Here is a 72089-nt window from a genome sequence, read left to right as displayed (position 1 = left end):
CAGAAGAAGAGCATAGGTCATAGAATGTCAGGGTTGGAAGGGACCTCAGGAGGTCATCTAGTCCAACCCCCTGCTCAAAGCAGGAACAAACCCCAGACAGATTTTTGCCCCAGATCGGCCCCCTCAAGAACTGAACTCACAACCTCGGGTTTAATAGGCCAATGCTCAAACCACTGAGCTATCCCTCCCCCTGGATAAAGATAAATCAAGGAAAAGTGGTGTTTCTTTAAGAAAAATCACAGGTAATATGTTGAAGAGATTAACTGGTTTTTTTTCAAGGGTGATCTAACAGGCAGACGAAACAGCAGGGTGTTTGTACAGTAAAGACTAGGATGCTGGAAACCCAGGTTTGTTTCCCTGTCCCTCCCAGACTTCCTGTCTGACATTGGGCAAGTCTCTCTGTGCCTCAGTTATCCATCTGTAAAATGGGATAAAAGCCCTGCCTCACCAGCGTGTCATGAGGATAAATACCCTAAAGATTATGAGTAGGGCTCCGTGTCGGTCGCAGAAGTCATGGATTCCATGACTTTCCATGACCTCTGTGATTTCTGCCGTGGCCAGTGAGGCCCACCCCAGGGCTGCCGGTGCGGCTGGCCCTGGGGACCGTCTGAACAGTGGTCCCGGGGCGGCTGGAGCAGCTGCTGCTGGGTGACCCTCAGCAGCTGGTGCTGCTGGCCCTAGCCCTCCCCCCCCACAAGAAGTGGCCCCCTGAGCAGCACCCCGGTATCCCCCCAGGCCTCCCCCAGCAGCAACCCCCCCAAGATTTAGTCAGGGGGGGTATTTATAGTATAAGTCACGGACAGGTTACAGGCCATGAATTTTTGTTTATTGCCCGTGACCTGTCCATTACTTTTACTAAAATACCCATGACTAAATCATAGCCTTAATTATCAGCTGCCCAGATATTAGGGTAATGAGGCCCATATAAATACCCAAAGCAGAATGAAATCCATCATTTGTCTAACAAGTTACTCCATGACAATCCTCACAAATCTCCTTAGAATAAAAACACAGGCCAAATTCTGCTTATGCAACCTGCTGATTTCAATAAGAGTAGAATTTGGCCCATACATCTACAAGACACCATGCAATGTTTTTATTTCTGATGCACCACAGATGTGCACGATGCTTTGCCGTCAAATGCAAGAAGCCCAGGTCCATACCTCAAGGAGCTTCCAATCTAAAATTAAAATCTACTACTGTATGCTCCACCCTTTACTGTCACATACAGTATAGAGCAATATATAGACAGAATATATAATAAATAGCACATGCACAATATACTCTACAGTATTAGACACACAGAGAATACTCAGACATGTGTGTGTGTATTTTATCCCCCTCCACTTAGCTGACGGCTAAATGGATTTTACTCAAACATTCCATCCACCTCTTACTTCTGAGAAAATCTCTAACATTTGGAAATTCTGACAAAAAGAAATTCCACGTATTTCTCAGAATTCTCCTTCCCCCCCCCCCATTTTAAGCCAGTGCTAGTGGAAACCAAACATATGACATTTAATCCCAAAAGGATTTTTTCCTCCAGAGAGTTAGGAGCTAATAAAAAGAGAGACTTTGAACAGAAAGCTCTTCTCAACCTCTCATAGATTGTCCACTGCTTACGAACGGTAACACACAGACACACCTTCCAGAGAACAACTACACAAGCAACTAACTAGGGCCCTGCTTCTGCACAGACTTAGGTGCAGGCTCGCCTTTATGCACTGCGAATAATCTATGGACTGAATTCTCATGATGTGTAAAGTCAATCCCATAGGAAAGTCTGTGTAGGATTGGAACCAAGGTGCATATATACCATGCCCATCAGGTGAAAAGTGAATGCCTGTACTATAAACTGTATGTTACAATTAACCTGAAAAAGATAAAACATTTGCAATGTTGTAGTCACACCTTGTCATTTGCTATAATACGTGCCTCTATTTGAAGATTGTTTCTGCTTATATTATGGTACTTAGAACACGGGGCTACATCAAATTCTACATACACAGGACAGATTTTCCAACTCAGAGAGAGAGCTGTCTGCAACAAAAGATTGAAATTCTGCACAAAGATACATTGCTTGCAGTTGATTCGCAGCTTGATTTCAGCTTCAGCTCATGCACAAGACCAATAAATTATCACAGGCTCGCAAGAAAATGCAAAAACTTGTCCCAGGGTAAGACTATGCTCGCAGATATGCTGCTCTGGAATAGAAAATGCTAAGATTCAGAAATTCCAAGCCCAGAAGGGACCATTGTGATCATCTAGTCCAACTTCTTGTATAATCCAAGCCAGGGAACTGCCCACAATAAATTCCTAGAGCAGAGCTTTAAAAAAAAATCCAATCTTGATTTAAAAATTGTCAGTGGTGGAGAATCCACCACAACCCCTGGTAAATTGTTCCATTGGTTAATTACTCTCAAAATGTACACCTTATTTCCAGTCTGAATTTGTCTAGTTGCACCTTCCAGCCCTTGGATCGTGTTAGATCTTCCTCTGCCAGGCAGAAGAACCTGTTATTAAATATCCGTTCCCCATGTAGATACTTATAGACTGTGATAAAGTCACCCCTTAGCCTTCTGTTCTTACCTCCACACAGCCCGGTCCCCAGAAGGTAGAGAGAAAATGGCAACCACGCCATGTCGCATCCGAAACTGTAACCAGTCCTTGAGCTCTTCTCCAAGCCAAGAGCAGCCTCGCCTATGGGTCCCTCATTGCAAACTGCTTGAAACCCTCTTGAAAGATGCTGAGATCCTGTACATTTCTCCTCCTGCCCCCAACAAAATTAGGCCTGATGCAAACAAGCTGAAGGAAAAAGTGAGTCGTGACACCTGCCTGGTGCAGTCTCTTGATTGTTAATCGGAGAGAGCAATTCCCCGAGACAGAAGAATTCAGGGGACAAGGCTGTGTAGTGGAGAGGAACAGTTTGCTCAGGGTGAGAAGATCAAACTTTGCACAGTTGTGTATGTCTTGCCACCTAGTGGAAATGGAGGGAGCAGCAATCAATCGAAAATAGCTGCAAAAACCCGAAACCCAAACCCAGAATATGTTGATACTGTTCCTAAGAGAAATAAGAATGGTTTTTGGAAATGACATTGCGGGGGGGAAGAGGGGCAGGAGATGCGTACAGTAGGAAATGAGCAGGTGGAACTGTTTTGTCAGGTCTGAGATGACTGTCTAGATAACATATAATAACTTCCAAAAAACAGACTTGCATCTGAAGAAGTGAGGTTCTTACCCACGAAAGCTTATGCTCCCAATACTTCTGTTAGTCTTAAAGGTGCCACAGGACCCTCTGTTGCTTTTTCCAAAAAACAGACACCTCGTCACCAGAATATGCTCTCCTCCTCCATTCTTTTGTTGCTGTGTGTTCTGTCTTCTAACCCTCGTGTTCCCCGGGCTCTAGGCCAGACAGAATACTCTCCCCAGCCCTAGAGAACTTGAAAGGTTCATGACTAAGGCTACATTTTAGTCACAGGTATTTTTAGTAAAAGTCTGGACAGGTTGCAGGCAGTAAACAAAAATTCACGGCCTGTGACCTATCCATGACTAAAACTTGGGTGCTCTGGGAGAAGGGGCGGCCCAGGGGCGCCGGGGGTGCTCGGGGGGTGGTGGTGGCCTGAGACCCCCATTGGTGCTGGGTGGGCGAGCGGCGACACGTGGCCCAGGAACCCCTCTGGTGCTGGTGTGTGTGTGTGCTGGCGGGACTGGCAGGCTCCCTACCCGGCTCCATGCAGGTCCCAGAAGTAGCCAGAATATCTCTGCGGCCCCTAGGCGGAGGCACTGACCCTGAGTGCCTGCTCTGCAACTCCCATTGGCTGGGAACCGCGGCCAATGGGAGCTGCGGGGGTGGCACCTGCAGGGGGAAGCAGCACACGGAGCCACTTGGCCATGCCTCTGCCTAGGAGCCGGACATGCTGTCCGCTTCCGGGGAGCCCCCCCAAGGTAAGCGCTGCCCAGAGCCCTCACCCCCTCCCATACCCGAGGGTAGAGATCTGCTTTTCAACAGTTTCTATTTTAATATAAAGATCAAGAAGTGTAAATGAAACATTCTAGTTCCTCTGGCAGCAGAATGCACCTATCTGCAATTCGAAAAACAACAACAACAACAACAAACAACCAACAAATTGGTGTGGTGTAAAGCAAGTAGAACAAAATATTGTTAACTGTGAAACGGCATTTCATATGAATTGGAACTGAAATGCTTACTTGGTCATATCTGGCAGACGCATCCCTTATGAAAATGACCAGGAATTGAATGTGCAATGCGGTCTAACTCTGAGCTTCACGGTGTATTTTTCTGTGTAATATGCGAAACTGTGACTTCTGTGATCTCCGTGACAAACTTGCAGCCTTATTTATGAGGGAGCTGAAGCAGATTTCTGCTCAGTTTGCAGCACGTGTGGACAGTCAGTGGCACAATATTTCTTTGAAGCTAGACTGTTGATTCATACCAATTAGGATTAAATTTGATAGGGGAAAAAACTTCTACCTCATTCCATGTAGAAAGGTCTGGAGGCATCGAAGCAACATTCTTGCCACTGAGTTAAGGATTTTAAAGAATGTAAACATGTGGGGTATCATTTTATTATTATTTGTATTACTGTATTGGCTAAGAGCCCCACTCGTGCTAGGCGCTGTACAAACACTGAACAAAAAGTCCGTTCCTGACACACAGAGATTACAATCTAAGCATCAGACAACAGACAACAGATGGAGACAGACAGATGGTGGAGCACAAGGGAAGAATAAGACAATGATAGGCAGTGGTCTCTCCACACCGGCTGCCAGACTCAAGTTTCCAACTGCTCAGTTGAGCTTTGTGGGCGGACAAAAGGAACTAACCAAAATCAAAACTGTTAACTGGCCCACAGGGTAGAGATCTGCTTTTCAACAGTTTCTATTTTAATATAAAGATCAAGAAGTGTAAATGAAACATTCTAGTTCCTCTGGCAGCAGAATGCACCTATCGGCAATTCAAAAAAAAAAAAAAAAAAAAAACACAAAAAACAAAACAACCCAACAAATTGGTGTGGTGTAAAGCAAGTAGAACAAAATATTGTTCACTGTGAAACTGCATGTCATATGGATTGGAACTGAAATGCTTGCTTGGTCATTTTTGGCAGACGCATCCCTTATGAAAATGACCAGGAATTGAATTTGCAATGTGGTCTAACTCTGAGCTTCACGGTGAATTTTTCTGTGTAATATGCAAAATTGATCTATACTTGAAATGGGGTTGGTTCGATATGGTGCCATGATATTTCCCAGGCTCATTTTCAACTTCCTGTTCTAGAATGTCGGGCTGGAAGGGACTTCAAGAGGTCATCAAGTCCAGCCCCCTGCGCTGAGGCAGGACCAAGTAAACCTTGACCTGACAGGTGTTTGTCCAGCCTGTACTTATAAACCTCCAATGACGGGGATTCCACAACCACCGTGGGTCACCCGGCCAATTCTAGTATTTGACTGTCCCCATAGATGACTCATGCCTCCTGATACTGGGGGAGGGGTGGCACAAGGGGAGGACACGGGACTGCCCCACGTATCTCCCTGGGAGGAACTGCCAGCCCCACCTCCCTGGGCCAGGGCAGCCAATCCCGCTGTCTCCTGGGAGGCTGGGGCCACAGGACTGGGGAGCATGTGTCTCTGGGCCCAGCCCTGGCCCCAGCTGAGCAGAGGCCAGGGAACCTGCTTCTGGCGCCTTCCCCAGCGACCCCCACACCCTGTGCCCAGCCTGGGGACTGCAGCACTCTCTCTGCCTCATCAGAGTTACCTGTCAGAGGGTGGCTCTGTCCTTCTCCTGCTGCGCCTCCCCCGAGGCACGTTTGGCTGCTCTCCCTGGAAGCCAGGCCCAGGTGGGGGGCGGGACGGAGCCCCTTCTCACACCGCTGAAGATGGTTGCTCAGGATTGCTGCTCTGGGTAGCGCGGTGGCTGCCTGCAAGAGCCCAGCTGGGGAGGTGGCTGTGGCTGGCTGGCGAGCAAGCCAGAAACGTGCCGGAGGGAAGCGGGCTGTCCCCGGCAGCCAGGGCTGGGCAGGGAGCAGAGGGGGCCAGTCGCCGCCACTGCCTCCCCAGCCGGGTTCTTGTAGGCAGCTACTGTGCTGCAGGGAGCAGTGACCCAGAGTGGCCAGCACCCTTTCTGCTCCCTGCCCAGGCCCGGCGGCCAGGGACAGGGGCCAAGCGTGCTGGGGGGCAGACGCAGTGGGAGAAGGACAGAGCCCCTCTCCCTCCTGCCCCAGCAGGCCAAGCAGAAATCTGGGGGGACACTTCAACCCACATGCCCCCCCCATGTGTCGCCTGTGCCTGTCCTTATAAAGTTCTAATATCTGATCTAAATTACGCTTGCTGCCGATTAAACCGATTATCCCATGGCCACTGACGGTAGGACACAAAGAACTATTCATCCCTGTCCTCTATAACAACCCTTAATGTATTGGAAGATGGTTCTCAGGTCCCCTCTCAGTCTTCTTTTCTCAGGAGCTCTGTGGGTGAGACATTGTGGTGTTTAGATGCTGCATGTGATGATTAGAACTGGGAGCACTGGCTGTTGGGAGTCTGAAAGGACAGGAAACAGGAAGGAGGGGGGAGGAGTTGAGGAGGCTGGGAGAGTTACAGAGTGTGCAGCTACAGCTTGGAAAAGAGACTTCCACTGTAAATAAAGTTCTGTTGAAGTTGTTAATACTTTGCCTGGTGGATACAACAGACATCCAGAGGGCTTGTACCCGTAGGGCCCAGAGGCTGTTCTCTGCTTCACCAGAGGTGGCGGTGTGGACACGGCAGCCACCCAGGAGTTAGCAGGCCCAGCCCAGGTTCATGTGTGGGGTATACGGGGCAAAGGAGGGGTGTATACTGAGGACGGAAGAGGTGTGGCCAGAGCATCTTGCCCTCCAGCTTTCCTGGGTTGCTGCACCAAGAGGGAAAATTAGAGCAGCCCCTGGGGCAAACCAATCAGCTGCCCCCAAATCTGGGGGGGTACAAAGATAATGTAAAACCACATTTGCCCACTCCACGTTTGGGGCTGTGTTGAGTTTAGAATCATAGAACCATAGGGTTAGAAGGGACCGCGAGAGACATCTCGTTTAACGCCCTGCCACGGTGCAGGATTTTAGCTTGGTGGCAGTCCAGGACATAGAATCTATGATTCTATGATTCTATGACTGGAACTAGGATCAGTCAGTGCCTTTCTGTGATACCGGCCCCATTTGGAAGGAGGGGAAACAGGCAATAAAAGAGGATACTGGCTTCAGAGGGCTGGCTGCTTACAGGCAGGATTTCTCTCTTTGTCTGGGAGAAACTGGAATCGAGGGGCCTACGCACTAGAGCCTACCTGGAAGACAGGGGTTTCCCAATAGTAACTGAGTCGGCTACATTGCATTATTCTCTTGGGGCGCGTGCTGAGTTAATTTCCTTCATTGTTTAGGAAAATTATGGAGCCTGTTTGATTTCAGATGTCAGCTGCTGCCAAGTGATGGGCCAAATTCAGCCTCCTGTTCTGGCTGCGAAGCAGCCAAAGTCGTATTGGCATCATTTGAGCTGGCTTCCCATTCTATAAATACCCTTTGGTCTCAGGAAACTCTCATTCCTTGCCCTTTGACCATACCATTTCCCCCTTTGTGCTTTGTTTCATTTTATTTGTTTTGGTTCTGGGATAACCCTGGATTCTGTCCCCAATCTAAGTCTCTCAGAAGCTTCCATGCTGATTCTCTGGATTTTAACTTCCTAACTTTTCCCTTCAGACTGTTTCCTATTTTCTATTAAAATCCCCCTTTTTGAAGTGCAGCATCACAATCCTGCCGCTTGGTCTCATGCCACTGAGTGCACGCTCACTGCTATTTAGTAGCTTAAGCACACTTACATCCTGAACTAAACTTTCACAAAAAATAAGCCAAGGTTCATCTCTCCCCTTATGTTCCAGAATGTGCTGCTCCACCAAAAACATGGCCTTTTGTCCAAAAAAATGAAGGACACCAAAGCCCCTTTCTTACTCTTCACTTAATCAAAAGGTGGTTGGTGCCCAAAACTCTGGAAAAGTTCCACCAGTGGCAAAGTATCTTCTGGCAAAGCTACAGGATTGCCATCCCAATGAAAACGACAGGCTCCTGTAAAGATGTGTCTTAGAGTTCAACAGCAAATCCCTCAGATTAACGACAAAACAATGGGAGTGTGGCTAATATATACCTGTCACAACGCAGGAAACTTTAAACTTTTAAGGGCCTACAACTCCTCTCGCTCCTGTTACACGAATGGAACTCTGCTGACTTTGCACCATAACCTTAGCATTTTTATTTTTATTACGGTAGCGCCTAGGTGTCCCCAGCCAACATTTTGGTTCCCTTGTGCTCAGTGCTGGACAAACACAGTGAGAGACAATCCCTACTCCCGAAGTGCTTGCAATCTAAACAAGGTGTGACAGACACAGAGTGGGAGGGGAAACAGAGGCACAGAGAGATGAAGGGACTGATCCAAAGTCACCCAGCAGGTCAGTAACTGCCAGAAACAGAACCCATGTCTCCTAACTCCCAGTCCAGGGCCCTGTCCACTGGTTCCAAAGCAATATTACAAAACAATACCAAATTACTACAGAACTATACAAACCTCATCTAATCCACATCAGCTTCACCTCAAAACCCAACTCTTCACTCAGCTATTAAGGTGCAACTGATATCAGGCCCTCAGTCAAATCCTTGAGAAAGCCCCAGTATGTAGGTGGGCTAAGAAGGTCAGCAAACTCGGGATCTACATGCCCAACATGGGAAGTTCCAGAGCTGAGAGTCTGGAAAGAGAAAGACTTGACCCCAGCCAGTCTTCGGGAGTGTGGGTAACCGTGTGTCCGTTCACCTCACTACAGAAGCGCACTGGGAGAAAGGCTGTCGCTAAGCCTACATCTACCCTTAGTGGGGCATGCAGAGGACTGACACTAGACTCACAGGTATAAATAACAGTGCAGACAGTGAGGCACAGTTAAGGCAAATAAAGTGCCCTACAAGGCTGCACCCCCAGGTTATATACCCTACAGGGCTACATGCCCAAGCAATGGCTCCCACATCTATGCGGCTATTTTTAGCAGGGTAGTGTCCCATTGCCCCACCCCCCTCCCCCGGGCCGTCCTTAGGCATACGCAGCATATGTATCTGCGTAGGGCACCCGGGGTCTTAATGTCTGCTCTCCCACCTCTTCCTATCCCTGTTCTGACCTTTCCTGCAGGCTCCATCTAGTAACTTAAAAGTGAAAATAACAGGAGTACTTGTGGTACCTTAGAGACTAACAAATAACAGAACACCACTAGCTGTCACCTTCAGCCCCCAACTAAAACCTCTCCAGCGCATCATCAGAGATCTACAACCTATCCTGAAAGATGATCCTTTACTCTCACAGATCTTGGGAGACAGACCTGTCCTCGCTTACAGACAACCCCCCAACCTAAAGCAAATACTCACCAGCAACCACACATCACTGAACAAAAACACTGACCCAGGAACCTATCCTTGTAACAAAGCCCGATGCCAACTCTGTCCACATATCTATTCAAGTGACACCATCATAGGGCCTAATCACATCAGCCATACCATCTGTGGCTCGTTCACCTGCACATCTACCAATGTGATATATGCCATCATGTGCCAGCAATGCCCCTCTGCCATGTACATTGGCCAAACCGGACAGTCTCTACGCAAAAGAATTAATGGACACAAATCTGACATCAGGAATCATAATACTCAAAAACCAGTGGGAGAACACTTTAACCTGTCTGGCCATTCTTTGACAGACCTGCGGGTGGCTATCTTAAAACAGAAAAACTTCAAAAACAGACTCCAACGAGAGACTGCTGAGCTGGAATTGATATGCAAACTAGACACAATCAACTCAGGGCTAAATAGGGATTGGGAATGGCTGAGCCATTACAAACATTGATTGCATTTGGAAAGGAAGTTTCCAATGCTCTCTGTATGTGTGTGTATATATATCTCCTCAATATATGGTTCACTCTATATGCATCCGAAGAAGTGGGTTGTAGCCCACGAAAGCTTATGCTCTAATAAATTTGTTAGTCTCTAAGGTGCCACAAGTACTCCTGTTATTTTTGCGGATACAGACTAACACGGCTGCTACTCTGAAACCTGTCATTATGCAAGGCACTGCATTTAGCCGTATGGAGTGGAAATCCATCAACTTCATGAAAAAACTTGTACAGATACAGACAGACATCATCTTCCTTTCCAAATGCAAGCAGATGGACATCATACCAAAAGGACTAAAGGTAAAAAATCCATTACAATCTACATATCACACAGACTATGCTGAGAGACTGTGTCACACACTCTCAAAGAAACTGCGAAACCACCTGATCAGCATCCTATACAACAAACAGGGAAAGATTAAGAATGAGCTCTCAAAACTGGATACTCTCATAAGAAACCAACCTTCCACACAAACTTCCTCATGGATAGACTTTACAAAAACTAGACAAGCCATTTACAAGACAAACTTTGCCTCTCTACAAAGGAAAAAGGACACTAAACTATCTAAACTGCTACATGCCACAAGGAGCCACAACAGTAGTTCCCTTAACCCACCCAGCAATATTGTTAACCTTTCCAGCTATACTCTTAGCCCAGCAGAAGAGTCTGTCCTATCTCGGGGCCTCTCCTTTTGTCCCTCCAGACCCACGAACATGATACAGTTCTGCGGTGACCTAGAATCCTACTTTCGACGTCTCCGACTCAAAGAATATTTCCAACATACCTCTGAACAGCATACTAACCCACAGAATCCCCCCTACCAGCACTACAAACAAAAGGATTCTGCGTGGACTCCTCCGGACGGTCGAAACAACAGACTGGATTTCTACATAGATTGCTTCCGTCAACGTGCAAAGGCTGAAATTGTGGATAAGCAACATCACTTGCCCCATAACCTCAGCCATGCTGAACACAACGCCATCTACAGCCTCAGAAACAACCCTGACATCATTATCAAAAAGGCTGACAAAGGAGGTGCTGTCGTCATCATGAATAAATTGGAATATGACCAAGAGGCTGCTAGACAGCTCTCTAACACCACATTCTACAGGCCATTATCCTCTGATCCCACTGAGGATTACCTAAAGAAACTACACCATCTGCTAAAAAAACTCCCTGACAAAGCACAGGAACAAATCTGTACAGACACATGCCTAGAACCCCGACCAGGGACATTCTATTTGCTACCCAAGATCCATAAACCTGGAAATCCTGGACGCCCCATCATCTCAGGCATTGGCACCCTAACATCAGGCTTGTCTGGTTATGTGGACTCTCTCCTCAGACCCTACGCTACCAGCACTCCTAGCTATCTTCGAGATACTACTGACTTCCTGAGGAAACTAGAATCCATCGGTGATCTTCCAGAAAACACCATCCTGGCCACTATGGACGTAGAAGCCCTCTACACCAATATTCCACACACAGATGGACTACAAGCTATCAGGAACAGTATCCCCGATAATGTCACAGCTAACCTGGTGGCTGAACTCTGTGACTTTGTCCTCACCCACAACTATTTCACATTTGGGGACAATATATACCTTCAAGTCAGCGGCACTGCTATGGGTACCCGCATGGCCCCACAGTATGCCAACATTTTTATGGCTGACTTAGAACAACGCTTCCTTAGCTCTCGTCCCCTAACGCCCCTACTCTACTTGCGCTACATTGATGACATCTTCATCATCTGGACCCATGGAAAAGAAGCCCTTGAGGAATTCCACCATGATTTCAATAATTTCCATCCCACCATCAACCTCAGCCTAGATCAATCCACACAAGCGGTCCATTTCCTGGACACTACTGTGCTAATAAGCGATGGTCACATAAATACCACCCTGTACCGGAAACCTACTGACCGCTACACTTACCTACATGCCTCCAGCTTCCATCCAGGACACACCACACGATCCACTGTCTACAGCCAAGCTCTAAGATATAACCGCATTTGCTCCAATCCCTCAGATAGAGACAAGCACCTACAAGATCTCTATCAAGCATTCTTAAAACTACAATACCCACCTGCTGAAGTGAAAAAAACAGATTGACAGAGCCAGACGAGTACCCAGAAGTCACCTCCTACAAGACAGGGCCAACAAAGAAAATAACAGAACACCACTAGCTGTCACCTTCAGCCCCCAACTAAAACCTCTCCAGCGCATCATCAGAGATCTACAACCTATCCTGAAAGATGATCCTTTACTCTCACAGATCTTGGGAGACAGACCTGTCCTCGCTTACAGACAACCCCCCAACCTAAAGCAAATACTCACCAGCAACCACACATCACTGAACAAAAACACTGACCCAGGAACCTATCCTTGTAACAAAGCCCGATGCCAACTCTGTCCACATATCTATTCAAGTGACACCATCATAGGGCCTAATCACATCAGCCATACCATCTGTGGCTCGTTCACCTGCACATCTACCAATGTGATATATGCCATCATGTGCCAGCAATGCCCCTCTGCCATGTACATTGGCCAAACCGGACAGTCTCTACGCAAAAGAATTAATGGACACAAATCTGACATCAGGAATCATAATACTCAAAAACCAGTGGGAGAACACTTTAACCTGTCTGGCCATTCTTTGACAGACCTGCGGGTGGCTATCTTAAAACAGAAAAACTTCAAAAACAGACTCCAACGAGAGACTGCTGAGCTGGAATTGATATGCAAACTAGACACAATCAACTCAGGGCTAAATAGGGATTGGGAATGGCTGAGCCATTACAAACATTGAATCTATCTCCCCTTGTAAGTATTTTCACACTTGCTTCTTATCAAACTGTCTGTACTGAGCCATCTTGATTATCACTTCAAAAGTTTTTTTCCTCTTACTTAATTGGCCTCTCAGAGTTGGTAAGACAACTCCCACCTGTTCATGCTCTCTGTATGTGTGTGTATATATATCTCCTCAATATATGGTTCACTCTATATGCATCCGAAGAAGTGGGTTGTAGCCCACGAAAGCTTATGCTCTAATAAATTTGTTAGTCTCTAAGGTGCCACAAGTACTCCTGTTATTTTTGCGGATACAGACTAACACGGCTGCTACTCTGAAACCTGTCATTAAAAGTGAAAGAGCCTTCCAGCCTGCCAGACCTATTAGCACAACATTGATCAGTGATCTACAACCCATCCTGGACAATGATCCCTCGCTTTCACAGACCTTGGGAGGCAGGCCAGTCCTCGCCCACAGACAACCCGCCAACCTTAAGCATATTCTCACCAGCAATCACACACCACACCATAACAACTCTAACTTAGGAACCAATCCATGCAACAAACCTCGATGCCAACTCTGCCCACATATCTACAACAGCAACATCATCACAGGACCTAACCAGATCAGCTACATCATCACCGGTTCATTCACCTGCACGTCCACCAATGTTATATATGCCATCATATGCCAGCAATGCCCCTCTGCTATGTACATTGGCCAAACTGGACAGTCACTACGCAAAAGGATAAATGGACACAAGTCAGATATCAGGAATGGCAATACCTGCACCCCAACCCCCTGCCCGGAGCCCCCTGCCGCATCCCACACCCCTCCTGCACCCCAACCCCCTGCTGCACCCCTCACCCCAACTCTCTGCCCTGAGCTCCCTGCCACACCCTGCACCCCTCACCCCTCCTGCACCCCAACCCCTTGCCTGGAGCCCCCTGCCACACACTGCACCCCAACCCCCTGCTGCACCCCACACCCAAACCCCCTGCCTGGAGCCCCCTGCCACACACTGCACCCCAACCCCCTGCTGCACCCCTCACACCTGCACCCCAACTCTCTGCCCTGAGCCCCCTGCCGCACCCTGCACACCTCCTGCATTCCCTGCCCTGAGCCCCCGCTGCACCCTGCACACCTCCTGCACCCCACACCCCAATTCCCTGCCGTACCCTGCACATCTCCTGCACCTCAACTCCCTGCCCTGAACCCCCGCCGCACTCCACACCCCTCCTGCACCCCCTGGGGGCAGGGAGGGGGCAGAGTTGGGGTGAGGACTTCAGGAAAGGGGTTGGAATGGGGGCAGGGAAGAGGCGGGGCAGGGCCTCATGGAAGGGGTGGAGTGGGGGCAGGGCCGGAGGCAGCAAGGGGTGGGTGTCAGTGATGCGGCCCTCGGGCCAATGCACTAGTCCTCATGCAGCCCTCGTCATCTGAGTTTGAGACCCCTGGTCTATAAGGTGCCACAGGACTCTTTGTAACATTGAAACTGTTAACGAGCCATTCAAGTGGTAATGAAGCCATTTAACAGGCATTTGCCAACTCCCAGGTGTATACTGTCAGTTTCTGAATTTACTGACAAAACCAGTTGTGCGTTACTGTAATATTTACTCAGAACATGTCAGTCTACAGGACCTTAGTTTAAAATTTGCTTTAAAAATATTTCATTAGTGTGTTGGTGAAGATGATAAAATCACATCTCTAAAAAATCCTTGCATAGATTTTTAGATGCAAATCTGGGTATTCATCTTTAGCCTTAAACGCCTGGATCTTCAGACGTATAGTTCTTTAAATAAATCCTTCAAAGGAGAACCCTTATCTAAAATACACATTTTAATTTTAATTACTATAGTACAAAAAACTTGCTTCCAAAGTCTTCCTGAAACCTGTCCTTTCTGTCCATCCCTTTCTCCCCCCTGTTGAAGAGAGCCCTTAAAGGGGCTTTGTCCTGCCAGATAGCTGGACAAAGGAGTTTCTCTTTCTTTACTTCTGACTATTTGATGAACTAGTTTTAAGAGAACCCTCCAGCAAAATCAGTGCCTTAGTAAGATATCAAATCCTTTGTTATGCCTAAAATCTTTGGAAACATATTTTTTAAAGTTGGTGAAATTTCATAAACATGTCTCTTGTTATGGAGATCACACACAGTAAATTAGTGTTCACTTTTTCTAAAAGCCTTGAACATTGTTCTGAACATACTAAACCTCTGTGACTGGTTGATTTAAAATAATGTCTCTGTTTCAGTGAGTTAAATATGCAGTAATCTGGAATGATTACTTTATGAAGGTTTAAGAGTACATTTAAAATATAAAATCAGCTGAGAAATACTGATTAAGAAAATGTAAAACAGAGAAGAGCTGCATCAGGTATTCCATAATATTTAATGTTGTATTCAGAAGGACAGCTGACTTGCCCTTACTACAAAGTTTTTGCAAATAAATCTCTGACAAACTTCAGGGTATATCAAAAAACCTGTGCCTGACATTTTTTATTCCCAAGTTTAGTGCTTTTAATTAGCTACCTTCTGCATGTCCAGTCTTCACCTTCTGGCACGCAGTGGAAAACATGCTCCATTCTCTTTAGAAAGAAATTGCAGAAGAGTGTTTTTTTCAAATGTCATTTGCTTCATTTTGGTTCTGGGATTTGGCTGGAAGGGGGTGAGCAGGGAGGGGGAGGGAAAAGAGGAGGGAGACAGTGGGGAGAGGGCGGGGCCTTGGCAGAGTGTGGGCGGGGCCTGGGGCAGAGCAGGGGTGGAGTATGGGCAGGGCCACAGGTGGGCTGGGGCGCTGGCCTCCCCAAGCAGCAGCTTCACCCCCTACCCATGACCGCAGGTAAGAGCGGGTCGGCTCCCACACACCCAGAGTGCGCTGCAGTGTCCTTAGGCAGGGGCCGTATTCACAGAGCCGAATGCGCTGGTGCCGCGCATTCTGCGTGAGGGAGAGGGTCCGGGGGTCTCTGCGGGGAACTGTGACTCTCCACCCCCGTGAAGCGGGCCGGGCGGCTCGGTATCCTTTGCTGCCTCGTCCCTCCCCCTCGGGCTGTGAGCCCAGGCTGCCGTCGGGCATAGGGGCACCAGTTTAATAATACTGCGTAGGGCCCCATAAATCCTAAGGATGGCCCTGCTCCCCCCTGCCAGAACCTTTCCTCAGCACTGTGAAAGGCTCTAGTGGGGGGAGGAAGTGGGGAAAAGCTCCGGTAGCATGGAGCAGCTGGAGACTTTCCCCGCTGTCTCCGTCTTTCACTGCAGCATGTAGCGACACACTGCAGTGACGAGTGTGGACGCAGCCTGCCTTTCACTGTGGCATGTAGGTATACGTGGAGAACCTGTACTCTACATGGTGCCTTGAGCCGGGCCCTCAACAATTAAAATCAACATCCAAAAGTGATGGTGTCAGTGCAGTTTTGGGAGCATTCATGTAATATGATGCTTGCAGTTAACACTATTAAATACACTGGCTGCCACATTCTGCACCAGGTCCAGTTTCCCAGTGGTATTCACATGTAACCTTGTGCCTTGCAGGAATCCAGTCTCTAGATCACAACAGCTAGGATGACTGTAGTAAACTCTGCATCTCACAGGATTAGGTTTCTTCTTATTATTTTTAATAAATTGATTGCAACTCTCTAGTTTCAGGATAAACTAAACATAACAATAAGCTGAATGTTACTGTCCTTATTGAATCTAACCAGGGATCTAAAATATCACCCCCCCCCACCCTCTTTTTTTAAGGGACGTTGGAAGAATGTCAGAATCCCTTACGTAGCTGCAAAACATACTGCCCCAATGCATGAGCAAGACCCAAGGGGTTGAGTTTGCTAACGGTACATAAAGAAATATATTAAACATAAATGATGCTAGTACATTTACACTTCCTAGCGCCTTTCTCTGCAGGATCCAACAACCTTCCAGACATGAATTCTTACCTCATCCTTGCGAAGTACGTATCCTTTGACAGAAAGTGTACAAAGTCACATAGCCAGTCGGTGCCAGTCAGTAATAGAACCCAGGTGTCCTGGTTAATCACTAGATCCCCCTTCCTCGGAGAGACAAGCTTTTACGCTACACAGAGCTCTTCTTCCGGTCTGAGAAAGGTACCGTGACACTCTGAGCTCTGTATAGCTCGAAAACTTGTTTCTCTCCCCAGCAGAAGTTGGTCCAATAAAAAGATTACCTCACCCTCCTTGTCTCACCAAGGAAATGACATTTCCTTGATTTTCTTTCTAAGGCCAGGTCAGTGGTGGGGAAAGGTGTTACTATGGAAGGCTTAGACATGGAAGTGCTCTATTTACATGCATTGCCAGTGAAAGCTTCTCTGTCTAACCCTTAGATGGTCTGCCCTTAATCTTCTCCTGGAGGAACGGCTTGGACAAGGGAACAGGGACGTCAGCCCGCATATTGCATCGCCTCTCTACTGGGTGCCAGCAAGGAAGGCAATTGGTACAGCGTCCGCTAGTAACTGGAAGGAGAATCAACTCCTGAGCCCCCTGTCAGCCAGCAACAACTTCCAGTTTTCAGTCACTGTCAAGCAGAGATCTGCTGTGGAAGTGAATGGTTTCTCTTTCTCATTCCCCGACAATCCTTAAGCCATGATTCAGTTTCCAGCACATTTCCCTAGTTCATGTGGAATGAGAAGAGTCCAATCCTTGGCAGCCAGGGAGCTCACACAACCTCCATCAGCAGCATGAAACCATTTTCTAAGGTGGAAAACAATTTGTACAAGGCTATGAAAGAGCTACCTTGACCACCCTCAATAAATGCCTTAGTTTACTGATCACTTACATTTCCCGAAGAGGACAAAGAGGATGAGCCAAAGAATCACAACCATAGCGATGACCAGTCTTGTATAAAACAGTATCTCTGAGCCTGGGGGGGGGGGGGGGGGGAGAGGAATTGCAACCCTTTATAACTGTTCACCCCACCAGAAGTCATTGTCCGCAGTGTACGTGGATGCTGAGAAGGAAAAAGCGGAGAGGTTTCAGAGATGCTGAAATGCAAGGGGACAGCAAGCGTTCAATAGGCTTTACACACGGATATTTTAGACCGGCTAGTAAAGTGTTACTGATTTCTATTCACGATTCTCAATGTGAATGCAAGGTCAAGTGTAACCTTTGGGTGGGCTAGAGTTCACTTCCTTGCCCTTTTCCAGTGCCTAAAAAAACCCCCAACTCCCATAGAAAAGTCGCTGGAGACCCAGAGTTCAGTCTCTAAGGATTTTCAGCAAGGACTGCACAGGGTCAACCTCCCCACATTCACGTCCCAAAGGGAACTAAAGAAATGAATTTAGTTAAATAACTTTATAAAATCTTATGATAAAGAAATAAATAATAATCTAATTTTTACAGCATAACCTGTCTATTTTATAATCCACAGACATTACCTTCACAGTTATACAGAAACATAAAGAAAACAAAATAAAATCTGAACAGTTCACAGAAACACAGTGAGAAGAAACTGAGAGTTCCCAAAAGCTTAGGTTTAGATCTCTTAAGTCTCAGAGTCTTTGATCCCCAAATCTAGACAGTTTGCTGAGTCTAAAACAACATCTTCCCTCCCAGGGCCAGCGCTTCCATTTAGGCGACCTAGGCGGTTGCCTAGGGCGCCAGGATTTGGGGGGGGGCAGCATTTTGCCGCCCTTGGCGGCAATTCGGCGGTGGGGGGGTCCTTCCGCGCTCCGGGTCTTCAGCGGCAATTCTGCGGCGGGTCCTTTACTCGCTCCGGGACCCGCTGCCGAAGTGCCCTGAAGATCGGGAGCGCGGAAGGACCCCCCCCCGCTGCAGAATTGCCGACGACGACCGGGAGCGCGGAAGGACCCCCGCCTAGGGCGCCAAAAACCCTGGCGCCGCTCCTGTTCCCTCCACTTGCTTGTAGGAATCTTCAGGTGGAATCCAGGCAGATTCATCCTCTGCTGAAATCACTGCTAGCCAGCCAGCTAACTGATTCACCAATCACTCAGTTAAGTCACAAGTGTACAGATTTAAAGAAAACTCTGTTACAAGAAAATACAAAACTGAGAATAGCAAAATAGAAATGACTCTTTTCCCATTACTGCCTTTAAAGAAAAGTTGGTGACTCACACTAGTTGTGACAATGTAACTAGAACAGTTTGGCTAAAATCAAAACCACCTTCAAAGCATGCAATTAAAATAGAAGAAATTATTTTCCCCTCCCAATTTCCCCTGGCTATAATTAGCATTGATCAGGCTTCCCTGTTAGAGGATTAACAATGTCACTAACTTGCAGCAAAATGTGTCAGAGTTCGGGACACCAGCCGGCTTCCTGCTCCTGGGCTCAGCTTCTCCCAGCCCGCACAGAGCACATGGCCCCCTGCAAAACAGCGGCCCTGACTGCTGCCCTCATGGAGTCTGACCCCAGCAACAGGGAACCTACTGGAGCGGACCCAAAACTACCACACCCAATTCCAGAAGCTTCTGGATGGGGAGTGCTAAACCTGCCTAGCGACAATGACCCAGGCACAACTCACTCCTACCTCCTCCCAATGGGTCTCTTAAAGAGATATCTCCCTATTAGGCACATGGGTTACACAAGCAAACCCACAGCAAAGAAAACAGGACAGTGTGTTACTGAGCCCTACCCAGAAGTGGTCGCTCAGCAAATAATTATGTGCCCTCTATCTGTCCTCTAGGGGCTGGACTAAGGTTACATACCAAAATCCCATTGATTGCTGCAATATTTATAATGCTTGTAATGAATTTCTAGACATAGGGTTGACTAGTATTGGCTTCACCTTTATGAAATGTAGCTTATGCCCTATTGCGCTCTGAAAACTCCCATCATGAGATGGGCTTCGAGGCCCACGGACTCAATCTTATTATCCAATGTTGGTTTTGAGTAACGCTGGCTTCTGTGCCCTGTGCTGGCAGCCTCCGTTTTGCTGACTCGTGACGACTGGAGCCATGGAGCGGGAGAGAGGACTGCACGGCAGAACAGGCGAACACAGGCAAATCCTCTGCTAACGTCCATGGGAGTTTTGCCTAAATAAGGCGTGAGGACTGTGAGACTGGGCCTGGCTAGATTTAGTCATTCATTTCTTCCGCCCGTCGTCACACAGGCGTTAAAACAGGCTGGACACTGGTTTCCTGTCAATGCTCTGGGGCCCTGTTAGTTTTGGCCGTTCTGGTGACTGTCACATCAGCAAGGTGTTGATGCCGTTAATCTGTGGCCACAAACATACAGATATCATAGTCCTGCGAGGGGATTGAACCTAGGACTTTCAGCCAGGGCCGGCTCTAGGCACCAGCAAACCAAGTACATGCTTGGGGCAGCACAGTTCCAGGGGCGGCATTCCAGCAGTTTGTTTTTTTTGTTGTTGCTTTGGCAGTTTGCTGTCGGAGGTTTTTTTTTTGTTTTTGTTTTTTGCTTGGGGCAGCAAAACAACTAGAGCTGGCCCTGCTTTCAGCCCCTAGCACTGGGGGTGAAAATCCCATGGCCTTCAGCGACTGAGGAGAATCTCTTCTAACATGGGGAGCATGCAATTAGTGCAAGAGTTCAGATCTCCAAAGAGCGGCTGGTGCCAGCGAATACAAGAGCCGGCTTGCGACAGGGTGTACAAACCCTGCACCAGGCAAGAAGGGGTCACAGAGCAGCTGCAGGGTCAGGCAGACCTGCCCCGCCCCGCTGGAAGGCATGCTAATCATGCAGGGGAGTCTTAAAAAAAGTTCAGTTCAGCAGGGCCCAGGCATGGGAGACAGGGGCAGCTCCAGGCATGAGCTAAAAGCCACCTGGCTGTTAGCTAAGGCTGTAGAGCAAACTCATTAATCTCTCTCTCTGTGGTCTCGGCGCTCCTAGATGGGACAGAACCCCACACCCAGGAGGTGTGTGTGTTACAAATGCATAATACCCTTAACTTGAATGAGAAATACGGGGCACAGATCCAAGGTGTGAACACACTTCAGCAGAAATACTGACAATGAGCAGTTGGGTACCTAGGCTCTAACCACACACTATGATCAGTTTCCTGGGGGCTCATCTGTTGTTTGGCTGCCACTCGGTAGACATCGAGATAAGGCCTGTGGTGAACAGAGGTTGGTCTTCAATTTAACAACACCGGAAGCCCCTCTCTTTCTGCTGTGGGCCATCTTAACTCTTGAGCATTGCAAAAAGATAGGGGAGCGGTCTGGAAAGCAAAGACAGCATAGCGGGGATCCCCGTATTCTGTATGGACAGGTACGAGCCAAACCACCATAGACCGAGATACATTCCTCATGGGCTTGCCTGACACACATTCAGCTCCAAGTCAGCCCAGGGTCTGATAGGAGCACTGGCAAATCAAGAGTGCTGGCCTTATTTTAATCTCGGATTTACTGTCACTTGCTTGTTTAGTCTTCTGGAGGCCAGTTCCATTCTCATTGAAGGCAGGGGGAGCTTTGACACAGACTTAAATGGGAGCATGGCTGGGCCCACTGTAAGGAGTGGGGGTCTTCCGCATTTGTGTTTTCTGACTCTCACGTCCCTGTGTTGAATGCTGCTTTTATAGGTTTAAATCCACGTCTTTAAATTGCACGTGGAAAGCAATTGGAGGCCGGTGCAGGGTCCGGATGTCGTTTGCGCTGACCGAGAAATGCTCCTGAAGAAGCAGGTGGCTGCATTCTGCACAAGCCACAAGTTCCAAATTGCCGTCAATTGTCCCCCCGAGCAGAGCCCTTGGCCACAGCCCAGTCTTGGGATGACAAGGCCTGGGTCACTGGGGTGAGGTCCTGCATTCAAGAGGGGGAGGGGAAAAGGATTACAACCAACTGGCCAAATGTAGATAATAAGGAACCGTGGCCACTGCAGCATCCAGGAATGGCTGAGGATGCAATAACCTGGTGTTGGATAGCTCCTGTCCAGTTTTGTTGCCCATGTCACTGGTGACGTAATGGCAGTGCTTAATTTGTGCCGATTTAAAAAATTAATCGCAAGTAATAGCACTGTTAAACAACAGAATACCAATTGAAATGTATTAAATATTTCCGGATGTTTTTCTACATTTTCAAATATATTGATTTCTCTTACAACACAGAATACAAAGTATACACTGCTCACTTTATACACCGCTACCTCAATATAACGCGACCCGATATAACACGAATTCGGCTATAACGCGGTAAAGCAGTGCTCCGGGCGAGCGGGGCTGCACACTCCTGTGGATCAAAGCAAGTTCAATATAACGCGGTTTCACCTATAATGCGGTAAAATTTTTTGGCTCCTGAGGACTGCATTATATCGAGGTAGAGGTGTATTATTATTTTTATTACAAATATTTACACAGTAAAAATGATAAACAAAAGAAATAGTATTTTTCAATTCACCTCATACAAGTACTGTAGTGCAATCTCTTTATCATGAAAGTGTAACTTACAAATGTCCATTTTTTTTGTTACATAACTGCACTCAAAAACAAAACAATGTAAAACTTTAGTGCCTACAAGTCCACTCAGTCCTACTTCTTGTTCAGCCAATGGCTAAGACAAACAAGTTTGTTTACATTTACAGGAGATGCTGCTGCCTGCTTCTTATTTACAATGTCACCTGAAAGTGAGAACAGGGCGTTCACATGGCACTTTTGTAGCCAGTGTTGCAAGGTATTAGACTTGTAGGCTCTAAAGTTTTACATTGTTTTCTTTTTCAATGCAGTTATTTTTTGTACATAACTCTACATTTGTAAGTTCAACTTTCATGATAAAGAGATTGCACTACAGTACTTGTATGAGGTGAATTTAAAATACTATTTCTTTTGTTTTTTACAGTGCAAATATTTGTAATAAAAAATAAATATAAAGTGAGCATTGTACACTTTGTATTCTGTGTTGTAATTGAAATCAATATATTTGAAAATGTAGAAAACATCCAAAAATAATTAAATAAATGGTATTCCATTATTGTTTAACAACGTGATTAATTTTTTTAATCACACAATTAATCGCGATTAATTTTTTTAATCGCTTGACAGCCCTACTGTTTATTCGACACCCAGTACAACGGGGGCCATGATTCTAGTTCGGTCTCCTGTCTGCTACTTGAATACACTGTTGTAAAGAGTAAGATTTCATGGGATATTATAACAAATCCTTATTTCATGGGCTATTATAACAAATCCTTCACAAAAGTCTCACAGCTACCACTTTCCTTTCTTTCATTAGTCCTGTAATTCTAACAAAAAAAGCAATCCAATTTGCCTGTCAAGATTCGTTCTTGGTTAACCCTCTCCAGTGTTCCTTATTGCTGGTGGGTTTTGTTACTGTTGTCACATTTAAAAGAATTTTGTCCCCTCTTTTTAGCTGCAGAGGGGATGTAAGGATTAGAAGACATGCTCCTCTGTCCAAAATCCTTAAGTCAGCATGGCATCATGAGGTTTTCAATTTGATAGTGTCCCTTTGCAAGGCTGAACATCATCTTGGGTAAAATGTTCCATAGTGCCTAAGTCCTATTTTCAAAGGGACTTTCTCTGGCATGTAAGTCATGTTTGAAAATGGAACTTAAGCGCCTAAATTATTCAGGTGCTTTTGAAAATGTTACCTTAACTGCCCTCTTGCAGAGTAAGAGAGAATTCCACTAGTTACCGAGCTTAATTTTCAAGGGCGTTTTAGTTCAGGAGACTCAAACAGCCACAGAACAAAGCACGGCATCCCTCAGATAAACTCTATCTCTAAACCAGTGAGGGGTCCTACCTTCGTTCCTTTTGCCAGGTATCCAGAGAGTCCTGTGCATCTCTTTCAGTTGTTTAACTGAACAGGTCACTTCTGTCCCATTGTGGCAATCTGCAGCATTCACCCAGGCTTTGTAGGTCATGTTGAAGGTCCCGTCATCTGTCATTATTACCGATGCATTGTCATCTGGCACCTTATATCCCCCACACGTTGTGTTCAGAGTAATATGTAGAGTTGGGGGATAAAATTTGCTGACTGTACATGTCACCAGTGCTGTGTGAAGAGCTGCTTCAGCGGAAGAGGACAGCCAGACTTTGGGGGAAGCTGCAGAGAAGAGAGAATTAATACTGTAATCCAAGCTGTAGGGACCCCAGAAATCTAGTTATGGAAAATACACATGCAGTTTTCTGGTGTGCGGATGGGGTTTTTTAAAACAGAAATGTAGTTATGTCAGACTTAATACTTGAATCCAAATAGCTTCACAAAGTGTTTACAGGAAATACTGTCCTTAATCACATAATAATTAATATAAGTGATTGGGCAGTAGAAACATTTGTAATGTTGATATACCATAGATTCACATAGATTCTGGCTTAGGGCCGGAATGGATCATTAGATCATCTAGTTTGACCTCATGCAAAATACAGGGCATTAAATTTCACCCAGTTACCCCTGTACTGAGCCCAATAACTTGTTTCACTAAGCGCATCTTCCAAAGGCAGCCAGTCTTGATCTGAAGACATCAAGCAATGGAAAATCCATCACTTCCCTTGGCAGTTTGTTCCAGATGTTCATGACCCGCCCTGTTAAAAATGGGGCCTTATTTCTCATTGGAATTTGTCTGGCTTCAGTTTCCAGCCATTGGTTCTTGTTTTGCCTTTCTCCGCTAGATCAAAGAGCCCTGTAGTACCTGGTATTGTCTCCCTGTGAAGATACTTATACACTAATCAAATCACCTCTCAATCTTCTTTTTGATCAGCTACATGGACTGAGCTCCACAAGTCTATTGCGAGTCATTTTCTCCAGCTGTCAAATCATCCTTGTGGCTCTTTTCTGTACCATCTGCAATGTTTCAACATCCTTTATAAAATGTGGACACCACAACTGGCTGCAGTACTCCAGTGTCTGTCTCACCAATGCCAGAAAGAGAAGTAAAATCACCTCCCTGATCCTTGGGATGGCCAGATAGCGAGTGTGAAAAACCGGGACACTTTTTGGGGGGATGAGGTGGGTATAATTGCATATATAAGACAAAGCCCCTAATATTGGGACAGTCCTGATAACATTGGGATGTCTGGTCACCCTACTGCTCCTACTCTCAACTCCCATATTTATACACCCAGAGAGCACATTAGCCTTTTTTGCCACAGCATCACATTAGGAGCTCATGTTGAATTTTGTCCACTCAGACTCGTAAATCCTAAGTCACTGTTTTCTAGGATACAGGCCGCCAGTCTGCAGGGATGGATGGCCTGCTTTCCTGGTGCCTAGATGAATGACTTTGCATTTGGCTGTATTAAAATGTAGGTGAATGCTTGATGCATGCAACTTTTATAAAGTTAAATACATGCACTTAAAACTACAAATATAGATCTCCAAATGCTGAGCATCTTGCTTTAATGTTCAAAAAGGCAAGAATATATGGAGATATACCTATCTCATAGAACTGGAAGGGACCCTGAAAGGTTATTGAGTCCAGCCCCCTGCCTTTGCTAGCAGAACCAAATACTGATTTTGCTCCAGATCCCTAAGTGGCCCCTTTTAAGGATTGAACTCCCAAGCCTAGGTTTAGCAGGCCAATGCTCAAACCACTGAGCTATCCCTCCCCCCTAAAGGGTAATGGAGCATTAGTTAAACATGTTTTAAAATAGTTTACTTTTTAACCCAAGTTCATGCATAACAATGTATCTACAGTAGTGAAATCCAGGATTTTGTATAGCTATTCAGTTTGTTCAGGTACATTAGCACTTGTTACTGACTTTGCTCCTTGTAATTACAGAACTCAAATGGAAACTCATTAGATCACATCTACTGTAGCCTGAACCACGCAGCCAAAACAGGATTGTCCCCTACAATATTTTCTTGAGTGTTTTGTCAAGTCTAGCTTGAAATAACTCCTGAAATGGAGCGTCCACACTCAAAGAAAACTCAGTCAGGAAGATTTTCCTGACATTGAACCTAATACGTATTGATGGGCTTTTAATTTGCATCACAAGATGCAGGAACGGAAGATTAAGTTAAGATGCTGTGGTCATCACATCAAAATCTTTTCATGTGGACACTATCAAAATAATTCTCATGGAACCAAACTTTTCATTTTGCTCTAATCCTTCTTCTGCCCCAACCAAAAAAATTAGAGGGAACATTGTTTGAGATGGGAGACGAAAGCCTATTCCAGTCCCAACGATCAGTGGCCCTTTATCCTCCCCTTCCTCCTACTTAAAATAAAATCCTGCTAGTCTAAACTCTTGGTTTCTCAGCTAAAAAAGCATTTTGCATATTTCACTTACCAGACAGATAATTTGTTTCATGTTTTTCAAACTCCTTTTTAAAAAGACAATTGAAATTGAAATTTTTATCAAATAAGTTCAGTTGAAATTTAATATTAACGGTCAAAGATTAATCAGAGCTCTGCGGTGGCCTAGCCTGGAACACTAATTGGTGTCTAGCTCTCTTCTGAATCTGTTTTAATGAAAATCACTCTTAAAAGAATGAACTGCAAACCCAAGAGATCTCCCCAGCGACAAATCAGTGACAAGACAAAATCTACCCCTCTGTGGATGGGATTCCACAAACTATAGGTGAAATTGTGCCCCCATTGAAGTCAATGGCAAAACTCCCATTGCTTCTTCAATGGGAGCCCAATTTCACTCTTTATTTAGATATGATACATTTATATATTGAATATAAAATGGTTATTACCATAGACTTCTAACCGAGTTCCATATCCTCTGAAGGTGCGTGTAGGGGGAGGTACCTTGGTAGTCATTGTACAGATGTAGGTTCCTGTGTCATTTAGCCACAGGTTTTTAATGACCAATAAAGATTGTGAATTCATCTGATGTGTCACAGAAAACTTGGCCTCTGGATCTCTTGCTCTCGATTTACTGGAAGTTTTCATTGCAATGATTTTTAGCGTCGCTAGGTCTCCATTTGCACCGCAGAATTCCCATTTGGAGTGGAAGTCGGTGAAGTTACATGGGTCGCAGGAGCAGGGCAGAGTCACAGAATCTCCTTTGGATACTCTGATCATACGGGGCTGATCTAAGGCTGTGTCGTGGTTTGACGGAACGAAGGAAAGAGATACTGAAAATAGAAAAACAAGAGTTTAAACTGCTTTCTTTTGTTTAACCAATAAAACTCTGCCACTTCACCAGCAGCCTTTAGATGCTGGATGGCGCTCTAAACATGGCTATTTCAGAATAAACCCGCGCTACCAATTGGCATAAAATATTATATTGCTAGCCGTCTGTTGGAAGCTAAAACCTCCTGTGCAATATGCGGTCAGGGTAGAAAGGAACAGATGAACCCAGTACAGAAATAAGATCCACTGAAAGGCGATCAGCTCAGGATCTCTACAGCGCTTAGCAGAGGTGAGAATAGTTTCACAGAAGGGATAATAAAATGGTTGTGAAGAAGAGATTCGGGGTCACATTTTCTGAAGACCTTACGTGACTAAGTCCCATTTTCAAAACTTACTGTCAAGCCTCATGGAAAGTACAAATTGATCAATCAGCCACTGCAGGGGCTCCAGGGGATGCACAAATATCCGTAAGGCAGCACCATTCAGGCTATGCTGTGCTGTCCTAGCAAAATACAGGGATGTTTCGTCTTACCTCCACACAATGCTAACCCCAGCAGGCAGCGAGAGCAGAGCAGGCAGAGAAAGGGGAGCACCCACGCCATGGTTCAGCCGAAACTAAGCTGTCTCTGACCACTGCACAGAAATAAGCGAGCTCCAGTGACCACACTGCATCAATCACTTATTGTTACTCTGGAAACATAGCCAGTAAAAAATATTCAAACGTGGCTGAGGGCAGGAGGTGACATGAAAAGTGAGGCAGTTGAGGCCTGCACAGTTTGATTTTCAAAGTGACCTGAAAAACATTTAAAAAACAACCCCACAAAGCGCAGGTCTATGCCCCCTATTTGCTCCCTTACTCAGAAGAAAGTCCAGTAGGTTGTTTGTTTGTTTGTTTGAATTCTTCATTTAAGAGAAATTGATTTCACCACCCTATTATGCAAGAGAGCCATTGATTTGGACTCACACCGATGTAAAACTGGTGCAACTGCATGGTGACTCTGGCCCAAGGAGTTTTAAATAGTTCTGATGGAGAAGGGTCTAAAATTCTCTTTGCTGGCTCCGTGAGGGTGTGACTGGGGGGGGGAAGAGGGCAGAAACCCTGGGAGTGGGCGATTGTGTTGGCGTTTTGCTTCATTTGGGTACAGTGGCACTGTGGGTATTGGTTGACGTCACATGATCTGTAGCTGTTTTCAGCACGCCCTATGCAAGTGTTTCACTTAAAGAAGCGTTAGGGGTAATAAGTGGTGCATGTGTAAAATGGGTTTTTGTAGTAAGTCTGTGTTACACGGAAACATGTTTTCTAACCAGTTTACTAAATAACTCCAGAACAGTTCATTGTAGTTGCTGAACTTCCTTCATCCTGTTATTTCCAACTGGAGTTGTCTTGTCCAAGAAAACGATGGGAGGTAATAATACTTGTTTGAATATTTAACACTGGCAAGCTTATAAGGTGAAACATTTTGTAAAGTTCCTTACACAAATAAGAGTTAAAGGACAGCAAACAAGGACACTGACTGCTCAGGATAAGAAGACCACGAGGACTGTATACATGTGAAGCAATACGTCTGTTAGTCTATAAGGTGCCACAGGACTCTTTGCTGCTTTTACAGATCCAGACTAACACGGCTACCCCTCTGATATATGGATCTAATGTACTCTATTTATCTACATATAACTAATGCACCAATCACGAAGTACTCACATGGCCCCCATCACCACTCTCTAAAGTGCTATGGTATGCAGGGCTGTTGTAGCAGGATATTAGAGAGACAAGGTGGGCGAGATAATATCTTTTATTGGACCAACTTCTGTTGGTGAGAAAGAGAAACTTTCAAGTCAAACAGAGCTCTTCTTCGGGTCTGGGCTCTGAGAGTGTCAGAGCTTGTCTCTCTCACCACCAGAGCTTGGCCCAATAAAAGATATCGCCTGATGGCATGGAGAGGTGCCAACTACAAGAATTAAAAGTGTTAAGCTGGTAGCAGCCTGGCCCATCTTTGCTCTTCTCTTGGTGAGATTTTATCAGATGGGGGGGGGGGGTTGGAGGGAGACTTTTAATAAAATAATATTTGTACATTACGATGTAGGTGTGGTAGAAGAATGCGAGTCCCTCCCCCCCCCCTTCATTTATGACGGTAGACGCCCTAACCGTGGCCCATTTCGGGACAAGGACTTGGCAGAGGGGGAAGTGATGGGAGGGACGGGGGGGGGGGGGGGGGCTGCAGCAGCCCCCCCCCAGGATGGGTTGTTCGGCCCCCGGCTGTGCCATGGCGCAGCGGGAAGCCTGGCGCGCCCCGTGGTGTGTCCCTGGCTCGGCCCCTGGGCAGCGGAGCGCGCCGCCCGCCGCTGGGTGCGCTCCGGGAACGGGGCCAGGGGCGCAGGCCCGGCGCTTGGAAAGGGAGCCGAGCCCCGGGGCGGAGGGAGCTGGTGGTTTCCCGCCAGCGATGGCTGGGAAGGGGCCGGGCCCCTGCCGGGATTCCCCGGGCGGACAGGCTCGGATCGGCCGTGACTGGGCAGGGGCAGACACGAACCCAGCCGCCCCCGGCCCTCGCCGTTCCACGCTCTGGATGCGCTCGCCCCCCGGCCCGGTGAGTGCGCGCCCTCCGGCCCGAGCGCACGGCAGCCCCGGGAACCGGTGTGGGGCGGGGGGAAGGGGAAGGGCCGGGGCGGGGGGCAGGAGGGAGCAGGGGGCTTCCCAGAGCAGCCCGCAGGGTCTGTCCCTGAACTGCGGGTTTGCAAGAGGCCGGGGTGGGGCGCTGCGTGTCCCTGCGCTGCCCAGGAGCCCTGGCACCCCCCCCCCTTCTCCCCAGGAGAGGTTGCCAGGCTGTGACAGGCCATGTTAACTTTCCACTCGCCTTCCCCCAGAAGGCCGGGGATGGGGGGGGGGGGGGGAGGAGGGACATTGCCCTGGACCATGCTGCCCCCCCCCGGCAGGGAATGGTGCAGATCTGCACGGAGGGGCCCCTCCCCAGGCTACTGGATGGTGGTGGAGACCCCCCCCCATGTGTCTATATAAGACACAGTGTGAATTCCCTCCCCTCCCCCAGAAAACCCCAAATTTTAACAGTAGAAACCCTCCTTCCTAGCCCACTCTGGCGCCTCCTCTCCAAGCGCTTCCAGTCCCGGAGTCCCACGCTCGGGGCTCTGACCCCGCTGGGATCGGAGCCAGGCAGGACTCTGGCCCCGGGTCTCTCCGCAGGGCAAGGAGCCTCCTCGGCTTCAGCGCTTCCTGGGTCTGACCTCGGAGCATTCAGCCCCCCGCTCACCCCCTGAGCTCCCCGCAGTGAGTCCACCGGGCTGGGACGCCTGGGGCAGCCTCCCCCGCCCCCACAGGGGCCCTGCACCCCCCCTCCGCAGCCAGCACTGACTCCCAGCCAGCCTGGGGCACAGGAGGTTTATTAGTGGTCGGGAACACAGCGTAGAACAGAGCTTGTTAGCACAGAAAGCAGGAAGTTACAGCAAAGTCCATCTTGGGGGCGGATCCAGTGCCCTGGGCTCTTCCCCTGAGTCCCAAACCTGGAGACTGACCAGCCTCCAGCAGCCCCCCACCCCTTGTCTCTTTCCCAGGCAAACAGGTCACCTGGTCTCTTTGTTCTCCAACACCTCCCGCTGGCTCCTTGCAGAGGTGGGGGCCTGGCCATCAGTTGCCAGGATACAGGGTGTCAGCCATTCTCTGTGCCCAGGCAGCCAGTCAGCATCACACCTGCCCTCTAGGGGTCTCTGCACCAATCACACACCCTTATCCCACCACCTAGATACTTCACTGATACATAGGGGAAACTGAGGCACACACCCAGTATTCAGAGAAAACATTAAGAACATTCTCACTTTGTCACACTTCCCCATAAAGCCTAGTGTGCCCCTTGTAGGGGACCATGAGTGGGAGGAGGAGAGAGTGAATGTCTACCCCTGCGGGCCCCTGACCCCGGCCCCTCCCAAAAATCGAGCTGCAAGACACATGACGAAAACATTACTCTGTCCTGTGTCACAGTCCCGTTCTTCACCCCGTGCCTCCTTGTTTGTTTAGGCTGTGACTTGCTTGGGCTTTATTCTCCACTGGGGGTGTACACCAGTGCCGCTGTGCTGCTGTAGGGTATTAGTGAAGACGCTACTCTGCCGACAGGAGATCTTCACCCATCGGCAGAGTTACTCCACCTCCCTGAGAAGTGGAAGCTATCTGAGTGGGAGAAGCTCTCGCTCTGTCTACACCGGGGGTTAGGTTGGTATAACCACGTTGCTCAGGGGTGTCGATTTTCACACCCCTGAGCGAGGTAGTTATACCAATATAGGTTTGTAGTGTAGGGAAAGAACTTTTTCTGTGCTTCTTCCATTTAAATTAAGATGGTTAAAAGCAGCATTTTTCTTCTGCATAGCAAAGTTTCAAAGCTGTATTAAATTAATGGTCAGTTGTAAACTTTTGAATGAACCATAATGTTCCGTTCAGAGTTATGAACATTTTGGAGTTACAAACAACCTCCATTTCCAAAGCGTTTGTAACTCTGAGGTTCTACTGTAGAACCACAGGACAAGCAGAGGAAGGAAGAAAGGGTGAAATTACAAAAGGTAGTCAGTGTAAATGCAAACTTTCCTGGGTGAAGCAATTGAATAAAGAGAAAAAGCTAACTAGAAATAGTCTTACCAGTTTATGCAACGCACTTGGCCTTCCCCATCACTGATTAAACAGATCCTGTTTAGCATTTTAATCCATGTACTTATTCGTATCCACAAATGTTACTGAACTTTTCTTCAGAGAGAAACTCATTATAATCTTCAGTCCAAGGGATGACAGGGGTTTATATGTTGCCGATTCTTTCCGCAGAATCTCTCTAAGAGTACGTCTATACTTACCCGCTGATTCGGCGGCAAGCAATCGATCCCGGAAGTGCTCGCCGTCGACGCCGGTAATCCTGCTCCGCGAGAGGAGTAGGCAGAGTCGACGGGGGAGCCTGCCTTCTGCGTGCGGACCCGCGGTAAGTACCTTTAAGTTCGAACTAAGATACTTTGACTTCAGCTACGTTATTCACGTAGCTGAAGTTGCGTATCTTAGTTCGAACTGGGGGCTTAGTGTGGACCAGCCCTTAGATACGGCCTTTCCTTTTCATTCATACAGCTACAGCTCTTGTCCAGGTTCTCATCATCTCATGTCTTGATTGCTGCAACCTCCCTCTCTCTTGCCTTAACAAATGCAATCTTGCTCCACTCACGTCCATTCAGAATGCTGCTGCAAGAATAATTGTCCTAGCCCGTCACTTTGATCATGTTCCTCCTCTCTTGCCTCTCTCCACCAGCTCCCCTTCCTCTATTGCATCAAACATAAACATGTCTTCACTTTCAAGGCCCTTTTGACCTATCCCCTCCCTACTTGTCATCTCTCATTCACTACTCAGATGTCAACTCCCCCTCAGATCAGCCGTGATGGCAGCCTCCAGCACCCACTTCTTATATTTTAAAACAAGCACCTGTGTTCTTCCCCCTGTGTCTCCCCTTATGCCTGGGAGGTGCTCCCGGTAAACATTCACAAATCCACCTCATTATCCTCCTTCAGAGCTCTCCTTAAAGCTCCCCTGTGCTGTGACGCCAACAAAAAACCTGCCCACGCTTGCAGGGCCGGCTCTAACTTTTTTGCCGCCCCAAGCAGCAAAAAAAAGCGCCGCCCCGCCGTAACACCCCCCCCCCAGCGCCACCCTGCCCCCACCGAAACACCCCCCCACCGAGTGCCGCGCCGCTGAAACCCCCCCGCTGAGCGCCGCCAAACAGCCCCCGCTGCGCTGCCGAACACCCCCCACCGAGCTGCTGAACCCCCCCACCAAGCGCCGCGCTGCTGAAACCCCCGCGGAGCGCCGCGCTCCTGAACACCCCCGCCCCCCGCGGAGCGCCGCACTGCCGAAGCCCCCCCCTCCCGGAGCGCTGCTGAAACCCCCGCGGAGCGCCGCGCTCCTGAACACCCCCGCCCCCCGCGGAGCACCGCACTGCCGAGGCCCCCCCCCCGCCCGGAGCGCTGCCGAAACCCCTGCGGAGCGCCGCGCTCCTGAACACCCCCGCCCCCCGCGGAGCGCCGTGCCGCCGAACATCCTCGAGAGCCGCGCTGCCGAACAAGCCCCGCCCTCCGCCGCGCTGCCGAAACCCGCCCCCCCACGGAGTGCCGCCAAGTGCCGCACTACCGAACCCCTCCCCGCGGAGCACTGCGCCGCCGGAAACCCCCCCTGCTGAGCGCCGTGCCGCGCTGCCCCCCGCCACCCCAAGATTGGCCGCCCCTTACCAGGGGCCGCCCCAAGCACGTGCTTGGTTGGCTGGTGCCTGGAGTCGGCCCTGCTCGCTTGGGCAGGGCCGGCTCCAGGCTTTGGGCCGCCCCAAGCAGCCAAAAAAAAAAAAAAAAAGAAAAAGCCGCGATCGCGATCTGTGGCGGCAATTTGGCGGGAGGTCCTTCGCTCTGAGCGGGAGTGAGGGACCATCCGCCGAATTGCCGCCGAATAGCTGGACGTGCCGCCCCTCTCCGGAGCGGTCGCCCCAAGCACCTGCTTGCCAGCCTGGTGCCTGGAGCCGGCCCTGCGCTTGGGCCACTGATGTACCGAGACTGCTGCCTGTCAAGCTGGCCAGCACTGTCTCCTTGTTGGTCTGTTCGCATCCGTCTGTTACTTCTGGTCTCGTTCTTAGATTGTAAACTCTTTGGGGCAGGGACTGGTTTTGTTCTGTGTTTGTACAGTGCCTAGCACAATGGGGTCCAGGTCTGTGACTGGGGCTCCTGGGGGCTCCGGGGATAGAATTACATAATAAGAGAGTAACAATAATAACATTAAAAATCTCCAAAGGTTCCTTTGGATTAAATAAAATAAATAAAAATGAATTAATGGAGATATCTTATCTCCTAGAGCTGACCTTGAAAGGTCATCAAGTCCAGCCCCCTGCCTTCACTAGCAAGACCAAGTACTGATTTTGCCCCAAATCCCTAAGTGGCCCCCTCAAGTATTGAACTCCCAACCCTCAGTTTAGCAGGCCAATGCGCAAACCACTGAGCTATCAATCTGTTGACTCTAGCACATCACCCATTAGATCTCAAAATAGTTTCTATCCCCATAAACATCACTGTAGTAATCATGAATGGCTGTTCCTAGTCAAATATCTAGCAAGAGGTGAGGTTATAACATCCCTCCTGATTGCTCATTTGTGTTCAGTAATTAGTCATTTCAGAGGTTTTGTGGCCTGTCACACATATAGCAATTCACAAGGGCATTTAAGCATCAAATTTACACAGCCTTTATTGCCCTCTCCTCATACTAATGGAGTTTTTTTTTTACTATTAATGAATAATTAAAATAATAGAACTTTAATCATAATTATTACATTGACTATATGATAAACAAGGACAGCTCCCAGGAGTTGGAGATAAAGATTGGTTTTCATAATCAAGTCCTAAATTCTTATTTCTTTCCCAAGAAATCACTGGCAGGTCCTTAAATAAGTGAACTGGCCTATTGTCTAATCTTAATGTTTCCCAATACTGTCATTTTTCTTAAAAGATTGTGGAGTAACAAAAGTATTCTAATGTTTCTACAGTTTAATAAATTTTAATCTCAGATTTTAAAAAGACGTCATGCATTTTCTCCCTCCCTTTTATTGATTCTGTGGTTCTATTAGAATTCCTCATTTAGTTCTTTCTGTTTTAATAGATGCTATTTTCTTTAATGAGGACATGCAAGTTTTACTGACTCACTGAAGCAAGTAACTCTTTACTTGACCTGGATTATAAGAACAGGTTAAAGGAAGGAAGGGCACAATATCCCCTCTGCTAAAAGCAAAGGGAAAGCTCTTCATTCTGTCCCTAGCGTGGGGGAGTGGTGCTCCCTCTCCTCCTGGCTTGTGTAGTGAGACCTCCTCATTCTGTTTCAGTCTACTTTAACCACCGGATGTAAGAGAGGTTGGAGAAGCTGTCTGCAAAAGAGAGGATCTAAGGTGCGGGCTGAACAGTCCTGAGGGAGGAATCCTAGAAGCAGCCAAGTCTGGGGAGAAGGTTTAAGTTGAACTTTGTTAATAAAGCCAAACCCCAAGAAGGGAGAGAATTTAGACTATACATATTATGTGGACTGTATTTTTAAGTAGAGTGGGAAAAGCACCTGCTCATAGTGTGTTTAAGAAAAGTGGAACGCTCTTAAAAAAAATCCTGATTTACATTTTTTATGTTTAAAAAAATTGTCTTGAAGCGTTGTGTTTCCTGAGAAAAAGTGGCTTGCTTCTCTAAGGGTATGTCTATACTACCCACCGGATCGGCGGGCAGTGATCGATCCAGCGGGGGTCAATTTATCACGTTTAGTCTAGATGCAATAAATCGACCCCCGAGCGCTCTCCTGTCGACTCCAGTACTCCACCAGGGCAAGAGGCGCAGGCGGAGTCGACGGGGGAGCGTCAGCAGTCGACTCACCGCGGTGAAGACACCGCGGTAAGTAGATCTAAGTACGTCGACTTCAGCTATGTTATTCACATAACTTAGATCGATTTCCCCTCCCCCCAGTGTAGACCAGGCCTAAGTTACTTTTGGTGTTGATGGTGTTTTCTGTAGGCATCTTTAAATGCCTTTTTAATGCTTTCTTAGACTCCATTTAAAACTATTAATCTGAACAAATGGTTAAAGTTTCTGTTCTGCATTTCTCTCTGGAACTTATTCTGCTAGAGCAGGGATACTCAGACTGAGGCTTGTGAGCTGCACGTGATGATAAAACACAGTGTGATTTAATTATTAACCAATCTAAGTTATTTCCTGTCATACAATTTAAATATGAATATATAGTACTGCAGAAAATGAACAATGAATTCACGCTACAGTGGCTCTTCTGGGTAATATTGATCGCTAATTTGGCTCCTGAAACCTCTGAGGTCTGAGAATGACTGTACTAAAATAATCATTAAGTAACCGTTAAAGTAATAGCTATATGTGAAATGATCTGCAAGACTCACAGCTGGACTCAGCATCCCTGGACGAAGGAGACTCTGGATCCAGAATAGGTGTCACTGGTCAGCATTTTGTCTACTCTGGGAAAATGAGTTGTGTTAACCACACCCAGCTCACGTGTTTGGAAACAACTGTCTTTGGAGTTCTTTCGACTTGGTTGTGTTGTAACTCAAGTTGGTATTTGTTACAGAACACACACCTTTGTGCCTGGTTGTTCCAGTTAACTTCAGGTTAGGGTGAACTTGGTCCATGAACAAACATGAGGGCAGGGGGGGGTGTGATCGCGGGGCATCCTGGGTCCCTACACAGATTCCTCTCCCCAAACATTGATCAGCTCCAGTAGCTCGGCATTGCTCCGTTTGCGCCGTGGAGCAGACATTGTCATCTGGCCGGATAAGTGAGCGCTTGCCAAGACAACAGGAAGGGGAGTTTCAAAGTTCCCGGGGCTTTCCAGGGGGAGGGGTGGATGTCTGTTTACCGGGCAGCAGAGCTGCTGGCTAGAGTGGTCGCCTAGGCACTGCGGGGTATCCTCTGGAGGCTAAAAGCTCTGTAAACAGGAAGAATGTGTCTTCCCTTGCACATCACTGCAAAAGCATCACCGGTAAGAGCTGTACGCCTCTCGTGGAAGTGGTTTTCTTTCTGTGGTGAAACTTCGGAGTTTCACTGCAAAAAGTCATTGGCAAGTGTAAACGCTCCCACGGTTTTTGCGCAAAAAAGGGACTTTTTCCGCTTTAAATGGCAAGTGTAGACATGCCCTATCAGTCATACCATGGAGTCACAGACAGCCCCCATGGGCACCCCACTGTATCTTGCCACCCAGGGGAGCTGGATTTAGTGATAAATGGTCACTGACACCAGAATCACAAAATGTCCAGGTTGCTCCCATTCCCGAGAGACCAGTCATTTACCCCAGACCAATTTGTATCTTAGATTCTTTCACACCAAAGACAATGACTGTAGCCAAGTTTGTAATAAAATAACTTAAAGGTTGATAAACCAGGAAAAAAGAAAAGAGAGTTCTTGAGAGGATAAAGCAGGTAACAATTATATGTACAGGGTGAGTCACGGTCTATAATTTCAAACGGTAGCAGAGATGTAGTAATCTGCCAGTTTCCCAAAAGTCTCTCAGGGCCAACCAGAGTAACTCTGGGGATCTGTGTCGTCTTGTTCGGTTGTTCTGCCCTGTTCGAATCCAGAGACAAGCTTAAATTCGAGCCACACAAAACTCTTCAGACCAGACCCGAAGAAAAGCTCTGTGTAAGCTCAAAAGCTGGTCTCTCTCACCAACAGAAGTTGGTCCAATAAAAGATATTACCTCACCCGCCTTGGCTCTCTAATATCCCGGGACCCACACGGCACAACTGCACTGTACACTATTAGAATCCAAGCAGTCCAGAGATGAAGAAACCAAGCTGACCACAACAGTTCCCATGGAAGTCCCTTCTTCATGGGGGTGGGAGGGAGGGGGAATGTACTTTGATCCTTGGTCTCGCACAATGGTTCATTTGCATTCAATGAACAGGATTTAACATCTTCTTGCTAGAGAGCATCACTTTCCTTACACAAGGCTTTTTCCATGGTCCATCCTCACAGAGCTTTACAATGCAAATGTTTGCTGTTACATCATCACATGGGGAATAGCTGAGTGAGAACTACAAGCATCCTACAGGCATTTTACAAAACACTGGACACATTCTTAGCAATTTAACATCCAATATCTATTTTGATAATGCTAACACACAGACTGGTTTCCAGCTATGCATTTGTGTTCAGTGAGGCCGGGGGCCGTGGCATGAGCTGGCAGCTGGTCTTCCAGTGTCACACCCAGTATAGATCAAACCCATGAGCATATGATCCATTTTGTCCATCACAGCGTTAAACAATCGCCCCTCCACAGCACTAGGTGGCACTGTGCAGTCAGAGTTGTGTCATTTGGATGAAACATAAAGCTGGGATCCTGGTAGGGTGACCAGACAGCACGTGTGAAAAATCGGGACGGGGGTGGGGGGTAATAGGAGCCTATACAAGAAAAAGACCCAAAAATCAGGACTGTCCCTATAAAATCGGGACATCTGGTCACCCTAGATCCTGGCCACTTTTTCAATTTACTGTACTTTACACCAGAGGCTTAGCCTGGGTGTTCTGACCACATTGCAAATGGGGCAATTGCCTTTGAGTCCCTGAGTTCTTCCTTCGGCTTCAGTTGGCGATGGTGTTCTTCACTTTTGTGTTCTACACGGGGCTGTTTGTGAGCAGTGCTGCACCGTGGGTTCACCCGCGTGGCGGATGAGATGCCGGCTGTCTGCCGTTTGCACCCCAGCTGCAAAGTGCTTTGGGATCCTTCAGGAGAAGAGATGTTACATAAATACGAGTTATTGTAGGGAGCGCTGGCTCCCTTTTACTGTTAGAATTGGAAGGGACCTCGAAAGGTCGTCTAGTCCAGCCCTGTCCGCTGAGGCAGGACCATGTGTACCAAGAGCATCCCTGACAGGTGTTCGTCTAACCTTAAAAACTTCCAGTGTCGGGGATTGATTCTAAGTGATGTTAGATTGAGCAAGCTGCTTATTCGTCTTCTTTTTTTTAAACAGGGTTTGCATTAGATCTGAAGACAACGCAGAATGGGAGCCTTGCCAATGAGCCTTGTTCATTCACCTGCATTCTGTCTTGTAAGTTGCATGGCTTTTCTTTCTATCTTGTTGCCAAACTGAAAGGATGAGGCTGATTTTGGTACTGACGTGGCTTTTTATGCAGACTAATGCTCATGCTTGGGAAGATTTCGAGCAGGGTAGTTATTTTTGATTGGTCACTTGCTGTCAGAAGACCTTGAAAAGCTGGAATCTAAAGAGAACGCAAGCCCCAGTGATCATGTAATGATCAACAAAGAGTCCTGTGGCACCTTATAGACTACAGATGTATTGGAGCATAAGCTTTCGTGGGTGAATACCCACTTCGTCAGACGCGTGCTTATGCTCCAATACATCGGTTAGTCTATAAGGTGCCACAGGACTCTTTGTTGCTTTTTACAGATCCAGACTAACACGGCTACCCCTCTGATACTTGACACCATGTAATGATGTTCATCATGCTGAAGAAATGAAGGGATGGAAGCAGCAGAGGAATGCTGGGCTGGGATTTTCAACAGTGCTGAAGTCACCGCTGGAAGTGACTAGGACTGTGTTCCTAGATCATGTAGGGCAGGTCTACACGACAGAATTACTTCGGTGTAACTGCATCGCTCAGGGGTGTGAATAATCCACACCTGTGAGCAACGTAGTTATACCGACCTAAGCGCCCGGGTGGACAGCGCTATGTTAAAGGGAGAGCGTCTCCCACAAACATAGCTACCGCCTCTCGCAGAGTTGGATTCATTATCCGACAGGAGAGCTCTCTCCCCTCGACGTAGAGCGTCTACACTAAAGCCCTACAGCACAGCTGCATCCGTGCAGACAATTAGCGCGTGGCAGGCTTGTGCAGGATTCACACCCCAGCTTGCCGCGAACTAAATGTTCATGTAGATGAGCCCGTCGCGAGACGGGATGCAGCATGGTTACAAGCCGATATTCAAGGCAGAGCTGAAAAGGGACCTAATGGAAGGTGGGAAAGGAAAAGAAAAACGTGGTTGCGTCTCACTCTTTGAGGCTCTTTGGAGACTTTTTACAATTTAAAGGGAAACCTTCTGAACGAAGTGATGGGGTTAGTACCGAGGGCTAGCGAGGTTATGTGGGGAAAGATGAAAGGCCAGGCCCAAAGGAAAGAACAGATGATCAAGACCCAACCAAATAGGCCTGTAGGATGGTGCTCAGATGCGAGGGAGGGTGGGAATTCTCTTCCCCTTTCCCCTGCAGGCCATGGAAAAGCTACAGAGCCGTTTCGTGAAAGCTACTGTAGTCCAATGGCTGCAGTAGCCTTTCAAGCGTCCCCTCGGCTAAACCACCGACGTCACTGAAACTCGTCCGTTGGGTTTTCTCTGAGCTCCAAGGAACGTTCCAGAAGATGTGTTCTCATTGACGTGGGTCTGTGGGGACACCGTAGTTAGAGTTCAGTTCTAGCTGCCCTAAAGCAGTTCGATTGACACCATTTTACTTACAAAACAAATATTTGCTGTAAATTTTCATATCCAAGTAAACATTGAATTTCCTCAGGCTTTTCAGATGAATCTGGTAATATTGGCTGTATTCATCCTTAAGTCTCTTTTCCTCAGACCGACTTGTTATAGATTTTTAAGGCCAGAAGGGACCGTTAGATCATCTGGTCTGACCTCCTGTGTCACACAGACCAGGGGTATCCCCCAGCTACCCTCTGTCGAGCCCAATCGCTTCTGTTTGGCTAAAGCATCTTCCAGAATGGCCGTCAGGCTGGCTCTGAAGACCTCAAAAGATGGAGAACCCACCACCTCCCTTGGAAGTTTAACATTTTCACTCTAATGAGTGAATCATTCCCAGGGGCTACTGCCAACTCTGGGGGGCAGGGGGCAGAGTTAAGGCTGTGTTTCAGGAGCGCTGTGTTCCACGATCTGGAAAGGGGGGTGAGGAGTGAGGTAGCCAAATTTGCAGGTGACTTTTGGAATTATTAATAATATTTGAAATGATTAATACGGGAAACCCCCCAACCCTGATCTAACCAGAAATTCCTTTATTAAATCCAAAGGCCAAATGGGACTTACAGAATTGCTCAAAACAAGACTAAAAAGCCAAGCATTTGATCAACCGTATTGGTTGGCTCCAGCATGATCAGGCCGGGATTGACAATGAACCCTTTTAGAGTTTCCTTTTTATATCCTTTAACAAACAAGTGATGTCATTGCCAATGACTGACATCCGCTAAAAACCGACTGGAGACCATTCACCCTGATTTCCAGTCTTAATCCAGATAAGATTCACAGCCTCCTTTCTCCCCAAGGCCTTTCCTCCCCTCCTGGCTGACCAGCGGCTTTTTTCGTTGCACCTGGGCTCACATAGGAGAGAACTCTGGTGTGTAGGTGGGAAGGTCCATGTTGGCTCCTTTTAAGAGATATTCTATTTGTCTCGTTGAAAACCATCTGCCGTCACCGTTATCGGTCAGAGGCCTTTTTAGAAACCTCCCCTAATTTCGTTAGTCATTCTTTGAACCAGACGTCCTCCCTACTTCATTCCTTCTGGCCTGATAACTCATTATTTTCAAGGCCTTCCTTCTGCTTGCTAGTCGGGGGCTTTCTTTACAACACACACACACATTTCCTTAACCAAACTTAAGCCAACTTTAATTCTTCAATGTTATTCATATCCTACATTGTCAAACAATTAGGTTAGCCAGGGCTAGAGAGTTCTGTGAGGAACTTGCGAGTGACCTAACCAAGCCAGGAAATGGGCAACACAATGAAATTCAGTGTTGAAAAACACAAAGCATTGCACATTTGAGGGAAAAGATTAAATTACTCGTACACCTTACAGAGCTCTAAATTAACTGTATCCATTAAGGACGGGACCGTGGCGTCGTTGTAGACTGCTCAGTGGGCAGCAGTGGGCGGAAAAGCGAAGGAGATGCTGGGATGCGTACGGATGCACAGGAACTAGGGGTGCGTGGGTGCAGCTGGACCCCCGGGTTTCACTGTGAAAAGTTTGCTGGTGCTGTCAGGACGAAGCTAGCATCATTCCGTGAATCCTGGAGGTGTGCTGCACCCGTGTGGTACGAGCGGGAATTGCACTTTTCACATTGCTTTTGGACACACATGGTTTACAGTTTCGTTAGCTGGCTTTCAGCGTCCCCCCCCCCGCGCGCGCGCGCACACACACTATAAAAAGTGTTTCAGGGCCACTGATAGAATGGGATGGAGAATAATACCGAAAACAAACATAATGGCTTGTCTGACTCCGCCTCCCCCGGATGCCGTCTGCAGTGCTAGTTGGCCCATCTCAGAAAGGCTATTGCACAACTGGCGGGTCTGAGAAGGGCAGTGAGTGCCCAAGGGCCTGGACACATGCTCCTATGAGCGGAGATTGAAAGGACTGGGATTATGGTATTCGAAAGGAGGTGAATAAGAGGGGACGTGACAGACATATAGAATACAATGAATGGTACAAAAACAACAAGGAGTCTGGTGGCACCTTAAAGACTAACAGATTTATTTGGGCATAAGCTTTCGTGGGTAAAAACCCACTTCTTCAGATGCAATGAATGGTACAGAAGGTAGATCGGAAGCTTTTGTGCATCTCAGCAACTCTGGTCTTCCTAGCATCTTCGTCAGGCCGAGTGGACTTTGACACGTGTCCTTGTCCCACTTTCTCACAAAACACAGAAATAACTAGAGAGGATTGTTCGTACTGCTGGAGGAAACACTGGGCAATAGGATAAATGGACCCAGATGTGCTTCTGCCCCAGGGAGTGCAGCATATGGGACTGTCTGATTGTGGCACTGGAGAGAATCATGTGCCTGTTGGTTTGTATCTTGGGGCCGGTGATAGCAACTCGTTGGGGAGGGAACTGAGAGTGCACGGGAAGCCACATCCCCTTTCACAGCCTTTCCTGGATGGTACCAGGGCTCCCCTGTGGTCAGAGCTTGCCAAAGGATTCCTGCAGTTGTGAGGTGTGCAGTGGCATCCCAAGAGTGGGAACAGTCCTGTTAGTGTTCAAAGGAAAAATTGCCGGTTTCAGGAGAAGTCTCCTCCATCCCTGGCATAAGCCTGGAAGGGACGGCCTGGGTCACTGAGCCAGTCTGCTGCTGCTGTAGGCAACCCCGTCATGGGTCCCATTCAGAAACGTATCCAGCTCCATCGTCCAGCGAGTTCGGTTTACACATGTTGCTCTTACAGCTGGCAGTGCCACATCCCAGGCCTCTTCAGGGCAATCGTTTGCATTTCAGTCGGTGCCCGTGGCAGATAGAACGCTCAGCTGGAGGTCTGTTCCGAGCAAGGCCATGAAACAATGGCCAAAACCTGACTTTCCAGTAGCCTTGTAAATATGTAAGAGATGCAGCTAGTAGAAAAGAGATCGTAGGATGGTAAGTGTGATAGCTTGCAGCTGTGGCTGAGTATGTGCAGCGGGGACGTGACTGGGGCACGCGGCTGCCCAGCGCGGCGGGGACGTGACGGGGGCATTGGGGTGCCCGGCGCGGCGGGGACGTGACGGGGGCACGGGGCTGCGCGGCGGGGATGTGACGGGGGCACGCGGCTGCCCAGCGCGGCGGGACCCTTATGATACCCAGGTATAGCACAGCAGTGCCCAAACCTGGCTTCCAAGGCCACATCACGGCTTATGGGGTCGCCTCTCCTTTGCGTGTTAACTGGCACCAGCTGAAACATTCCCACCCAGGAGATCGGCTCGGCTTTGGCAGCCGAATAGAAACAGTAGCGGAGCCGGCGATGGAAACCAGCCGCCCGCAGTGTGGGGTATCAGAGCAACATGGGGGGGGAGCTTGGGGGAGGCCCTGAGGGACTCCAAGGGCCACCTGTGGCTTTTGCTCTAAGATCGGCCAGGCAGGAGGAGACCCCAAAACATTTGGCTCTATTGAGCAACGGGGGAACGTTAATCGAATGCGTCCAGCTGGGATGTGGCTTGGCAGCCAGGCTGGGCACTGCCGTGGATTTTAGGCAATAAACTTCCTCCTTTTCACCAAGCTTCTCTTCTTGTGGGAAATTGCTTCGTTCTGGCAGATCCCCGACCATCAAAAGTGGGCTTGTCTGGGATTTGAACCCGGGACCTCTCGCACCCTAAGCGAGAATCATACCCCTAGACCAACAAGCCAGCTGGGAAATGTTTCTGCCAGATGTTGTCTTGGAGGAGACCTTGGCAGTGCTGGAAACCACAAGACCATGTGGCCTCTGAGGTTCAAGCAGCGGAACGGTTCTTTCCCCAGCTCCTCGGCACACTTTACAGCACTTACAGTTTACACCGTGGGTGGCTCAGACACAATATCCCCTAGACCCTGAGTCAAGCCACTTCAAGCAAACCAGAGCCCCCACAAAACCAGTCCCTGGCTGCATAAGGGGCCCGTTGCTTGCGTCTCCCTTTAGAACGATGCTGCGTTCGCGATGGGCCATGCTGCGCGTGGGGAGCTGTGACAGAATACACCCTATGTTCACACCCTGCACACTAGTTCGCACGTCCTGGGGCCCGGGACAGCGGTGCCCAAGGCTGTAGGAAATTGGCACAGCACAGAGGGGCTCACTCACCTGCTGCCCAGCCAAGGCAGCCCGTAGCTCTGGGAGCGACCGATGTGGCTGAACTTTGGGAGGGAAGCAGTCACCCGGGCAGCTCCTTGCGGGCACAGGGGTGGAGACAGACGGGCTCCCGTGCCAGGCACCGCTAGGCATGTCCTGTGGCACTCACCTGAGCTCAGACTGTGACCAGAATGGGCTTGGACGATGATTTCACCTCCAGAGCTCTGGGCTAACCTCAGGGCGCCCTGTGCGGTGCGCCAGGTGACTAGTAAACCTGACAAGGCGTCACCGTGTGAGTGTCACTGCAAACGCTGGCCGAGGGGCATCGGTCCAGGCAGTGTCCAAGTCTCTATCTCAGGTGGCCTCGCTGGGGTGAAGCGGGTGGGCTGGAGCCCCAGAGGGTCCGTCTAGGAGGTGGTGAGGCCGAGTGGCTGACCCTGGAGGAAGAGTGAGACCCCTTGGGGGGCTGGCCCACTCCTCTAAGAGACTGTGCCAAGGCTTGGGGCGTAGCCCGATCCTGGAGACCCATGACCGCCCCATCATCAGAATCCCCTGCACCCCCAGCACCTCCTTTCCTTCCCCTGCCTCAGCCCGGGGGGAGGCAGGTTAAGTTGTGTGGGTCCAGAGGCCAGTGCAGAGAGCAAGGGAACGGGCTGCAGGGGAGAGGGTGAGGGGCTGGGTCACCGTAGGGAGGGGGAACCCGGTCACTGCAAACTCCAATTTGGTGGTGAGTTCTATACTTCGATTTAATCAATTATCAAGTGTAAACTCCCTCACGTGGGGTCACAGACAGTCCCCGGGGGTACGCCGATCTGTCTGGCCACCCCAGTGAGCTTCTCTTTGTGATAGACGGTCCCTTACATCAAAGATCACAGCAATATTCGGGTTACTCCCAGTCGCTCGCCCCAGGTCAGTGGCACCTTAGATCTCACACCAAAGACAATGCTTGTAGCCAATCCTACAGTAAATGGTCTCGAGATTTATTAATTAGGGAAAGGAAATGGGAAAGTGATTTACAAGGTTAAAGCAGGTAGATACACAAATGAGTTCTAGTCTTAAGTTTCAAAAAGTACTAGAAGCTTCTGTAATAAGTGAGCTCTGTACATCCTTTAGGGCAAACCCAGGCTAAGCAGCTGGGGATCCCTTGCTTATGCCTAGAAACCTTAGGCCCAGAGGAGTCCAAGCAGCAATGAGATCCAGTTCCTCCTTGTTAGGGGTTTTTATTCCCTTCCCCCCATGCTGCTTCGAGTTGCAAACTCAGCTGAGGGGAGGGATTCACTTACACATCTCCTCTTCATGGGGGGAGAGAGCAGAGTAAACAACACAAACTTTCGTCCTCTTTAACATTCCACTATCATCTGTCTGGCGTCGCTGGGTCTCCTCGTGGGGCAGGGCAGAACACCTTCTGCTGGAGACCAGCATTTCACACGAGTTAACGCCTCTCTCCTCTGCTGAGTTACGCGGGCACAGAGGCTCACAATGCAAACGCTCAAAGATGACCTGACAATACGGGAGACAGATGTTACAGGTGAGATTAATGCCGGCAGCAACTCACAGGCCTGCCATAACGTCTCAGCACATTCTCATCACTCTAATACCTCTGCCGCATGGGGCACGGGTCACTGCAGGTTTAAACTAGTGTAAATGGTGGATTCCCTGTAACTTGAAGCCTTTAAACCATGATTTGAGGACGTCAGAAACTCAGCCAGAGGTGAGGGGTCTGTTACAGGAGGGGGTGGGTGAGGTTCTGTGGTCTGCGAGGTGCAGGAGGTCCGACTAGATGACTATGATGGTCCCTTCTGACCTTAACGTCTATGAATCTAACACTCATTGAGCCAGACTGGTCCTAGCCATGTGTGTGTCAGTGTTCACATGAGAACGTCGGCAGGAGCTGGTACCTGGTCTGCCAGAGCACAAAAGTCTCCTTTCTCCAGCTCCGGGCTACGGCTTACCAAGCTAGGGAGACTTCAGATCTACTCTTTAGCCTTTACTATCTACTAGGCTACTGAGAAATGTTGCTTTCAACAGCCAGTTAGTCTCCCTCTCCCCACGCGGCTGCAGGTTTTGATGTAAATGACGCCTTTGGTGCGAGGATATTGACTGTGTTCCCGGTGTCAGGCCAATGCATGGGAACCCTCCTGTGCCTCTGCTGAGCACATTAATACGTAGCGTCCGTCTCAGTGTGGCTTGGGGGACATTCAGAAAAGCCACCAGCACCCTGTCTTCCTGGCTAGCTTGTTGGTCTAGAAGTATGTGTCTGGGTTTGGGAGGTGCCAGATTCAAACCCCACCCGAGCCCACAGCTTTCCTTTCCTCCCCGCTTTAAACAACGCTTCGCTCCCTTTGGGTAGGCGCGATGCTCTGCCCCTCGCCCCTCTGAATGAGATCCCGCCGGGGGCCAACACTGTCTTGTGTTCAGATCCTGGAACATCGGGCCCAAAGCTTCTCTGTCGCTTGTGCCGAATAGACGGAGACACCTGGCTAGATCAGAAACAAATGAGTACGTGCTGCTTTCTGGGTGGAAAGTTTTACAGCTGATCGGCAAGTGTTTGGTCATGGGCCTGACTTTGTTATTGCTGCGTTACAGGCGCCCCTTCCCCTCCAGCTCAGCCCCCGCCCAGGGCAGGGCATGGAATACTCATTCTCGTCAATAGCGTAGCTAGTGGGGTGCAGGGGAAGCAGCCGCTTCCCCTCAGCACATTTTCCAAAAGCGGCGCCTTAGTTAGGGGTTATCATGGCGCCAGCGAGCAGGGCTGAAATCCTGCAGGCGGGGGGGGGGGGGGGGCAACAGGAAGCGGAAAGCGGCGGCGCTAGCAATTCCCGGGTCAGCTCCGGCTCCGCGTGCTGCTGGGGGGCGGTGCCTGCCTTTCCGTGGCCTAGCCCGGGCTCCCCAGTCTGCTCGCGCTGCTGGGCATGGCCGCCTCCAGCGCGTCTCTTCTGCAGCAGTGTTTGGTCTCCCGGCTGCAGGTGAAGCCCCCCGAGCCGGGCTCTGAGGCCGAGTGGGTGGAGGTAGCGTGGGCAGCGGGCCGGCCCGCTCTGGCGCTGCGTTTGCCATCACGCCTCTCCTTCCTGGCTGCTGCTGCCTGCTGCGGGGCTGGGGCTCTCCCGGGGCTCTGCCCTGCACGCGCCCAGCACCCCCAGGGCTGCTCCTGCCTCCCCGGACTGGCCCCAGATCCCCTTCCCCGGGGGTTTGGGGTCCTGCTGCGGCTTGCGCCCCTCTGCCTCCTCCTCAGGGCAGGCAGCCCCAGGGGGTTGAGGCCATGCCACCCCTTCCCCAGCTTCCCCCTCCAGCAGCCCCCGCACCGCCCTGCCGGGCCTGTTCAGCCCTCGGCGCCACCGGGTCCTGCCCTGCCTCAAGCAACCCGCCCCTACCGTGCGGCGGCCAGGCCCGGGGGGACTGGGGGAGCCGCAGCAAAGCCCCGCCCGGAGCTGGTGCAGGAGACGAGCCTGGCTCTCAGCCCAGGCTCCGGCATCAGCCTGCAGCGGGGAGCGGAGCCACCCCCCGCTGGCTCGGCTCAGCCCAGCCCCGCTCTTAGAGGGACACGGACCCCACCTCGGCCTGGCCCGGCCCAGGGCACGTGGGGGTGTCACCTCACCCCCCTGCCTGGGGGGCCCGGCGAGGGGGGTGCTCGGCACCGTAGCAGTGCAGAGGGGAGGCCAGCGCACAGTGGACCCCATGAGGGCCGGGGGACACGGCCGGAGGAGCCAGCCAAAGGGGAGGTGTGCGGAGCGGCCGTAGGAGGAGCCAAGGGAGGACGCCTTTTTTATGTTTGCTCCCCCTGCTCTTAGACCCTGGCTACGCCACTGATTCTCGTGGGCAGCTAGCAGGCGGCGCGGCAGGGTGGGGTTGCAATGGAAAAAGCGCGTGTGTTTTAATCCAACTTCACCATTTTTCTGTCACTTGGGAATTGTAGACAAAAAGTCTCACTTACTTTCCGTACATTATTTATGTGGGGAAAGTCAGTTTGTTCCGCAAAATCTTCATCCATCCCACTGCCCATCACGGTGCTGCTACATGCTAAAAAAATTATGGGCTCGTCCGGGATTTGAACCCGGGACCTCTCGCACCCTAAGCGAGAATCATACCCCTAGACCAACGAGCCAGCTGAGCAAAGTCCCTCTTCCAGATGTTTTTAGAGATGAGCCATTGGCTGTGTTGGCACTCGGGGATCATATGACTTTCCACACACATCTGGCAGCAGGATGTTCCCTTGACTCTTTCCCCTGGCTCCTAGACACACTTGAGAGAACAATTTATGGCCTTCGCTACACTGGGATTTTCACCCCGCTGAAGCTGCCAGGATGGAAAACTCCGTTGTAGATGTGATTTGCCCGGCTACAGTTTAGCCCCTTCACAAAACTGGCGACGCTACGGCTTTGAGCTCACTAGCAGTGCTGGCAAACCAGTTCATCTCAGCTCACGGCCTTCAGAATCTGATGGTCAATTCTCCTCTTATACTTGATCTTCCGGTTCCAACATGATGCCCTCATTAAATCAGAACAAACAGCGAGCTCTCCTGTAGCTGAGTACTACTTTGTCACCGGCCCAGAGCTCTGAGATCTATTAGTCGCTTCTTTGTCTTCCTTCAGCAGCACCAGTGTGAATAACCCGGTTACAAAACACTCAAGTTGGGGAACATTCGAATGAATAAAAATGAAAGTAAAATGTCTGGGCAAGCCCAATAATCTTATTTGTAAAACATGTTAATAGGAATATAAAAAATTGCTAGACCAGGGGTCCATGTAGCTCAGGGGCCCATCTCCGGCAATGGCTGGTACCTGCTGCTTCAGAGGAAGAGGCAAGAAATCCTGCAATAAGCAGATATGGGATAACCTGTCCAGGGGAAGTTTCCTCTTTACACCCATCAATTAAAGGTTGGCTTGTGCCCTAGAGCAGGAGGATTTATATCTCTGCCAAAACTCTTGTAGCTTTTTAATCCTTACTGTTATAACTCTGGATAGACTCATTATCCAGATAAGTGTGGTTGTAATAATTGGGCTAACAAAAAAACAAAACGAAACAAAAACTCCAAACCTAAGTATCCCTAAGTAGAAAAAAAGTTTATGAACACCTTTATCTCTTTAAAATCAATACAGCACAATTGGTGGCCTGTATGGGGACTTAAAGAGTTAATAAAGATTCAGAAGCTAGTAGCTTGGCAAACAAGTGGGGGGAGGGATAACTCACTTCTTTGAGCATTGGCCTGCTAAACCCAGGGTTTTGAGTTCAATCCTTGAGGGGGCCATTTAAGGATGTGGGGTTTGGTCCTGCTTTGAGCTTTGGACTAGATGACCTCCTGAGGTCCCTTCCAACCCTGATATTCTTTAAAAAAAAAAAAAAAAAGTCATTGTTTTCAAAGTTAGTTTAAAACAAAGTTTGTTTTAACATTTTTGATTATGTTCAGCTTGTTTAAAATAAGCATGGAAAGTAAACCGATAATGATTTTGCTTTTAATAACTTTTTTTTTAACACTTGTTTTAAAATTAATATTTTTAAAAAAATCTTTAAGAAATGCTTTGTTTCATATTTTTCTTTTATTTTATAGTTTGTAGTTTTCATAATCAGTTATCATTTTAAAACTTTAATGAAGTATTAAAAAAAACAAATATAGTAAAAATTAAAGTATTTAAAATTATTAGTTGCTAAGGCAAACTCATACTAAAATAAAATCTTGGGTAACCCTTCCTTGTTAACAAAATACCAGCTTAATTCAAAACTGCTACTGCATTAATGGTAAATTAATTTTAAACCACCAAAACCAAGGGCTCTTGCAACACCAAACTTTTTGGTAATTTTTCTAATTGGTTTGTTTTTGCAATTTTTCTTCTTGTTTTGTTTTCATAACTCTTTTTTCCTGTTTTTGCCACCTTTGGGTGTTCCAATGGCTCGCAAATGCAAAAAGTGGTTAAAAAAATCCATCATTTTGTTGCTTCTTTTTAAAGAAGGCAACACACTTGGGTAAAAATGCCATCAGGGCTTTTTCTCCAAGTAAGCAAGTTTAACCACTAATGCATACAATTTTCATAATCTGTGTAAATGTACAGCTTGCACTGTGTAAGCAAGAAAAAAGGGGGGGGGGAATTCCATCTTTGCCCATTCTGAGCGTACAATCTATAAAAATAATAAAAGCTAATTTGTTCTTAAACATCTTACAGACATATCATAGCAGCAGGTTTAAGTTTTGTTTTAGCTGGTAAATTCTTGAGCTTTATTAACATCTACAAAGTTTAATTATAACTTTTTGTAATATTTAATCAGGTAAAATTTGTAAATCCCAATTTTAAAATAAGGAATTTGCAAGCCTTAAAATATAACTAAGTACCTTTTTTCCCCATTTTTCTAAACGCTTAAACTAAAATAAAGGTTTTGTTTGTAATTTTAGTTTTATGAACAAATATTCGATCCTGGGCAGAATTGGTTCATTTTTAGAAAAGGATTATGATATAATAATTGGGCCAACAAATTTACTATAATTATAAACTCAATTATAAAATATATATATAAACGTTCATAAAATATTACAATGGCCTATAATAAATATTTATAAAAAGTAAGTTAATGTTATTTCAATAATAAACATTGTAAACAAGTACAAACAAACAAAACCCCAGACAAAAAAACAAATTAGTCCAAACAAAAAGGTCGCCCTAATATCATTCAAGGACTGTTGGAATCATGCTTTGGAAGAACAAAAAAATGTGAAGCCAAAAATTAACGAACCAAAATTGGTGTGGCAAATATTGGGCCTAATTACTAAACAAAATAATAAGGAAATAAACTATGCTGCTCACTTTTCCCCTTTTGGGGTTACTTTAATCTCCCATCCCATCTTGTATCCCAGGTCAGCTCAGCTCATCTTCCCTAGCCCCAAAATAAGTAAAAAAACACCACTGAAAAATTGTCTTCCCAAGAGGAAGGCCAGCCGCCCTTGCTGTTGTTTAAAGCTTTGTTTTTCACCTGCACGGCCTAAAAAGCATCGCAACGCCCGGTCCCCAGCCCATTAATAAACATACCTAATGGCCAGCAAAGGCAATTTGCGCAAAGGCACGTGAGCTGCTGCGCTGCCGCCCTTCCCTGTTGTGATACTTTCTGCCCTGGTATTTCTTTCCTTCTGTCCTGTCTCTCTCTCGCTCCTGAAATCAACGACATTACATCAGCACAGCAACCTAAAATAACCACAGTCCTGTCCGGTCTTAAAAACACCCCAAACCCCAAGTAACGTCCCTAACCAAAACGTAAAGCAAAGTCCAAGCAAGAGGTGCTGTGGTCAACCTGCCTGCCAAAGCATCCATATCTGACTAACCTGGCATCCAGTTTTCCAAAGACCTCATCAAAAGCCGTATTTCCCCCCCGCGGAATGCCGCGCCGCGCCGCCCCCCGCCACCCCAAGAATGGCCGCCCCTTACCAGGTGCCGCCCCAAGCATGTGCTTGGTTGCCTGGTGCCTGGAGCCGGCCCTGCCTCCACTATACTATGTGTGTGTCTGTTAAAAACAGAAAAGATAAATACCCTTTACACATCCAAACTAAATGTAAAATTACCCCTTTCCTTCTCATCAATAAAAGTTGTTCTGAAAATAAAAAACTGTAATATGTTGCTTCCAAAAAGGAGGGAACCATAGCTTTTAATTCTTTGGTTTGTATATTCCCTCAGTTTCAGTTTCGATATAAATGCTTGTTTTAATGTTTTGTTCTTTCTTAAGGTTCATTTTAAAGTAGAAGGTTAGTCAATTAATACTTCTAAGTGCTTGCCAGAAACACTGAGTAAAGCCACAGGAGCAGGTGCAGGAAAGCCACTGCACTTCCTGCTTGTGGGATGGCAGAACAGATAAACCCAAACGTGAAGGAGGAAAGCAGAATGGTGGGCAACCAACCATGTTTCTGGAACCTGGCTGGAAAAATGGCCATTTTTGTGGATTTAGGCCGCACCATCTCCCAAAGGGTCAATGACATGGCTCTTTGTGCGGCTGAATGACGTTATAAGCAGAGACCTGATAATCGTTTCGTTTGCCTTTTCAGTTTGTGTCACAATTATATCGGCGAAGCAGAAACCCAAAACATTATGAACTTCTTGAAGCATCGAGAGGACTTAAAGGTTGTGATGAAGATTACAGACGATGAAAGGCTGGTCAGCTATGTGGCCGACCGAGTGCAGTGTTTACCTGGTGAATTGCAAAGATATGATACCGAGCTTGTCCTTTATATTCTCCAGAATTTACAGAATGAACTTGAGGATGAAGAAAATGTAAGTGACCAAATGAAAGAAAGCATGATAACACTAAAAAAGAACATTGCCCAACTGCTAGCAGACAGTCAGACATAGAAATAGGAGGAAATAGCGTGACAGGAATATGAACCAATGTGGCCTACTTTCAGGAGATAGGTTGGAACAGATGTCAAGACTCTGGTTTATTCTATTCTAAATACAGTAACTCCTCAGTTAACCCGGTTAACGTTGTTTCGTTGCTGATCAATCAGAGAACATGCTCGTTTAAAGTTGCCCAATGCTCCCTTATGTTGTTTGGCAGCCGCCTGCTTTGTCCACTGCTTGCAGGAAGAGCAGCCCGTTGGAGCTAGCTGGTGGGGGCTTGGAAGCAGGGTGGATCGGCAGCCCCCCTATCAGCTCCCCACTCCCCTAAGTTCCCTGTGCGGCAGCCACCCAGCAGGCTAGCAATTGCTGGGCAGTTCAGGTGTCCCTCCCCCCACTGCCATGCCCTGCCCTGCCCCTGCTCTGTGCCTTGGAGCTGCTCCCGGGAGCCTCTGCTTGCTGTGCCGGAGGGGGGAGAAGAGGGGTGCTGATGTCAGGGTGTCTCCCTCCCCCCACTCCTGTACCCCATCTCCACAGAGCGAGGGGGGAGGGGACACGACAGGGCTCAGGATGGAGGGAGCTTGCTGCCAGCAGCTGTTGTCTCAACTTGCTGGTCTACTTAAAAGGGGCAATGCACGTCTCTCTTTTTCTCACACACACACAGTGTGTGTCTCTTCCTCTCCCTCTCCCACACAGGCGGTGTGTGTGTCTGTCTGTCTCACACACACATGCACACACCCCGGCACTTTGGAAACTGGAGGGAGTGGTGTGCTCCAGTGGGATAGCCTGGGTTCAGCAGCACATTCAGTTTCCACAGGGAAACTGCCACTGCCATGCGGTGTCTCCTCCCTCCATTCCTGCTGCCTTGTAGAGTGTGAGGCTACATTAACAACACTGTGTTAACCCTTGAGGGCTCAGCCGAGTGCTAGTTCATCATTTAGCAGTGAGGCATTCCCTGGAAATATCCCACCCTCTTCCACCCTCTGATTCCACCACCTCAACCAAGCTTGACAATCAGCATTGCTGTGTACAGTATTTAATTGTTTGTTTAAAACGTATACTGTGTATATGTGTGTATATATGTGTGTATATATTTAAAAAATGTCCCTGGAACTTAACTCCTCCTATTTACATTAATTCTTATGGGGAAATTGGATTCGCTTAACATGGTTTCACTTAAAGTAGCATTTTTCAGGAACATAACTACAACGTTAAGTGAGGAGTTACTGTAGTTTCTTCTGTTCTAAATAGAATGCTGCCTGCAGGGACTCAAGAGCGTGCGTACCGACTGTTAGGAACCAGGGCACAAACCCCAAATTGGCTGTAAGGTCTATACTTAGATTTCACCACCCAATTATCAAGTGTAAACTCCTCAGGCACCGTAACAGCCTAACCATGGAGTCACAGACAGTCCCCTTGGGTACGCCGATCTGTCTCACCGCCCAGGGGAGCTTATCTGTGGGAGAGATGGTCCCTTGCACCAAGAATCAGAGCAATATTCAGGTTACTCCCAGTCCCAAAGGACCAATGACTTGCCCAGGTCAGTGGCACCATAGAGCTCACACCAAAGACAAGGCTTGTAGCCAATCCTATAAACTATATAAAATGTATTAAATAGGAAAAGGAAATAACGGATTATTTATAAGGCTAAAGCAAGTAAACGCGTACACACAAATGAGTTACAATATTAAGTTTCAAAAGTAATAGAAGCATTGATAAGCGAGCGCTATATGACCTTTAGGGCTAACCCAGGCTAAGCGTTGTAGACCACTTGCTTATGCCTTGAAAACCTTGCCCCGCAGAGTCTAAGCCAGGGGTCTCAAACATGCGGCCCACGGGGCTCTTGTGTGTGGCCCGCCAAGCTCCCCGTGCCCCCGCCCCGCTCTTCTGCCTACCTGCGGGATTGCCCCCCTGTGGCGCTGCGAACCCCGCGCCGCTCTCTGAAGCAGCTGGCAGCATGCCCCTTCGGGCCGGGGGGGAGGGGGAAGGAGGCAGAGGGCTCCGGCATTGCCTCCTTCCAGGCACCGCCCCCCGCAGCTCCCATTGGCCGGGAACAGGGAACCGTGGCCAATGGGAGCTTCGTGGGAGGTACCTGGAGGAGCGGCAAGAGCCGCATATGGTGCCGTTTCTCCTCCACTCTGCGCTGCAGGGCACAGTTCCAGCTGCTTCCTGGTCCCGAGGGGGGCTGGTTCGACCGATCGCGGCTCCTCAGCTGTTTGCAGATGCAGCGATTCACGCCCTGGTGACCGGGCGCCGCTTGTGACCTGGGGGCTGCGGACACGCTCCGGGGAACGAGCGCAGCTGGCCGCCCCGGGTCCCACTCCCAGGTAAGGGCGCTGCCCCGTCCCCTTCCCCCGGGCCGGGCGAGTGCGCGGCCAGCCCGGGGCAGGAGGCTGCCGGCTGCACGGACCTGCCCCTGTCCTGCCCCCGGCTCGGAGCTGCGGGGAGTGTGTGGGGGGGGGACATGCCCCCCCCACCCTCTATCCCCTTCCTCAGGGCGACCGCGCCAGCCGCCGGGTCGGTTCCCTCTCTCTAAACTTCTGCCGAGTGTCTCTGGCTTCTTAAAACCCCTCTCGCCTGTGGCAGCCGGTGGTCACACACGGGCTCGTTTCCCATCAGTGCCAGTCTGGGGAGCAGGAGGTGAATTGATTTCTGTGCCCAGCGGGGGCTGCATCTGTTCGCAGTGACCGGTGTCTGTATGGCCCATGTTGTGCGGCATGAGCGCGCTGCTGGTCTCTATACACACGCGTGTGTGTGTTGACTCCCGCGTGGAAGTGACTGTAAGCAAAAGAGGACTTGTGCCAGGAGATTTGAGGGGCACATCACGGATGCCTGGGAATCAGCGCGGTTTGTGCAAGGAGACCTGGCTGCATTTCCCAAGCATGCCCATAGGAAGCTGTGAGAACAGCAGGGCGGACTGATCAAATGGGATGCAAGTGCCCGTCCATTTCCCTGCCTCTCCGTGTGAAACCTGTGGAGGGGCAGGACCTGGCTAAGTACTCTCGTTTACATTAGAAAGTTGCTGGGGTTGCCCCGCATTGCCCCCAAGAGAATATCTAAGCTGTCGCAAAGGGCTGTGTGGACCCCTTAAACCAGGCTTGTTTCAGTTTAGTTTATTTTCATTAGGAATTGGCTTAAGCTAAATTGAAGTAAGCGGCTCTTGCACTGAAATGCAGTACATGTAGGGTGACCAGATGACAGAGGTCAAATATCGGGATGCGGGGGGGGCGGTGGCAGAGCAAAAAAAACAAGCAGGCCGCGGAGCAAAACAAAAAAACAAAAACAAAAAACTGCCGGAGCACAGGAAAAACGGAGAAATCACCGGCAGGTCCACGCCCCCTAAAATCGGGACTGTCCCTATAAAATCGGGACATCTGGTCACCCTAGTGCACACAGAGCTTGGAACTGGTTTGATTAAAAAGCAAGTGGAGAAAACAGCCCCACCCTCAGGGACTGAGCATCAGCCAACAGAGAACAGGGAAGGGAACAAGAACTGATGACTTCACTTGTACATGGACACAAGTATCAGGGGGTAGCCCTGTTAGTCTGTATCTACAAAAACAACAAGGACTCTGGTGACACCTTAAAGACTAACAGATAGTCTGTTAGTCTTTAAGGTGCCACCACAGTCCTTGTTGTTTTTGTACATGGACACAGCTATGTTGGGGGGGGGGGGTGTCCTATAGTGGTGCTGGAACAGTTTTATAGTGGGGGCGCGGAAGGCAGAAACCACATACTTGGTGTTTATTACCACTTCCAGCTGGGGGTGCAGGGCCCATAGTTCCAGCACCTATGTTGTGTGTCGCTCCTCACCTCCAGCAGCTGGCCTTAGCCCGCCCCACACTCCAGAGCCCAAGGAAGTTCAGATGTAAGTGTGGGGGACCCAGGCTTCTCTGAACTGGGTTTAACCCCTCTGAGGCCAGCTCTTTTTCTCTAACTTTTTGCCTCTTTTCTCCCCCCCCCCCTTTTCTCCCTTGGGTTCTTTTCTCGCTCTCTACCCTTTTTCTCAGTGTTTCTCTCTCTCTCTCTCTTTTCTCTCTCTTTTTGCATTCTCTCCTGGTTCTTTTCTTTGCATTCTTCTCTCCCCCCTCTCCCCGACAGAGAGAGATTTTTTTTCTTGATTTTTCCCCTCCCCCCATTTTTGTCATTTTTGTTTATAACTTTGTTCACACTTCAGTATAAACAGGCAGCAAAACCCTTCTCCCAGAGGCTGGAGGGGTGAGTCTGACCTGGGGGACTTCAGTCCGTCTGTCCCCTGATGTCTGTCCTGTTCAAAGTTTTTGATTGCAGCCACCACTGTAGTATCTAAGGATTCTCCTGCTCGGCTTTTAAAACGATGCCCCATCTTACATTGTGAGAGGTGGATGCCTGGACATTGCAGGGGTGGGGAGCATACGAATGTGGGGAGATTAGGGGGCTGGGAACAGACGGGGTTGCACGCCAGTGCATTCATATCTGTGAGACGTGCACATCCTCGGTGGGGCCCGTGTGCAGGAGGAGATGGCATAGTCCAAGACAAATGGTATTCAGTATTGCATCACCCCATACGAGTTCAGCCTCGTGATAGTGGACGTGCTTCCTCCTGGTCTAACACCGATGACCAACCAGTGCTCGGCCTTGTCATTGGACACAGCTGTGGGCAGTCAGGCTCAGACATGGTGGAATTTTGCAGCATAGGCCTGGCCTGTGCAGAACAGGGTTTCCTAGCCCCCGACGGGCAGTGAGCCAGCAGTGTGCCAAAGGCGGCACGCGAGCTGATTTTTGGTGGCACTCACACTGCCCGGGTCCTGGCCACCGGTTCGGAGGGCTCTGCATTTTAATTTAATTTTAAATGAAGCTTCTTAAACATTTTAAAAACCTTATTTACTTTACATACAACAATAGTTTAGTTCTATATTATAGACTTATAGAAAGAGACCTTCTAAAAATGTTAAAATGTATGAATGGCACGCAAAACCTTAAATCAGAGTGAATAAATGAAGACTCACCACATCACTTCTGAAAGGCTGCCGACCCCTGCACTAGAGGAATGTGTATAGGCACCTTCTTACCCTGAACAGTTGCACTGAAGCCTGTGTCAGCTCAGACATGGTTACACCCTGCCCCCTTTTTGCCCCCATCAAAACTAGTCTCTTGTCTGTCGTCTAATCGGTTCCTGGGCTGCAGGGTGCCAGCAGCTTCCTATGGATGGTCGAAATAGGTGAGGACGACTTATTCACATAGGTCATGGCTGTACAAGGCCGGGCCTTTGATGGACTCCTCTTTACACAATGGAGAGAACTATTCTGTCCTCTGTGGCTGCAGATGCTGGGCCAGTTTCTCCGTGTCCTGCATTTTGTGAAGTTACTTGCAAAGGTGAAAGTTCAAATTAGAATAGCAGAGTTTTTCACTCCCTTTGCATTGGTGAATGTCACGGCACAGTTAGAAAGGCAGGTGCAGCCTTACATCGTACAATGGCAGACAGCTAAACAGTGACACATTTTATAAGTGCTTGTGTACAAATGCTGGAAGTCTAAATACTAAGATGGGTGAACTGGACTGTCTGGTTTTAAATGAGGATACTGATATAATCGGCATCACAGACGTGACCAGCGCCTATCGTGCTGACCAATAGTCTCGTCTGTTTCCTGGTGTTCCTCCTGGCTGGGTCCCACTGTTGTCTCTTGTCTCTTACTTAAACTGTGAACTCTTTGGCTACGTCTACACAGCAGCTGGCAGTCAGCCGGGGTAGACAGAGTCATGCTAACAGGGCTGGAGCTAGCACGCTACCAGTAGCCATGGAGCTGTTGTGACTCGGGCCATAACTTGGCCTTCAAGCCCACCTGACCCCGGGTCTGAGCGCAGGTGGCTCGCTGGAGTCTCCTCTGCAGCTGCAAGGCCCACACGGCTATTTTCAGCGTGCTGGCTTGAGCCTCGCTGGTGTGAGTGTGTCTGCCCGGGCTGGGAGGCTCCCTGCCAGCTGCAGTGTAGCCGGTCCCTGGCCCCAACGGGCATGTCTTCTCCTGGGTGTGCACAGCACAGCACAACAGGGCCTGGTCCGTGATGAGGCCCTGAGGCACGACCACAATATTACTGATAAATTATCCTGTAAAATGGTCCAAGTGCTGAGCTGTCCTCTGTTCCCAAGCGGCTCAGCTTGCAGGGTTAATAAGGACGGTTTGGACTTTCTGTGCAACACCCCTGCAGATCTAAGTGAGATTCTTTTTTTTTTTTTTTTTAAACAAACAGGTTGCAAGAGGGTCTGAAAACCAACCAGGAAAATGGCAGCCCAGATGAAGAAATGGCTGTTACTTGTGTGTGGCGTTGTCCTGCTGCGAGGTAAGCTGAACTATCTGCTCTCTCGCTCCCATGTTGCCAAATGGGGAAAAAGGCAAATGCTTCCCCCGAACGTCTCTGTAGCTTTTCAAACACTCTCGTCTGCAGTGTCCCTGACTTGCAATCCCTGGGTCATGGGTGGGTGGCTCTGGGCTAATAGGTCATTGCTGCTAGGGTGGGACGCCATGCAGCAGGGCAGCGGCTCCCGGAGCCGGCTCCGTGCTCTTGCTCAACTTTCTATAGATACGTAAATGTACCCAGCCCTGCTTCCTGCCCCTCTGTGTACCCGGCCAGCGCTTGGTCTGTGGGTTCAAAACCCAGCCTGTGAGTTGTTTGGGAGGGCTGTTCACACACTCACTATAAGCTAAAGAATGAAAATTGACTCGTACAGAATGGGGGAGGGGCATAAGCTTTCGTGGGCTAAAACCCACTTCATCAGATGCATGGAGTGGAAAATACAGTAGGAAGATATATAATATACACAGTTCATGAAAAGATGGGAGTTCCCTTACCAAGTAGGGGGTCAGTTCTAACGAGACAATTCCATTAAAGTGGGTTATTCTCAACAGGAGGAAAAATCACTTTTGTAGTGGTAATCAGGATGGCCCGTTTCAAACAGTTGACAAAAAGGTGTGAGTAACAGTAGGGGGGAAATTAGCGGGGGGAAATTTGTTTTTAGCTTTTGTAGTGACCCAACCACACCCAGTCTTTATTCAGGCCTAATTTGACGGTGTTCAGTTTGCAAATGAATTCCAGTTCTGCAGTTTCTCACTGAAGTCTGTTTTTGAAGTTTTGTTGTTGAAGTGCCACTTTTAAGTCTGTTATTGAGTGTCCAGGGAGACTGAAGTGTTCTCCGACTGGTTTTTGAATGTTATAATTCTTGACGTCTGATTTGTGTCCATTTATTCTTTTGCATAGAGACTGTCCGGTTTGGCCAATGTACATGGCAGAGGGGCATTGCTGGCACATGATGGCATATATCACATTGGTAGATGTGCAGGTGAACAAGCCCCTGATGGCATGGCTGATGTGGTTAGATCCTATGCTGGTGTCCCTTGAATAGATATGTGGACAGAGTTGGCAACGGGGTTTGTTGCAGGGATAGGTTCCTGGGTTAGTGTTTTTGTTGTGTTGTGTGGTGTGTAGTTGCTGGTGAGTATTTGCTTCAGTTTGGGGGGCTGTCTGCAAGCGAGGACTGGCCTGCCTCCCAAGGTTTGTGAGAGTGAGGGATAGGTTGTAGCTCCTTGATGATGCGCTGGAGAGGTTTTAGTTGGGGGCTGAAGGTGATGGCTAGTGGCGTTCTGTTACTTACTTTCTAGCCGTCACCTTCAGCCCCCAACTAAAACCTCTCCAGCGCATCATCAAGGATCTACAGCCTGCTATGCTGTTCTAGGACTTTACAAGTCCTTCCCTTTCTCTCTTTGTACACCGGAATTGCCGTCTCACATCAGACCAGTCGTCCATTTAGCGCAGTAGCAGATGCACCAGAGAACGGTAAAAGAACCAGCCTTATGGGTTGACTCCATCACAGGGGTTCACTCACTGCTAGTGGCGCCTCCTGCTGGCCATCCTGGAGATTAGCTCCAGCCAGGCATTGCGCCCTCCCCTGGCGGTGTCTCTTCTGTCGTCCTCTTGCCCTGTGGACCCCTCTCGCTCCCAGGAACTGCAGCCTCCTCTCCATGACTTAGTCCTCTGGACATGTCACCATACATTCCCCGCCCCCGCCTTCCAGGGTATCAAAGTCTCTCTTGACAAACAGGCTCTGGCAGTCTTCCTGCTCCTAGCCCTGCTGGTGCCACTTTGTCAGTGTCTGCTAGCAGGACCCAGCTCAGAGGCCTTCTCATCAGCAGCTAACATTTGATTACCCCTGAGCCTTGCCTGCCTCTCTGGCTCCCCCCCCCTTCTCTGGGCTCACCAAGCCACACTCCCAACTCCCCCCTCTCAGGGAGTAACCCTGGACTACCCTCTGTAGCCCCCAAAACACCTCCCTTCTCCCAGGGAGCGAACTACAGACTTCTGCCTGCAGCCCCCTTCTACTCTCAGCTCCTGGGCTTTCTACAGGCCCTGCCTGTTCCTGACCAGCTGAGCCTCATTTAATCAACCCCTGCTCCCTGGCTGCTGCTCCTGGTGCAGCCTGGGCAGTTAATTGGCCCACCTACCACCTTTGCCCCTTTAGGCCTTGTGTGGGGTGGACACCCTGTCACTCCCCCCATAGTCCTATTACTGCACGTCTTTTCCATATCCCTGAACCAGCCGCCAAGGTGTAGGAGCTTTATCCCTTATTAATCCTGTTCTATGTAGCAGCGGGTTAGAGACACAGGAATAAGAAAACCCTTTGTTTGAATCCTGAAGGAAGCTGCTCCCCTAGGCGAGACACCTGTAGCTTCCGGGAAACTTCCCTGAGTTGAGAAAGAGGGTTCCAGAGTTCAGATCTCCCGTCTAGCTGCTGTTCTTAGTCCCATGCACGTATTGCCCAGTGCCACGCACCCCAACCTGGGCAGGTAGCTGCTGCATGCCCCCATCACACCAACATTTACAAACAATCATCTGGGAGTGAGTTCATAGCAGCTCACAGCTGGCCCCGACCCGGTCTGTGGCAGGACAAACCCTGATCTGATCCACGCACTGCACTGGTTTTCAGAGTGGAGAACCAAAGCTGGTTTAGTCACGCTAACCTCTCCCGGAGCCAGGGAGAGACTCCAGGATTCCTGAGCACCAGCGTTCTACTGATCACAAGCAAATAGTTGTGTAGCCCATTGGGGTTGTCATAGAATATCAGGGTGGGAAGAGACCTCAGGAAGTCATCTAGTCCAACCCCCTGCTCAAAGCAGGACCAATCCCCAACAATTTTTTTTCCTGCCCCAGATCCCCTAAATAGCCCCCCCCCCCCGATTGAACTCACAAGCCTGGGTTTAGCAGGCCAATGCGCAAACCACTGAGCTATTCATCTACTCCCACCCACCCAAATAAGGCCATTTCTGTCCTGGAGAGCTTGCATCTAAAGAGAAAAGACAGCAAAGATTATCTCCATTCTAGATGAGGAAGTGAGACACAGCTTAAGTGATTTGTGCACAAGGTTACACACCATGTTTGCGACAGAGCCAGGAATGGAACCCAGATCTTCTGTGTTATAGGGCCCTGTGTTAACCACAAAGCCACCCTTCCCTTTTTTGTGGGTGTGTGTGTCTGTTATACCAATAAAAACTAGCAGGATCTTATTAAGCGGGATAAGGCAAAGATGCCACATTTATTGTAAATATAATAATACTATAAAAGATAACAGTAAACAACGTTGTTTGGCTACTTATTCCTATTACTACTTATTTCTTATACACACACATTATACCTAATACCTATACACACACACACACACACACACACACACACACACACACATCCATCAGATGTTCTGCAGCTGCTGCATAGTTACCAGTCCTGCTTGAGTTTGCAGCTTGAGTTTGCAGCTTGGGTTCGTAGCTTGTGGCGGCTAACTGGCCAGGAAAGCCGGGCACAAGGACGAGCTGGGTCTCTGTTGGGAATGCACCGATGCCCTTCCATGTTGGCAGCAGAATGTTACCCTTCTCCCAAAGTTTTCCATCTCACCCATCCTTTTTGTAGGCTTTAGTTTGAATCCAGAGTCTATAGGTCTTGCTGTGTCAGGCTGCCTCTGGGTTTGGTGATTGATCACCCGTCAATTGCAGACATGACTTTCAGCCTCGGACCGGGCTTTGATCTTCCTTCTATTGTACCTTTTCTTTTTAGGGTGGATTCTTCTTACTTTGTTAGGGCTCTTGTCTGCATCTTCAGCCGTTGATGTTTGAACTCTATTTAATCAGGACAGGCTGGGGCTGGAGGTTGATTCCATCATCCATACATACCTCATTCTCACATCTAAACTAAACTAATAAGATTACAGCAGGGTTTGCAAAAATGAAGGTTGCAGCAAGCCCTTACAAAATGGAGTAAGCATTTTAAAATGGGGTTTGAATTACAATATGGCAAACAGTGAACAGAAGTTACAATATAGACAAGTATAATGGATGGCAAACAGTGAACAGAAGTTACACTGTAGGCAAGTGTAATAAATGGTGAACAGAAATTACAATACTGAAACAGTGCAAGTCTCAGTGATTTAAGCAGGAATTGGATTGATAGTGAAACTTACAGAGGCAGCTGACTGAACAGCTATGGCTCTTAACAGGCATCTCAACTGTCATTTAGCCAGCCACTGGGGCAACCGGCTCCACGAATGAATATTGTTTCATTCATGAAACTCCACCCATGAAGCTACACTAATAAAGTAAACAACTAAAAACAATTTCCTTCATCAGTCCTACATGTCTTGTCTGTCAAGGCCTCCGCTGGTGTCAGGCCTGCAGAGGGGCTAGCAATTACTCCAGGGTCCTGTCGCTCAAGTAGTGAGGTCCCAGCATAGGGCTCTGATGGGCAGGGGCTCAAACCCTGCTGCGGGTCTGTGGGTTGGGAAGGAATGGGATGGCTGCATGTGATTCCCACGGTGCAAAGGCCTCTTTAAAGGAGATGACGTACTGAACTATGATGAGCTGTACATCCTGGTGGGAATCCCCACGCTGCACACAGCAGGCATTTCTTACCTATTTTGCTTGTATGACCGAACTGGGGGGGAGGGGGGGGGGGGGTTGTGTGACGCATCCCCCTATATGGTCACACCCCACAGGTGGAGAGTCTGTGACAGCTCCCTGCTGGTGAGCCTGGCTCTTTACAGCTTTTACTAAAGACTCTCTTGCACTTTTTGCTCTGAGGTTGTTGGTTTAATCCCCGTTGTCAGCCAACCTGGGGGCTGTCACGCCTGCAGCTCTCCCACTCCGGCATGGTTAAAGGTTGAGAGGGGGCTTCATCCTGGCAGACGTGGGGATCCCAGGGGCAGGGGAGTGCAGTAGGTCTGGACACAAATGATTTACTGAGATGTCACAGCCTCCCACATCTCTTACTCGCTGAGGCAAAACCTCACTGTTGGCCTCAGCAGTGCTGGGTGTTCTGGGCTGGTCCATAATGCACGGAAGGTGTGACGATGGATCTGCTGCCAGCCGAGCCTCTGGGGTTTCCCTCCAAGTGCGAGTGTGATGACGTTGGGGAACCTATTGCTGTTGGAGATCTGTCAGAGATGGGAGCTGAGCATTGGCGTGTTATCGACAGCATTGTGGGCAAGATGAGGATGGAAAGGAACGCAGGAGCCTTTCTCTTTAGCTACGTCCTTCTGTGCTTTTAACGCTTCGGGTGGACGGGTTATGTGCTGAGGCAACTTAGCTGCCCCTGAATGTTTTGTTATTGAATTTGCCTTAGAATGAGCATTGTGATCCCAGCCAGCCACGGCCCTAGAGGCTGTATCACTTGACAAGGACAATAGAAATGGTTTCAGCTGACTTTGAGTGATGCCATGTTCTCCTTCTCTCTCTCAGCCAGTGACCCTGTCAGAATTGAAGCGGATGTAGGTGAAGATGTGCTCCTGCCCTGCAATGTCGAACGTAGAGATGCTGTCCGTCTTCCACACCCTACAGTTAACTGGCAGCGGTCAGGGAGTAGTGAAGTCGTGAACAGCTACTACAATGGCAAGAACCATCCAGAGCATCAGTGTGGAGAATATAAGGGGAGAACGGAGTTCTCTTCTCAGGGATTGTCCAAGGGCAACGCGTCTCTGCTACTGAAGAATGTAACCCCCGCTGACTTTGGGAACTACACCTGTCATGCTAGTTTATATGAGAACAGTCCCCAAACTTTACAAACTGTCCTGCTTATGCTGAAAAAGACCCCAGGTAGGTCAGCGACGTTCCCTTATTAACTGTAATGTGAGAATCCCACGAGCATTTAGCATAATTTCGAAGCAGGAGCCTGCTGTGAGAAGTGACATTAAGAGAAGCATCCCGGGGATCAGTTTTTTCTCTCAATTACTCTGTATCTCCTGTGATCTGTTTTTAGAAGGAGAAATGGAGCTTTAACTGTCAGTGCCATGATGGGAGCAAGGAACTGTAGATTGAGTTGGGTTCTTCCTTCTCTCACTCCATCACCAGTAATAACGACACTGCAGGCCAAACAATGCCCTCTTTTGCACCCCAGTAACCCCATTAGTCTTCAGTGGAAATGTTCCAGTGTCACTAAGGGCACAGTTTGGCATATCGGATCTCTATTTCTGGTGATGTTTGAAGCAGGAAGAGCCCAGCTTGACTCTCAGATCCCAGGATGAGTTTGCAGAGTCTGTCTCTGCCTCCTGTGGGTTTTCCCTACTGGCAGACTCCGCGGTCTCTGTGCTTTGACGAGTGCAATGTCTGGATTGTGGTTGATTCTGTAGGTGGGCATAAGGTGATAGAGCGTCTCCTAGCATAGCTTTCTGCTTGGCCATTAGCAACAGACCTGACACACAGTGTGGCCAAAAATGTGCTTTTTCAAACCATCTTTCGAATGCCTGGCTGTATGGAGCAAGCTGTAGTAACAGCTAATTGCAACGCGGAGGGAGGGTTTATATTGGAAATGGCTGGAGGCAGTTCTAGTTTACTTAATAATTTTACTGTTTTGCAGGTGCAAATGTTCAGGCAGATGCAAACGTTCCAGGAGGACATGAAAAACGAGACCGCATTCTAAGCATTCCTGTCCTATTGAGCGCACTAGTGATTCTTGCAGTAGGGGGTTTTGTAGGGTACTGTTGGTCTAAAAAGAAGAATACAAAGTCAAAAGAAGGTACGTGCAATGGTGTGTGTGACGAGTCTTTTTAAAAATCAACAAAGATCCTGTCAACCATTATATCCCCTACGCAGCAAGACATAAATATTTGCAAAATAAGGTTTTAACCTATTTCTTCCTTAACTTTTGCCCCTAGGACAGCTGGACCGTGTGTTACTAACATAAAGCGGAATAAAGGCAGTGATGCACTGCGGCCTAGTGGAAAGAGCACTGACTGGCCTGGAACTCGCGAGACCCGGATTCTATTCCTGGCTCTGCCACTGGGTGACCTCGGGCAGGTCACGTCCCTGCTCTGTGCCTCAGTGTCCCCATCTGTAAAGTGGGAATGATACTCCCTTGTAAAGCGCTTGGTGCTCTCTAGATGAAGAGCTGGGTGTTATCGAACAGGTGTCAGGGTTTAGTAATGCACTTGAAGACCTAAATAACACGTTTACACAACAAAGGTATAGACAGCTGACGAGCATTTCAATAACGGTGTATTCCAGAGCTAGATCAGCCAGTATCCAAGGCAGCTTCCGTATCTTACCCATCAAATCCTCTGCCTCTTAGCCTGCAGTTCCAGAAAAGCGCTGGCACAAGCTCACGGGGCTCGGGGGTGGCTTTGCCGTGAGACCCGAGCAAGGGGCAGCTGGAGCAGCCCACGAGGCAGAGTGTGATTGTTGCTCCAAGGGGAAGTATCCAGTGGCAGGTCTGCACCTGGTGCAGGTACTTCCCCTGCACACTGGCAGAGTGGCGCTAGGTGGGGCTATGGCGGGTGGATGCAAAGCCCACTCCGCCAACTCCACCTCCTGTCCCGTCCACTTGCACGGTGGCTGCTCTCCTCACCACGCTGCTACCTACGATCAGGCAGCTGGACACGGGATTAAGGAGGTGACGTAAAGTTCAAAGAATCCGGTCACTGACCCTCCCCGAACCCCTCTGGCCGGCCCTGTGCAGAGACGTGTGGCTGGATTAGGAATCGGGTTCTATCTGCATGGGGGAGGGGAGTAAATTGTTTGCTGGAGTTACCCCAAGTTCCTAAGGCTTCGCTGGTTATTGAAGCGTTCAGCCCTCGCTAAGCTGGAAATGCGCTGGCTGCTGCTGCTCTGAGGAGCTGTCACTCCCTACGCCGCGCTGCTAGTGCTTGATGGCACTCAGTAAATGTGCTTGTTCCCCCTTTTCCTTCCCTCCCCTCCCCACGTTACACCCGCGTCCTGGATGTCGGGCTCTTCCTGGGGGCTGTGAGAACCCAAAAGGCTCCTGCGGCCGATGTGTGTGCAGTGCTGCCTGCTCAGTGCTTCTTTCGGCTCCGGTTCTACGGTCTCGTGTGTCATGGCTTGTGCTTGGCGTGTACTTTCAGGTGATGCGGAAGCAGCTGAGGCAATGGAGGAATTCACACGCCCGAGGAACTCAGACAATACTTCAGGGACACCCCTACGCGGCACTGGGGAGCAGGACTCGAGCCTGGGAAGCAGTGGCTGAAAACGATTTTTGTGGGGGTGGCGAGCAAGCAGCTGCCCATGAGCTCCCAGTGGGATGCTGTGGTCAGAAGGGCTAGTGTGACCTTTGGGCGCATGACCAGGGATGCATCTCAAGCAGAACTGCAGAGGAGATTTTACCTTTCTATTTGGCACGGATGCAAATGCTGCCGGAATCCTGTGTCCAGTTCTGGTGCCCACCATTCCGGGAGGATGTGGATGATAAAGTGGAGAGAGTTCAGAGAAGAGCCACAAGAATGATTAAAGGATGAGAAAACCTGCCTGACAGTGACAGACTAAAGGAGCTGGACCTGTTAACTTGACAAAGAGAAGGTCAGGGGATGCCCTGATCACAGTCCAAGTATCTACATGGGGAGGAAATACTCTTCAGTCTAGCAGGGAAACGTCTAACACAGCCCAAGAGCTGGAAGTTGAAGCTAGACCAGAGGCTCTCAAACTGGAGGGTGTGCCCCACTGGGGAGGGCACAGAATGTATTCGGGGGGAGGGGGGAGAGACGGGAGACATGAGAAGCATTAGGGGCTCAAACTCAATTTACCTTGGGGCCAGGGCCAGTCCTCAAATCCTCAAGATGGTGTTCAGAAAAGAAAATGTTTACATTGTGTTTTTTTATTTTGAATTTCTTAGAAATAATAAAACTGTCACAACGTTATACAATTCTTCGCCTGCCAGAGAGTTGTTAGTGTTTGATTTGTTTATATTCATTGTGGGGAAAAAGGGATGCTGACTCTGCCTGGCAACTAGTGATGGTATCTCTGTCCCTCTCCCCCAGCCAATGGGAGCTGCTGGGGGGGGGGGGGGGAGAGAGCTGGCAGTGTGGCTGCATGGGTCTCTCCTCCGCAGGCTGCAGTAGGGAGGTTTTCAGGCTGCAGATGGCCGGTGGGCTGGGACTTTGAGACCCCTGCTTTAGGGGGGAAAAAACTGACTGCACATTTTACCCACAGTAGGGTGACGAGACAGCAAGTGTGAATAATCGGGACAGGGGGTGGGGGGTAATAGGTGCCTATGTAGGAAAAAGCTCCAAAAATCGGGACTGTCCCTATAAAATCGGGACATCTGGTCACCCTGACCCACAGCAATGACTAGCTAGCAAAGCCGATTCCTCCAGACAGATCAGGTCCTCAGATGGTGCTGTGCATTTGACTCGAGGTGGCGCTGTGCATTTTGATGGATTTCTGTTAACCTTGTGTAACCCACACACCGCCCGGGTGTGGTGTTCTGTCCCATCTAATGGCACTGAGACCACCTAGAGAGAGATTAATGAGTTTGCTCTACAGCCTTAGCTAACAGCCAGTTGGCTTTCAGCTCATGCTGTAGAGGCTCATGCACTAAGCTCCAGAGGTCCCTGGTTCGATCCCACCTCCCAACGGGCAGAGTCTGTTGGCGTTACACTTGCCTAGCATTATACAAAGTTGTTGCCATCTGTACGTTAATCCCTTTGCTACGACACGGTGTGCACATTCAATTGTGAGCATCGGCCACAGTCGCAGTTTTGCCTTTGCTCTTATTACAATGGATTGTTGGCGCGGTTGGAATCGAGGCCTTTCTGTTTAACGTTTACTGAGTTGCATGTTTTTTGGTTTATTTTTTTTAATCGGTATCTGTCCTTGTGTGGTGGGAGGAGAGGGGGTAAACTACTACTGACACAAAGGAGTTTGAGAATCACTGATCTAGACTAATTCACACTGGAAACAAGGTGCACATTTTTAATAGAGTAACTAACAATGATAAGAATTTACCAGGGATTGTGGTAGATTTTCCATGACTCACCATTTTTGAATATATTCATGTAATGTTTAAGAAAAGTTTGTAAATGAGTTCCAATAGTTCATGGCTTAGAGACCCAATCTTATGGGGTTCCACGGGCTTCTGTATAGATTATTTAGGTTAATCTTTCTATCTACCCAGTGGGATTCAGTGCTCAGTCTAGAAGAGACCATCAGAGATGCTTAGTTTTGCAGTTCTCAAACTGGATTTGTGTCTTCAGAGATAACATGCTTGTTGACAGCAAAAAAAAAAAAAAAAATTTAAGTTTGTTGGGTTTTTTTAAAATTTCATTTACCTATTTTAGTTAAAAACAATTTTAACAAAAACAAACCTGATTTTAAAAAAACATGAATTTTTTAATTTAGTTAAACAAGAAAAATATCCAGAATACATAATGTTGTTGTTTTAGTTAAATAAAACAATTTAAATGTCTGTCTGGTGGTGATCTCCTCCTAATACAGCATGCCCAACAAATCTGCCAATATTAATGATTAATCTGTTGAATTGGAGATATTTATGAAGTCAGTGGGAGGTGAACGATCTGCTTCAATTACCTTTGGTAAATGAAATAGCCAAACAATCATTCATTTTCTGATATAGTTGTAAAACTAATCTTAAATTTTTTCAAAATAAATCACTGTTTAAAAATGTATAGGGTGTACCTTCTACAAATGAAACCTACATCTACTGTATCTCTGAGTTGTGAAGAATATGTATTAAGGTTATAACAACCAACAAGAATGCACTTTTATGTAGAAATCCATGATTAAATTGAGTCTTCTTGACTAGTGATTTAAATCAAACCCACCCTGATGGAAATGATCCGGTCCTCCTGCTTTGAGCACATTAAACTCTCTACATTTTTCTTCCACTTCAGAGGTGGGAATTTCCACTGTAATTCACTCCTTTGCATCAGCCATCCTGCCTTCATCCCTATGTTCCAGCGTGGGGTCATCTCTTTTTACTTGGCCAATTGCTGCTAGAATCACAGCCCCATGGGGTTAGGAGGGACCACCAGGCTCATCTAGTCTAAGCCCCGGCCAAACTGCAGGATTTGTTGGGTCTAACCCATCCCAGACAGCTGGCTCCAGCCTCCTTTCCAGAACCTCCAGCAAAGGCATTTCCATGACCCCCCGAGGCATCTGTCCCAGTGTCCCGCTGCTCTCACCTTTAGGAAGCATTTCCCAAGATTTCAGGTACATCTGCTGGGCTGCAATTTCCACCCGTCGCCCCTTGTCCTTCCCTCTGGGGCGAGAGAGACCAACTTTCCTCCGGCTGTTCTGGGGCAGCCTTTGGAGTATTTGAAGCCGGCTGCCATGGCCCTGCTTCATCTCCTCTTCCAAACTCTCAGAGTCAGAGACTCACACCACCCTCCCACGAAAGCTTATGCCCAAATAAATTTGTTAGTCTCTAAGGTGCCACAAGGACGACTCATTGTTTTTGCTGATACAGACTAACACGGCTGCTACTCTGAAACCTGTCATAAGGGAATGTGCACAAATACCTTCCCACTGCAAAACCACAACAACCCTGGCTGGGGATGGCAGAGGCTAGAGCCGGGCTATGCAGACTGGGGCTTAGGCAACGGTGGTAAAACCAGCCCTGTCCCCGCTCAGGTCCTGAAGCCTGGGAGGGAGGTGGGTTTCAGACCCCAAGCTCCAGCCCCAGCCCAGAGGTCTGCAGGGCTATTTTCAGCACCGCAGCCTGAGACTCCCTGAAAGCTGAGTGTGCAGATCCTGGGCTCTGCTGTGGGGTTTTGTTTGTTTTTTTTCCTGTGTAGACCCTAAAAGATTAAAACAAGGCGCACACCGCCATAGGGTGAGAACCTGGGCACCGTTTTACTGGCCAGAAAAAGGTCCTGCTCTGAGTATTTAAGAAAGCAAAGATCAACCAGTATCATTTGTAGTTACCCCACCACAAGGGAAAGGAGGATGGGGGGTGGGAGTGTTTGAAAGTATTAGGCATCGTTCACTCATTTGCTTACACACCCAGAGAGAATAATCTCTGTAGCTAGAAATACACAACACAATGAAAATCCGCGCAGGCGAGTCTTGGAGCATTTGTGGAGTCCCTGCTGCAGACAGAAGGATGGTTGAGAGTTAGGTCGTTTCCCCACATGTACAGGAGAGCGGGGCAGAGGGAGAGATCTGAGGCAGATCTCGCTCTCACCGGTATAAATGTGAGAACGTGTCTTTGCTTTCAGCAGTAACTAGAGGTTTTGTGTCTTCCACCGAGGTAATAAGAGTCCTTTATTATTCTTCCTGTGTGACTTCCACTTGTAACAGGCTGGTTAATTCACATTGGTACAGAGGGGCTTAAAATTACACCATCCTCGTAGTGAGTTTCTCTACAACTCTTTAAAAATGGATTAAAATATCTGTTTAATCCCAAAACATACCAGGAGACCTTTGGTGGGGTTCAGCTTATTTCCCAATTGTATCAATGTATTAGTTGGAGAACAGAGCTATCTAAAGTGTCAAAGGAGAAACTTAAGCACAGAGAGAAGTAGATTGTCCTTTCTTTCCTCTCTCTGAAGAAACTGGAATGTTTTTAGGGCAGAGACAATTTGTCTGTTCTCCCCGCAACCTCTATCTCTCTCCTGAAAACATGTTGCAATGTACAGAAAGCTATTCATAACGATATACCTTGTTACAATACAGCGATAAAGTTTTCAACATTTGAAAAAGACCTTGCTTGATTTGTGTCCCCATTTAAAATAGAGATTTCATAATGGTACAAAATAGTGACAGGAGTGACCCAGTCACCACAGCTAGTAACCACTGGACCAGGGGATGGCAAAGGTGAGAGGTAGCAAATTGTGACAGTGCAGCACAAAAGAGAACACCCATAGGTGTCTGTAGCTGCTACCTGTAGCAAACTCTGTCGGTAGCAGTTGTTGATGCTACAAGAAAGACAGAAAAACCTCCCTCTCCCAATTCCCTACTTTGGGTGCACTGAGCAGGCTCACCCGAACTGAGCATGCCCAGTGACCTTCGCTGTTGCCACTGCCCACTCTCTGCCCTTACTCCTACTTAGGATTTCCTGCCTCCTCTTTGGAGGGGTTTAAAAGGATTAAGGGGGGGGGGGCAAATCGCAGCGGGGGAGCTGTCAGGGTCTGAGCAGGGGGCAGAAATGTACTGGCCGGGGGGGATCAAGCTACTGTAGGTAGCTAGGGTTACCATATCTAACAAATAAAAAAAGAGGACCCTCCACGGGCCCTGGCCCCGCCCATTTCCCCACCCCCAGCCCCGCCCCAACTCTGCCCCTTCCCCGCCCTAACTCCGTCCCCTCCTCCCTCCCACTCCCAGCCTCGCGGAAAGGGCTGCCCGAGCGCTACCGGCTTCACGGTTTGCCGGGCAGCCCCCAGACCCTGCACCTCTGGCCGGCGCTTCCCCAGCACAGCTGGAGCCCGGGAGGGGAAGCGCCCAGCCGGGGGCGCAGGGTCTGGAGGCTGCCCGGCAAACCGTGAAGCCGGTAGCGCTTGGGGTTCGGGCAGCCCCCTTACCTCCGGATCCTGCACCCCCAGCCGGGCACTTCCCCTCCCGGGCTCCGGCGGCGCAGGGTCCGGAGGTATGGGGGCTGCCCAAAGCCCGTAGCGCTCGGCTCTTAAACAGAGCCGAAGAGTCGGGGAGGAGCAGAGCCGCCGCGGCCGGAGGCTCTGCTCCTCCCCTGACTCTTGGGCTCTGTTTAAGAGCCGAGCTGCCCGAGCGCTACCGGCTTCGGGCAGCC

The 72089-nt window shown here is 48.6% G+C and overlaps 2 non-coding genes across 2 annotated transcripts; both read right to left on the bottom strand.

Moving 5' to 3' along the window:
- Positions 1–43294: 43294 nt before the first annotated feature.
- TRNAP-AGG (transfer RNA proline (anticodon AGG)) lies at positions 43295–43366 on the bottom strand. The gene has a single exon. It is a non-coding gene; the product is annotated as a tRNA-Pro (tRNA).
- A 4446-nt stretch (positions 43367–47812) lies between these two features.
- On the bottom strand, positions 47813–47884 carry TRNAP-AGG (transfer RNA proline (anticodon AGG)). Its single transcript has one exon. It is a non-coding gene; the product is annotated as a tRNA-Pro (tRNA).
- Between the last annotated feature and the right edge of the window lie 24205 nt (positions 47885–72089).

The sequence above is a fragment of the Emys orbicularis genome, chromosome 1 (assembly GCF_028017835.1).
Source record: "Emys orbicularis isolate rEmyOrb1 chromosome 1, rEmyOrb1.hap1, whole genome shotgun sequence".
In the NCBI taxonomy this organism is placed as follows: Eukaryota; Metazoa; Chordata; order Testudines; family Emydidae; genus Emys; species Emys orbicularis.
This window is presented reverse-complemented; position numbering and strand designations above follow the sequence as displayed.